Genomic DNA, 69,860 nt, shown 5'->3' with positions numbered 1-69,860 from the left:
TGACCATACCCTCCTTGACCAGCTCCAGCACCAGCACCCTGACCATACCCTCCTTGACCATAACCAGCACCAGCAGCAGCACTGTCACCAGAATCAGAACCAGAACTAGCACCAGCATTCTGACCATACCCTCCTTGACCATAACCACCGCCACCGCCAGCACCAGCAGCAGCAGCAGCACCAGCATTCTGACCATACCACCCTTGACCATAACCACCACCACCAGTAGCACCAGCATAGCTAGAACCATAACCCTGACCATAACCACCACCCGAGCCCGCACCCGAACCAGAACCAGAACCAGCACTGTTTACATTATCAGGAGCAGAACCAGGATCCTGGTAGGATAATGATGACATAAGCCCCAGCAAAATGGTGACGAACCAAAAAGAATTAACGACCAAAAGTTGTTTGAAACTCATTATTTTTTCTTGTGATTAAAACTTAGAATTTTAACTGTTAGAAGTATTCACTTATTCAGATGAAGATTTAATTTAACTATGATTTTACCTTTTATGTGGTTTCTTCCAATATCAATGTGCTCTTTTGGCCTCGATAAAGTTACCTGAATAAACCAAAACATAGGCAGAAACGTTCACATGATCATTTCAAATATAATTTTCTATTTAAATGATTCCACCATTTGATTTTATCAGATCGACTTCCATAAAGTTACCTGAACAAACTCAAACATATAACAGAGTTATTAGTTTATCTTTCTGACTAATTTAAAGATTAAATAATCAAAAAATATAAGGTAAATTAGCACACAGTAATTAACCATTGCATCTACATTTCAACAAAATTACTTTTATCAAAGTGATTCAAACACCAACTAGAAGAGAATATTGGATCAAATATGCTTAAGGAAATATTAATAATAATTTAATAAAAATTGGTTTGATATAGTTGGAAATCTTACGGAGAAAAAAGACCACAATTAAAAATTATCTCTTTATGCTCGATTTTATCATCTCATTTTCGTGAGTGTGGATTGAACATTAGTCCTAAGGACTGAATTTCATATCTCTTTTAATTTTTTCTCTTGTAATCTTAATTTTTAGTGAGGTGATATCAAGACTATTGTGCCCGATAACAAAGGAATTGGAGTAAATTCATCTTTTGAGATCCTATATCAACCGATCTCAATTCAACGATCACTAGGATATTAAATTTAATCATAAAACCATCCTCATTTAATTTATTTGATTCTCAATTTAATCAATTAATAAGAGATTAATATTTTTTTTCTACATTTTTTTGGTTAAATTGTCTTTGAGTTAAGATATAAGACATGGTGATTTTGTTCTGGGCTCTTCTGGTTCTCGTCTTGATCTATTGTTGTTTCGAGGTTGAATTAAACTCATAACTGAAGAGGTTCGAGAAGCTTGTGATCCAATTGAAAAGTCATCGGAAAATGATGGACTTCCCAGTCGTTCTGGTGTCTCGACTTCCGGTAAGTTGTTAACTCTCTTAGGTTTTACTTCTTGTTTCTCCTCAGTAGTATCATAATCTGTTGAAAGAAGAAACAAAAGAAACAAATCAATAAATGCGAGAAAAATTGACAGTTCTAAAGCGATTGGTGATCAAAGAGAATCAAATTTATGAAATTACTCTGCAGATATGAGATAATTATCGGGTGACCGAAAATGAGTGAGCATCTCAAGAATGGTAGGTCCTAGAATAAAATTTCAAACGCAATTGAAAGCGCCATCGATCAAATATAAATCGTGAATTTTTTCAGAATTTTTGAAGTTCAAGTGCAACTGTGGTTCTTATTTAAAGGCCAAAATCGCGATTTTCTCTATGAGAAATTTATAATGGGAAAGTTAGATAGCAATTTTCGTTGATTTCAGCCATGTTGGATCTCAATAACCTTACTTCAGATAATGATGAGCTTAGATATATAAGATAATAGGTCAAAAAGAATAACTTTTGACCGAAAATTTTGAGTCCAAAGTCAACCGTTCGCTTTTCAGGCTACTCGATATCTTGAGAACCGTGCGTCCTAGAAAAAAAGCCAAACATTTTTGGACTCAGCGTCAAATTTACTTTCTTAAAATGTATAGAAACGTGGGTCCAAAACTTAAGGTTCGTGAGATGCTCACTCATTTTCGGTCACCCGATATTTATATTTATTATTTACAGTGTTTCCCGATTGAAAAAAAGGTTTTCTCATTTGAAAGTTTGGTTTCTGCGAATCCTAGCCCGGTGTTTTACCCGATTCCAGAATGAAAGTTTCAATTTGAAACTACAAAAACAGTTGAGCCAAATACAATACATGTATGAACAACTACCATTGAGAAGTTTCATTGGATTGTGGCTTAGAAAACCAAATTTGCGTTAACTGATTACGAGATTGATTTGTTAACCTTCTGTTATTTAATTTGTCAACTTTTTCATTATAAAATATGTAAATTAAATTAAATTAAAAAACAAAACGACTTTGATTCTCTTACAACTCTCAAATATTTCTTGGCTTCGTCATTCTCAGGGGGCTTATTTCAGTGTATCAACTTATTATTATACAGTTCTCGACAAAAGTTTAAAGACAATAATCAATTGGTTATACCTCGAGTTATGTACTGGTGCTGGTTATAGTTAAGGGGTTGGAAACCAATTTATTCATCAAAAATTCATTGTTAATACTGTTACGGGGATAGTGACTAACCTAAATCATTGGACTATCCGACAACCGAGAAACACGTGAAGTTGCACTAGATGACGAAAGTCTTCGAGCTGAGTTAGAAAGAGCATTTTGAGCATCAGAAATAGAACCAGAACCAGCAGCCAAGTCAGCACTTTTTACATTATCAGGAGCAGAATCAGGATCCTGGTAGGATGATGATGACATAAACCCAGAACAATGGTGACGAACCAAAAAGAATTAACGGATTGGAACTCATTTTTTCTCTCGTGAGTAACACTTTAAATTTTAACTGTTAAAAATACTCACTTATTTAGGATGAGGATTTAATTTAACTATGATTTTCCCTTTAGACGATTTCACCTTTTATTTGGTTAGTTTTTCAATACGTGTTCTTTTTGCCTCGATAAAGTTACCTGAATAAACCAAAACTAGTTTATCTTTTTGACTAATTTAGACTAAATTATCAAAGGTCAGCAACTGAAGCTTCTAGGAAATGTTTCTGATTCTTTTCTTGGGTTTAAACTTTTTTATCGAGTTTTTGTGAATAAAAGCTGATCGAATTGTCCGTTTTGATTGAATTGTAGTGAAAATTGATGGAATTTAATCATCAATGATTCATCATAATCAACAAGAGCCAAAGCTCTATTTGTAACAAACTTTTGATTCAGAGATATTTCCAAATAAATTTATATTTAAATAAATTTTAATTGATTTGTTAATTTTCTGTAATTTAATTTTACTATTTTTCCAAATATGAGAATATTGAGATTAATAGATTAACCTTTTTTATTCACTTTTGTCAGGTAAGATTTAAGATATTAATTGATCAACACTGTAGATTTGTGTGTTACTTTATGGATGGACCAGTAAATTTATTAATTTAATTATTAATAAAACTTAATCTATACTTAATCTTGGGCCTAGATTCTAGGCTTACTTTTGCGATGCCGGTAAGATTCGAGAATTGTCCGTCAACTCGATATTTTCACTTTGAGCTGTTTCTGTGGGATTAAAGTTCAAGCTACATATGAAAATGGACTTAATTGTTCAGTTAATTGTGTTTGTTTAAATTAAGTTAGGTTAGGTCTTTGCTAATAAGGGTCATCATGAACAAAGAAAGGCCCGGAGGGCCTGAGACAATCAAACCGAACCTTAAGCCGAAAAATTTCCGATTGCAGAAACCTTGCACCAGGGTGAAAGATAAAAGATGAAATAAGCCTCACGAAAGATGAGAAGAACGGGGAATATTCGAAATTTATTGGTGGATTAGTCCTTGCTTTTTTAACAGTTAGAATTTTGACACACATCAAACATTGTTTAATACTTGATTATTATCTATCCGACATTTTCGCTACTTAATAAGTGAATGACTATTTCCATTAAGACCTGAACCAAGACCTCACATTCGCTCACATCAGGATTAGATGCTTAAATTTGGGAAGAAAGGTTGCTGATGACGTTGGGAAGATTATTTATATCAGGTTGATCATTTTGTACGATTCTTGATACTGCTGATGAAACCCTTGAGGTTGCACTAGATGACGAAAGTCTTGAAACTGCACCAGCGGCAGCACCAGCACCAGCACCAGCACCAGCACCAGCACCAGAACCAGCACCATAACCCTGGCCATAACCACCAGCACCAGCACCAGCACCAGCACCAGCACCAGCACCAGAACCAGCACCATAACCCTGGCCATAACCACCAGCACCACCAGCACCAGCACCAGAACCAGCACCATAGCCCTGGCCATAACCACCAGCACTATTAGCATCATAAGGAGAAGCACCACTAGAAGAAGAGCTCTGACCATTAACAGGAGCCTGGTTCAATAAAGACGACATTAGAACCATGAATATAGTAGTGAGCGAAAAGAAATTAACGGCCATAAATGGATTGAAACTCATTTTTTTGATCGTGATTAACAATTTAAATTTAAATTTTACTGTTTGAAACGTTCACTTATTCAGACGAAGATTTAATTTAACTATGATTTTCCCTTCAAATGATTCAACCTTTTATGTCTTTTTCTTTCAATACGTATTCTTTTTGCCTTGATAAAGTTACCTGAATAAACCAAAACTTAAATTAGTTTATCTTTCTGACAATTGGAATTAAATTACCAAAGGCCAACAACAACGCTTCTGGAAATGTTTTTGATTCTTTTCTTGCTGTTGAAACTTTTCTATTGACTTTGGTGAATAAAAGCTGAACGAATTGTCCATTAACATCCAATCGTAGTGGAAATTAATAGTTGATAATTTATTATAATCGACAGGAACCAAAACTCTACATTAGTAAACTTGATTCAGAGATATTTCCAATGGAAGAGGAATTAATTAAAGTATAAGTATTGAAATTTCGATAGATTAATCAAAGCTTTATTACAATGTTTAACTCAAGGTAAATCTAACAGTTGTTCTGTTTGACCATAAAAACGGCAGAAAAGATCATTCTTGAATTCGATCTCTTAAAATTTAATCAAAAAAGTGATCATGTTGATCACACGTCTTCCTTGTTTAGATAAGTGAGCATCAACTGAATTGGATTATGAATGGTTAGGTGATTAGCTGAATATACTGATGATCTTTGAATTATTAAGTAAACATTAAAGTTTTTTTATTCTAAATGTTTGCAGATTGATCATTAGAAAATTAGACTTTTGTTAATTATAAAATTAAGGCCAACTTTTATTAAATTGTCTCCATATGCATATTTAACATACCTTTTTTCTTATCCAGCTTTTCGTTGCTTTTTATCAGTATTATCAGAGAGTTGCTGTTTTATTTGTTTTAGAAAGTAAATATTCAAAGTGAATTGTTTTCGTTTTCATTTGTTCAGTAAATTCAATTGAAAATTGTGACAAACAAGCAAAAGTAACTTTGATTAATGAGTAACTGTTGATTACTTACTCGATAAATTAACCTTTTTTATTCACTTTTGTGGTGTGAGATTTAAGATATTCATTGATCAACACCGGAGATCTGTGTGCTACTTAATGTGTGGACCAGTGCACTGAATAATTTAACCGATAACTCAATCAGAACTCAATCAGAACTTAATCTAAAACTAGGCTTACTGCAACGGCAGTGACTTCGACACACTTTTAACAAACTTTCTGTCGAAAGTTGTTCTAATAACTTCTAATAAAGAAAAACAGTTGAAACTTGATTTATTAAAGTTTGAATTTTTTCTAGTTTTTAATGAGCACATGGAAATGAAAAGACCAATACAAGAATATCCATTTTTGAAGTATTGTGATCATCAGATTCTGATGTCGGAAACCCTTGAACCAGAGTGAAAGATTAAAGATAAAATAAGCCCTATGAAAGTGAAGATAAAATATCGTTTTCCCTTTGATCAGGTGTATTATTATCAGAAGATCCAAAATTTGCGCTACTTAATATGGAATTTAATTCACTGAATACTTGCAATAAAGCTAGAAGAAAGGCATCAGATTGACTTGCACCAGGAGTAGATGTCGAAAACTCGGAAGAAAGTTTTCTGATGACGTTGCGAAGATTCTTCATATCAAGAGCACCATTTTGTACGAAACTTGTAACCGCTGAAGAAGCCCTTGAACTTGCACTGGATGACGAAATTCTTGAACCTGGACCACCAGCACCAGCACTCGCACCTGTACTAGAACCATAACCCTGAGAATTCCCATAACTCTGAAAACCTGCACCAGTGCCAGAACTAGAACCAGCAGCAGAACCAGGATCCTGGTAGGATAATGATGACATAAGTCCCATGAAAATGGTGACGAACCAAAAAGAATTAACGTCCAAAAGTGGATTGAAACTCATTATTTTCTCGTGATTAAAACTTTAAATTTTAACTGTTAGAAACTTTTGCTTATTCAGATGAAAATTCAATTTCAATATAATTCTCCTTTTATGTGATTTTCTTCCAATATCATCGTGTTGTTTTAACCCTCTATAAAGTTACCTGAATAAACCAAAAGATAAACAGAAACGTTCACATGATCATTTTATGACCATGATATTTCAGATTAACATTTAATTCAAATATAATTTTCTATTTAAATGATTCCACCATTTTTGTGATTTTCTCATATCGACTTGTTATTTTGACTTTCATAAAGTTACCTGAACAAACTCAAACATATACTAGTTTATCTTTCTGACTTATTTAAAGATTAAATAATCAAAAAATATAAGGTAAATTAGAACACAGTAATTAATGATTGCATCTACATTTTAACAAACTTACTATTATCAAAGTGATTCAAACATCAACTAGATGAGAATATTAAATCAAACATGCCTAAGGAGATAATTTGCTAAATTTGTTTGATATAGTTTGAAATGCAAGGGATAAAAGTAATCACAATTAAAAAATGTCTCTTATTGCTCGATTTTATCATCTCATTTTCGTGATGGATTGAACATTAGTCCTAAGGACTGAATTTCATATCTCTTTTAATTTCTTCCCCTGTAATCTTAATTTTTAGTGAGGTGATATCAAGACTATTGTGCCCGATAACAAAGAAATAAATTCATCTTTTGAGATCCTCAAACAGTTGATCTCAATTACTCGATCATCAGTATATTAAATTCAATCATAAATATCAGTTATTATGATGATATAGTTTCGATTACAATTTTAATGAGCACATACACTGTATTTCCATCTTTTACTCGATTTAATCAAAGGTGATTAACCTTTCGATAAACGTTTTCACAAAATTTCTGTCTTCAAAGTTACTTTTGCTTGTTTGTCACAATTTAAATTGAATTCACTGAACAAATGAAAACGAAACAATTGACTTTAAATATTTATTTTAAAAAACAAACACAATCAAAGCGATTCTCTGGTAATAAGTAACGAAAAATTGGACCAGAAATTTTTTTTGTCATATGGAGATAATTTAATAAAAGCTGGATAAAAGTTATTCTTACAGTGTAATTTATCTTAATTATTGATAACAAAAGTCTAATTTGCTGATGATCAATCTGCAAACATTAAGAATCAAAAGAAGAAAAAACTTTAATTTTTACCTAATAATCAAAGATCATCAGTATATTCAGCTAATCACATAATCATCGTCATTCAATTTATTTGATGCTCAATCATCTTGACACGGACAATGTGTGCTCACTCTTTTGAGTAAATTTTACTAGATCAAATTCATTAATGCGATGTACTTTGAAATCAGTAGTATCATAACCTGTTGTAAGAAAAGAAACAAATTAATAAATGTGAGAAAAATTGACAGTTCCAAAGCGATTGGTAATCAAAGAGAATCAAATTTAAGAAATCATCCTGAAAATCTGAGACATTTACGACTATTTATCAACTATATTTTAGATTATTGAATTAAGGTGAATTTGAACAATTTAATAAAAGTCGGCTCTAATTTTATAATTAACAAAAGTCTAATTTTCTAATGATCAATCTGCAAACATTTAGAATGAAAAAAACTTTAAAGATCATCAGTATATTCAGCTAATCACCTAACCATTCATCATCCAATTCAGTTGATGCTCACTTATCTAAACAAGGAAAACGTGTGATAAACATTACATCACTTTTTTGATTAAATTTTAAGAGATCGAATTCAAGAATGATCTTTTCTGCCGTTTTTATGGTCAAACAGAACAACTGTTAGATTTACCTTGAGTTAAACATTGTAATAAAGCTTTGATTAATCTATCGAAATTTCAATACTTATACTTTAATTAATTCCTCTTCCATTGGAAATATCTCTGAATCAAGTTTACTAATGTAGAGTTTTGGTTCCTGTGGATTATGATAAATTATCAATTATTAAACTCCATCAATTTCCACTACGATTGAATGTTAATGGACAATGCCTGTTAAAGGACTGGCCCAGGCTGGGGTAGCGGACCGGGTGCTGGTTCTGGTGCTAATTCTGGTGCTGGCCCAGGCTGGGGTAGCGGACCGGGTACTGGTGCTGGTTTCGGTTATGGTTCTGGCCCAGGCTGGGTTAGCGGATCGGGTGCTGGTTCTGGTGCTGGTGGTGCTGGTGCTGGTGCTGGTCAGGATTATGATTATGATTATCCTTACAATTCTGACTTCGGTTCTGGTGCTGGTCCTGGTGGTGCTGGGTCGGCTGATCTACGTGATTTTTCTAGCTCAGTCACAAACCTTGCGTCATTGAATGTAAGTTCAATGGTTTCTTCAGAAGTATCAAATCTTGTACAAAATGTTACGCCCAATTTAAGTGCTCTTCCCAACGGCATCAGCAACCTTTCTTCCCAGGTTCCGGCTTCTAATACTGGTGCAATGACTTTGATCCACTAATAAATTTCTTTCTTTCCTTCTTCCTCATGGGCTATGGCTTTGATTATGCTTCTGCCGGTGCTGGTTGTGGTTATGTTTCTGATGCTCAAGAACTTAGATCAACCAATAAATTTCGATTATTTCTCGTTCTTGATAACTCTCATGAGGCTTATTTTATCTTTAATATTTAATCTTTCATCTTGGTTCAAGGGTTTCCAACATCAGAATCTGATGATCACAATACTTCAAAATGAATATTCTTGTATTGGTCTTTTCACCTCTATGGGCTCATTAAAAAACTTTCAAGCAATTCAAACTTTAATAAATCATGTTTCAACTATTTTTGCTTTATTAGAAATTACAGTTAAATCAGAATGAATTCATATACTTTTAGGAAAGAATTAATGTTTCAAAAGAAAGAAAAAAACTAATTCATTGGGGAGTGATTAAAATAATCTTCTTTCAAATGTATTTCATTTTCCCCAAAAAACAAAAACCTTTTTTAACAAGTTAGAATTCGTTTTCAATACTGTATTAGAAGAACTTTCGACAGAAAGTTTGTTAAAAATATGAAGATGTCACACGTTGCAGTAAGTCTGGTTTTAGATTAAATCTAGATTAAGTTCTGTTTGAGTTATTGGTTAAATTATTCAGTTTACTTTCTCAATTTCTCGATTTTCTCAGCAACTAGAAAATTAGACCCAACTTTTATTGGTCATAGAGTTTTGCATCGTCATCTCAAAAATATCGTCTGATTTTATTTCTGATCAGCCAGACGGAAGATATTCGAGGCCAAAGTGCCAAATTCGATACCTTATAGTGACCTAGCGTTTGATTATCGCGCTGATTTTGTTCTGGACTTTTCTGGTTCTCGTCTTGATCTATTGTTGCTTCGAGGTTGAATTAAACTCTTAACTAAAGAGGTTCGAGAAGCTTGTGATCCAATTGAAAAGTCATCGGAAAATGATGGACTTCCTAGTCTTCCTAGCTTTTGAGATCCTCAATCAGCAGATCTCAATTCAATGATCAGTATATTAAATTTAATCAAAAAACCATCCTCATTTAATTTATTTGATTCTCAATTTAATCAATTAATAAGAGATTAATATTTTCTTTTCTACATTTTTTTAGTTCAAATCGTCTTTGAGTTAAGATATAAGACATGATGATTTTGTTCTGGGCTCTTCTGGTTCTCGTCTTGGTCTATTGTTGTTTCGAGGTTGAATTAAACTCTTAACTGAAGAGGTTCGAGAAGCTTGTGATCCAATTGAAAAGTCATCGAAAATGATGGACTTCCCAGTCGTTCTGGTGTCTCGACTTCCGGTAAGTTGTTAACTCTCTTTGCTGAATAAGATTTTACTTCTTGTTTCTCCTCAGTAGTATCATAACCTGTTGGAGGAAAAGAAACAAATCAATAAATGTGAGTCAAATTAACAGTTCCAAAGCGATTGGTGATCAAAGAGAATCAAATTTTTGAAATCACCCTGAAAATCTGAGACAATTATTTATATTTAGATTATTGAATTAAGGTGAATGTGAACCATAATCTTACCGCTTTGAGGTGTTGCTGCTTCTGATTCTGTTGTTGAGTTCCTTTCGAAAAGGGTCACTTCATCTTCATCATCTTCAGATTCACGAGGGTCAATTGATTGATATCGTGAAACTGCCGAGTAAGTTGATCGATTTTCGCTATTCTTCTTAGAACCCACAGTAAATGTTCCAGGTAAAGTGGCCGAAACACTACGAGCAATAGCATCTCCTAGTGAAGGTCGTTTGTTGTCCTGTTGGTAAACATCATCACCATCAACATTTTCGTAATAATTATCAGTATCATTATCAGGGGATTGATTGTTTTCCACATCCGATGTTTGATTCCCAACGATTACCATGTCGATTAGGGACCGAGAAATGTGAGAAGAAGAGGCAAAAAGATTGGCTGATACATTTTGTAAGATTGGCTCCGTTTTCGGCGATTGCGATCTGTTATCATAAAGATTTTCAACTTTTCCATTGGCCTCAAGGCCTTTTTCATTAGAAACTGGATCGTAAACATCTCCATCATCTTTTACACCTTCTAACTGTTTTAATGGACTTTTTTCTTCAATTTCTAACTGATTGTTTTCTACAATTATTTTCACCTCGTTTGAATCAATTTGCTTTTTTTCTCTATTCAAGTTATTTTCCTCTGATTCTTCACTAATTTTCTCATCTTCATGAATATTTGCATACGTATTTTCTATCAGAGTTATATCGGTATCATCATTTTTCAATTGATCTAAACTATCAGAAACTATCTCATTATCGAGTAAATTATTTTTCTGAGAAGCCGAGTAGCTCTTTATGATATCATCTTTTTCCGCATACCGAAAGCCGTTAATATCACGATCTACCTGGACAAACCTATCCTGTGTCTCCTTTGAGGTCACTTGAATTCTCTTCGATCGTTGACTGGCCTTTTCTCGAGGAGGTAAACTTCGGCCTCGAGTCATTTTTTCCCGGCCTTTTACGGTCCTTTCTTTTACAGACTTAGATTGTCTCTCAGTCCACATTATTTTGGGCACTGTTCCACCACCACCTCCTCCTCCTCCTCCTGTATCAATATTCCCATTGGGTATGGTCAATAAAAGCTGATCGAATTGTCCACTTTGATTCATTTGAGGTGGAAGTCGATAAAATTGAATTACCGGTGATGGTGTGTACATTTCTTGAGAGTTTACTGGTATGATTGAAATTGGACCTGTTCCTCTTGACGGAATATAACCTGACCCATTGACCAATGTCAACGTATTGTTTAACATTCCGGACGATTGATTATAATCAAGAGGAACTAAAACTCCATTCATAGTTGATTGTTGTTGATTAAGAGACATTTTCGTTTGATCAACTTTACCAGAATCTTTGATTAATTCCTCTTTTGTTGGCGACATTCGAGGTGCAAACAATTTATCAGCATTTCCAACTTTACCTTTACCAGACTGTAATCAAATTGTATAATTATTACAATTAGCTGATTAATTTTCCAATCAACCGATTACATACTATTAATATCAATGGTTTGGATAGATTATATGAGTATTATGTTATCAATGAATTTAATTGTATATTTTTGGGTGAAATTTGTGCAAATGTGAATCATTTTAATTACCAAGCAATTAAAAAGTTATAAATTATTATCAAAATTTTGTCATTCAATTGTGCCAAGGGATCAATACAAATTGTTGATTTTATAAATAAAATAAGGTTCAAGATGCAGTTAATTACAATTAAAAAAATGTAAAAAGTTAAATTTTCAATTGTTAAACAATGTGATAAAATTTACTATTTTGTATATCAATTGACACCAAATCAGGAAGCTTAATTGTGATTCATTAAATCAACATAATCTTTACAAGGTTGATTTAATTGTCGTCACAAGTTGATTATCACATGAAAAACTATTTACTTTTCATGATTAAAAATGTAATCAAAAATAAACTTTCTCGAAGTGTTTGATTGTCTTTATGTCTTGTATCATAATCACAATGATTTAAATTGTTAATTTAAGTATAAAAATAGAAACGCCTTGTGTACGTTTTCAAGTGACAATCAACTGATAATTTGACAAAATAAGAATCAACAATTTACGAAATAGATTGTTAATCACTTCGATAACCTTGGAATCCAAAATGTTAAGTGAGAGTGTTTTTCAGTGCAACAATTTAGCGTGAAAAGTGTAAACAATCAATACAAACAATAGTTAATCATCTTGAGAAATATGATCATGATGATGGTGATAATTGCGGTGATTGTTATTGTGCAGTTAAAAAGGAGGGAAAACAATTTACAAGAACAACTCAAATCAAGTGGTTTTCTTTGTTGGATGTGAGTGAATAAGTGTCAACATCGATGGTTGATGTACAAGGCTAAACGGACTATGGACATGGGAGCGAGTGAAGGTGATTTGACCTTTCTTACCTTACGAGCAACAAGGTAAATAAGACCGCCCATAAAAGCCGCCCAACCACCGATAGCAGCGGAATAGAAACCCGCTGTGGTGACCATTGGAGCGACAATAAGACCTCCCTTGAGTAGATAATACAAAGCACCGTCTAGATCACCTCCTTCTTCAATCCACCCCAGGGGAACAATTGTATCACGAATATTACTAAAACCCCGAAGAAATGGAACCCGTTCAACCCGAAGGTTAAACTGTAATCGACCTTTAGCCGAAAGAGGTACCCCAAGATCAGGCTTAATGAGAAGGTAAAATTCATGTTTCTCTCGGTCTGGCGACAAACCTTCAACTTGTCGCTGGATTTCTGGTTCTGCGTCAAGAAAATGTGGCCTGGTAACGATAAAAGGTGACCCAGAAAACCCACCGGTACAATCGAGGATACCAGTGTGTTCACATCGTGATTTCTTTTTACCAGTGTGGACACAATAACAAGCATTGTCGGGATTAACACTCGGCGGATCAAATACTTCAGGTCCAATAACGTACTTATAAACGGGAATCCCGAAGTAATCAGCATCTTCAGCATAAGTCAAATCAACCGATCTAAAGTTTAATGAAAGTTGATTGAACAATTAAAAGCTATTGATTAATTTAACAAACTCACCTGTAAATATCACCGGCGAAAACAGTTAATTTAGTTGTCCTGTTAATTAAGGGTTGAAATTGAATTCCGTCAGTCCCCTTGGGGGTATTACATTCAGGTCCAGCCCATCGTTTCATTAACCTACAATTAAAGGTAGCAATTGATTATGATTAGTGTCTGCTAATTGGAAGCACACTATTATCAGATTGAAGATTCCTAAAAATTTTCTTCCTGAAAAATTCATAAGAGAATCGGATTAATTTGAATCGCTAATTGAGTATTAATTGTATCAACTTTCGGCTAGAATATAAATAATTAATTTTTGAGAGATTTCTACCTAATTAACGTCAACTGTGCATCTGATATTTTAATTTAATTATGTCAAGAGTTAATTGTGTTTACCTTAAATTGATGATTAACTGAGTTTCTCATCGATTTCCAATCTAATTTGACTTATCATGAAAAAGATTAAACAATAAAAAAAGACAGAACTGAGTTCACTCAATTTAAACTTAACTCCCTGTAGATAATAGTCAATAATATGAATAATAATAATGAATAATAGTTTCTATCATTTCCAATTCGACCTTGAAATTAAACTTAATTCAGTTTCGTACTCAGAAACTCATCATGATCATGATCATCTTAAAACTGAACAACAAGGTTAAGCAAATGAGAGAGAGAGAGAGAGAGAGAGATGATGATAAAGGAGGTTAATGTTATATCATGATGATTATCATCTTCATGATAAATTCATTGGTGTAAATATAAGACACGATTTCATCGATCACTGATTGACATTGAAATAATCAAGAAAAAAAGGGAATCGTAGTTGGATAATGATTATGATCGAGTTGATTATTAACTTTCATCAGATGAAAACTTTCAAGTTAATTTAGTTAATTTACTTGTAAACTGATTAAGGTCATCAAATGATCATAATTGATTAATTTTTCTTCTAGTAAATTAAAAAAAAAGAGGTAAGCTATTAATAAAGAACAATAATTAAGTTAATTAGCTGTTAATTACCTTTCGTTTTTAAATCCAACTGCGGCTGCATACATTTCCTTTGGTACATCGATACCTGTGTAAACCTCCCAAGGTCCCATTCGAGTGAAATTTTTACCGTTAATTAGTCCAAATGTATTATTGGGTAAATCCTCCGTTGGAATTAAATCAGAAGCCTTGACACCCAACAATTCAAGAGGCTTAATTAGAGTCGTCACAGTGTCCAGTAGATTAACTCGCTGGCCAATAATTAGATTTCGAGGTGTAGTCTTGAGGAAAAAGTTCTGACTATGGACAAGTAGAAGAGCGGAAACAGTTGAATAGACGAAAGGACTGACAGCCAACGGAACGGGAATTAACTGTTCCAATTTATCTCCGATAATCGCACCAACCGAAGCGACCAAAGGATTAAGAACTGTGATCTCTTGATCCCAAGACCCGTTTGATTGTTCGTAAAGAATTGTGTAATTACGCCATTCGTAGTACTTGACGGTTTTATCGGTGAATTCAATTACCTCTTTCCATCTTTCTTGTCTAATGATTAACCAAACAATTTAGAAAATTAATTTGATTACTTATCAACACTTGACCGAACCATCAACCAAATGGTCGATTGTTAATCGTGACTCAAAATCACAATGATTATTTGTCTTTGTGAATTTAATTTCTCAAACGATTTGCTAATTGGCTCTTGAAATATTACATTGTATTGACATTGAATAAAGATAATCAAATATTCATAGTAATTGATTAACAATCATTTATTTGATTTTCATTGGAAATGCTTATTGATTGTTATTCAATTATGAATTGATTATGATGATGGAAATGATTTCACTCTTGCAAAATAATAATCAATTGATTATCTTTTGAATTTGTTGGTTAAATTTTTCACAATCAAACTAATTTTAATGTGATGTAATAGCTTTAATTGTTAGTTAAATTCAAGTCTAGTTGATTGTCCAGTTTGTGGATAATATTTCTTAATTGTTGAGGTAATTTTACTAATGGAAAAAGTTAATTATCATTTTTACACTTTCATTCTAAATATTTATTGTTGACAATTTGCTAGTAGTTTAATCAACTCAATTAGCAATATAAATGTGTAGTGTATTTAATTTGCTAGTCAATTGTTAATTATCAACACATTAATTAATTGAGAGTAAATATTGGAAGTGATAATTGATTAGAGATCAATTTCAAATTGTAATAATTGGAAATATAAAGTAATACAATCAACAAAGTTGATAAGTAAAATTGATTGTAAACTAGATAAACAATCAAACAATCGCGAGAAATTAAGTTATCAACAAGATAATCTGAATGTCAATTAACAATTGTGAGGATTATAATAAAAAGTGATGACAATCAAACTATTGAAAGTTAATAGCACGATATTAGTGAACATTGTTAATCCAACAATGTAAATGTTAATCCGATTGTCGTGAATTAAATTACTTACGATAATACGAAAGGTCCAACCTCGCGAACTTTTAATTTACCTCCTTTCAAGAATTGATCAGGATTTTCAATGTTAAATAAATTGAATTTAGTGATGATCGGCAATGGAACCCGTTCCCAGAACATATAACCAGGTAACGAAGGGTCGATTTTAATTTGTGAACTAATGACTTTTTCTATGGTCCAGGGTTGAAGGGCAGCGAATAGAGTTCCGAGAATCCCAGCGATCGCCCCATAACGAATGAACTTGACCCTCAAAGGACGACCCGACTTTTTAGAATCCACCTTATTCTCAATGTCTTTTTCTTCGGTCTCAGAGGCCATTTTATTTTCTATGTATTGTATGTATCGATTGTCCGTTTCATAGGCTAAATAACAATCACTGGTTATAATTGTCACCAAAAAAGAGCAACACAATTAGTAAATCACAAAGAAACACAATTAGTCCTGAATTAGTGAATACGATGATCCCGATGAATTGTTGTTGTCGCAATGAAAAGTTAAAAGTTTATCAGTCATAAAGTTGGTTAATTGTTTGGTTTTATTTTCCAATTGGAACAATTTACCTTGAATATCTGAGATGATTAAAACTGTAAGTTATTAAAGATTTAATTATGGTGTTAATTGTTATCTGAGAAGAGAAAATTAGAGAAGAAATAACAATTTACAGAAGAAAAGGGGAAAAAGATATTAATCATATTTCATCATAATGAAGATTGATGATGATCTTATAACGATTCACAGAATTGACTACGATCCATAATCAATTGATTAACACAAATTCGTAACAATTAAAAGTGAAGAGCAACAATTAACCGAACATTTAAAATAATTAAGTGGCAAGATCAATGTTAACCTCGAAATGAAGAAGCAAAAAATTATCATAGAGAAAAGTTAACGCGATGTGGACTCGAGACTCTTTAAGAAAATCATCATCTCCCTCCTCGTCTCTCTCTCTCTCTTCTTCTCTCTCGTTTTCTCTTCTCTCTTTCTCTTCATCTTCCAAAGATGAAGATTAAAATCATCATCGTTTCTCATTATTATCACAATTATTGACAAAATTTTCTAACTTTTTCAATGTTAACGTTTCTTGCGCAGGTAAATGTTTACTTAGAATGGAAACTTTTCCTTCTCTTTGCTTAATCATTGTTATCATCATTTATCTTCTCTCTCTCTCTCTCTCTCTCTCTCCTTCAGGTATATTTGTCATCATCCCTTTTCTTTGGCCTTACCTTTATGTAAAAGAGAGAGATCGGTAATCTCGAATTTGTTCAGTTGATTGTTGATCATTTATATTATTAATCTTTCTGGTTAAGCCGGAAAACCATAGAGCGATGGGTGAGTATTACTACAAATCATTTTTGCTTTTCTGAGATTATCAATTTTTGCCTTTTGGATAAACTTTTTTTCATCTTCTTGTATTGTCAATTTCTCATCTTTGTCATCCGTTGCTTTTTCCAACCTCTCTGTCTATTTCTCTTTCTTTTTTCCTTCTTGCCGCTTATCTGAATGTCCTTTATGTGTCCCTATTTGGATTCTCTTCCTCTTGATTTGTTTATCCTTTTGCTACAAATAGGATGCACACGTTTCTATGTTGGTCATTCTAATCATGACGATGACCAGAGCTTCACTTTTTATCAGCAGTTTCTTTTGCATCTTCAAGTTGATTGTCAACAATTTTAGAAATTTTCTTCTATGGTATTTTTACCCTTAGGCGACTTCATTTGGTGATAGTGTAATGGTCAAGCAGTATGTGGCTGGACAATTTTCTCTCTTTTCTTCTTTTCTCGCTGTGACAAATTATTAGGTGATGGATGTTAACCTTTAAAAGTGCCCAGTTCTCTGTCCGGTTCCCATAGCGTTTAAAAGCAATAAAAGACCAAAGTATTTATCCGATGTAGATTTAGATCCAAAACGTTTTCACATCAATGGGAAGGCAATTCTAACCATTAATTAGATCACAATTTTCAGCCAATTGCTTTCAAGATGGTTGTCAAATTCTTGATCAGAGGTCTTATTGTAATAATTATGCTATTTATTGTATTAATAACAACAAAAAGAGTTAGGAAACAATGACAATCTTTTTTATGATAATCAACGAACATCGTGCAAATTACTTGAGAATAATTTACAAAATGATTTATCAATATTACCAAACAATTTTGTGAAAAGTTTCTCAATAATGTCGATTTTGGATCAGATTGAATAGACATGAAATTTAATCTCAAACAATTTACTGATTACATAACTTGATCTTAAGTATCACACAAAATCAGTGAGAGAAATCTTGATAAATGGATTGATACCAAACCCCATAGCTATAACCAGCACCAGTACATGAAATAAATTGATACAATGAAATAAGCCCCATGAGAATGACGGAGATTGAAAGTTTTTAGAAAGTTAAAGTCCTTTGTTTTTTAACACTTACAATTTCGACGGATGAAAACAGAAATGAATAAATACTGAAACTCCAGCCAATTATTGTCCATTTTCAGGCACTGGTTGAGCTGATGGATTTACGGTACTTTAACTGACTTACACTTTGTATTATGTGAACCAACGCACTTCGTTACTTCAAGTGCTTTCTAGGCCGAAACAAAGAAAATATTTTTCTCTTGTCCTTAATCCAATCCCTTCTTCTTGTCATTTAACTGTTTTTATTAATCCCGTTTCCAATGGTTGTAAATTTTGCACGTCGCAATTAATTTAAAATACTACAACAGTTATATGAATCGGAAATTTTATTACATTAAACTGTCTCTTGAAATTTTACACAAAAAGATTATTAGAGGGATTAAACAAAGTTCTAACGTCGGAGAACCCAATCAACAGAGATGAATCGGCGCCGATTCAAAATTTTCCGGGGAGCCATTTTGAATCATGAATGAAGCAAAAATTTTGAAGCTTTTGAAGTAAAATGATTCAAAATAATTATTTTTTATTTCAAAAGTGAATTCAAATCAGCTTCATTTCGTTTCATCTATGAATCAAAACTGGAGTTTGAGTTCATGGCATTGAACGATTTTGAAGTGTTTTTGCTCAAAAATGAGATAAAGATAAAAGTCTTATCAAAATTTCGAAAATAACGGATTCTTGATTCAAGTTTTAATCTTGTGTGTCAGATATGTATACAAGTCAATAGAAATATTTATCAAAATAATTTAATCTTATATAAATGGATCAGAGTTTATGGATCAAAACAGTAAATATTCCAAGGATCATCTTCATCTGTTTCGGAATCTTTGTCATTAATAATCTTTTCGTCAGAGTCCTTTCCATGGGAATTATCTTCCTCTCTTTGAGAGTCTTTTCTAGTTTCAATTTCTTCAGAATGGGATTCATCGTCGCTTGAATTGCTTGAAACTTTTTTTGAATTCAAGAAACTTATTTCTTTGGAAATGCGATTCCTGACTTTATATTCCATTTCTTGTGAATAGCGAAAGATTTCAGATTTTCTGAAAATGTGATCTAGAATCAATTCAGAATAAACAGAATTTTATTTTGATTTTTGAATGTTTTACAATATCTTTGATTCTACAATATCTTACTTATGAAAGCTCTGATTCTCTCTAGTCCAAGATCTTGATCAGAATCTCCTACTAGGGGTTTTTGATATGGATCTTTGAATCCCCAAACATACTGTAAAGGTAATTTGACTTTGATTCCTTGTTCTCTCTTCTTAAGAATAAGATCGATATCTTTATTGCTCAAGAATTTCTTACCCAGCGTAACCTCTGAATAATATTGCTTTGGGAAACAAAAATGGACAATTTGATAAGCAAGAGATGCTGGTTGCTCTGGGCGAGAGTTTCGCAAGGCAAACTCGTACGAGCTTAAATCAAGTTGAATGGTTCCTTCTATAAATATTTGATTCTGAGAAAGATTTTAGAAAATTTTCCAATAAGTATAAACAGCATATAAAAAGAAGGAGAGAAAGAGAACTACCTTATCTTGATCTTTATATGTTTTATCCTTTTCAGGTACAATATAAGATGACTTTTCAAATCGTGTATTCTTAAGCTCTAATGAATCAGCAATACATTCAATCGCTTTGATAATTGTGAAGATTAAAGATCCTGTAGTATCTCTTTCTGAAAGCGTGATCTTTTTCCTGTCGATTTCTTCAATGATTGCTTTCAATCTTTCAATCTTTGTTTCAGTTTCTGTAGAATCAACTTGAACTTTAGGCTGTTGACTTTCATTAATAATTTCAACTTTCCAGTGGCTTTTTCATGTTGTTTCTCATAATTGATTCAGGATGGTTGGAACTTTCGTCAGAATGAGAGCTCTGTTGATCTTTATCGCCACAATTAGAATCCTCATTCTCCTTCTCTTTGGAAAGAGAACCCGTTGAGTGTAAATTTCCTTTCTTTTGAATTTGTTCTTTGTTTTTTTCTTGCCTCTCACAATAACCAAAGATTTGTTTAAGGGCTGAGGGACCGAGTACTTTTTGTGATGGAAAATCAGTATCAGACTTGAGGGGTTTGTGGACAATATTCATCACACCATTACCATTACCAATTATTGAATTCAACTTTCTCCAAGTAGGATTCTCTTTCATATTCTTTCGAAGACAAGTTTTAACATCTAGAGGAGTGTCTGAATAGTCATGTATAAATTAATAAAACGATTAGAGCAAAATTATCAAATAACTCACCTCCAATAGCGATAATCTGAGCAGTGAAAATGGTTCCTTGGAATTTGATTTCGAAATAATTTTCTTTCTCTTTCATGTAAGCATTGAATGGTAATGAAAATCCAAATTCTTTGAGTAAATCAATATTGAATCTTATCAGAATTGGCTGTTTGAATGGCTTCAAACTAGAATCCAACACTAACGGAAGTACAACACCATAGACCTTTCCGCTTGCGAGCTTCCGAGTTAAGCACAACTCTTTGAAAATTTGCTTTTCTGAATTCAATTCATCAGCCGCCGATAGTTGAGAAATCTCGGTTTCAAGATTATTTGTTACTTTTTCTTTTGATGTGGAAGGTTGAGAAGCGATGGAAACACTTGCACGGGCACTTTTCTTACGGATTTTTTGTACACTTGAATCAATTTGTGAATTTGATTGTGATGAACACCTTTTCCCAGAAACTGAAACATTTTCTCTTTGACTGGGCATATCAATTATTACAAGTTTCAAACACAATTCAACTCAATTAGACAAACAATTAATAAAAGAAATTGTAACCAACACAGATAGAGATAAAATGTACATTGAAAAGAACAAAATTCACTTAGATTTGAACTGTTTCTAGAACAAAAAAAAGTGACTATTTATTTGATTTTTGAAGGTAACCCAATTCTAGGGGGAAGGAAACTAATTTTGAGATTCACATTTGATTTGAACAAAAAAGAAATTGATTGGTTTGAATTTTTTCTCGGCAATAATAATTGGTTAGTTTGATTGATTGAAAATGTAAAAAAATAAATTTTTGTGACCAGTTAATGATTGGATTAAATTGAAAAATTTCTTACTTGGAAACAAGAAAAAAGAAATGAATTTCTTTCAAGGACAACTTTTGTTGCTTAGTAACAATGAGCTACTTATTTTCAGAGATTTTAGCCATGTAGGATTCAAGAAGGTTATTTTCTTTGAGGTAAATCAGAGCAGCATTTGGATTTTGTGCGAATAATGCTCCAAGATCCACTTGAGTTTCTTTTCCATCGGAATCAGCCATCGCTATATTTTCACTGATAGATTGATCTTGATCCATTTCCTCAGAATCTATGCGATTTTTTTCAAGTAATTGAAATGACGTTTCCAATTGGCTTTCATCAATATCTTTTGGATCATCATCTATTCCTCGTTGACCTTCCTCCATTTCAATTTCTCCAGGATCTTGAATTGATTGTCCAATGCTGAAACTGTTCGAAGTCTCGTCAATTGCATTTAAAGTATTTAATGCTTGTGTCATTGGTAGAGTTCCACTTCTGATCTCAGTGTCAATAGATTGACAATCATCAGTTTCTTGATCTAATGTTGATTCATTTTCCTGGTGAAGAGACAACTCAGTTACATCTGAATCACGTCCAACAATAGAATTTACCTTGGTTGATTCCTGATCATTTATTCGAGATTCAGTAGAGTCAAGAATAATTGGATTCTGAACATTTTTAGTAGAAACAAGAGTTTCACCTGCGCAGACTACATTTGTATTATCAATCGATGCCAATTTCACATAAGGGTTGAAGCTTTGATAAACAGAAGAACTATTATCATCAGATTCTTGGATCGCTTGAGGAATACTGATTGACCTTATAGCATCCATAGTAGATTTGATTTTTTTGTTGCGATAAGTTTCCCAAGAAGACACAGATCTCTTTCCAGAAGATTTATCATTTCCAGTCGCCTTTTCATCATTTTGAGTGTATGAAATTTGTGAGCTCTCAGCTTTATCATTTTCTGCAGCTTCATGACTTCGCGCAGAATCATTTCTTGACACTGTTTCACTTGGATAAGTCTCTTGAAGTGCTTTAGCTGAGCTTTCATCGCTATCATTTTCATCAGGAAATGTATCTAATGGATTGAATGGACTCAATCCATGAAGTCGAGCTCTTTTTCTTGTGACTCTGATACTATCATCAGGATCAGGTTGATCAGATAGGAAAGCTGAGTCATTATCAGTAGCAGTGGAGAGAAAATCGTTTTCCTCATCAAAATCATCTGAGAAACTGGCGCCATAATACTTTGAATCTTTTCGCGAAACTTTCACAGCTAATTGTGTTCGAACATAATGCATTGATTTAGCAATATGATTATGCAGAGCTTTTTCAGCTACAACATCATAAGATAAACGTCCACTCTTTCGGACAGAATGATCTGTAATAAATAAATTAGAATATTCTTAAGAATCTTTTCTTCAAAAAAAATTAGAAAACTCACCTAAAAGAGCACGAAGTCGAGTAACTCCTAGAACATTTTCGAAAGTTCCTTCACATGGATTAGCAATTGGATTGTGGTGATTCCAAATATTCACTAATGCTTTTTTATCTGAGGTTCCTCTCAGAGTAACATCTATTATCCAGTGTGGTGGAAATGTAAATTTCACAATTGTAGTCAGAATCAGAGTCGGTTCCAACTCTTTAAGCTTTGATGGCAAGGATTTCATTGCATTTTTATATTTCTTTGTTGAAACGGGAAGCAATCCTTCAATGTAGGTTAGTCGACCACTTTCATAGGTTCTGTCAAAAGCCGGTATGAAATAGTTGTCCGGTTTTTCAATGACTCTCATATTCGGTGGAACCAAAGATTCAGAACAATTTACAACTTCAAGGTAGCTGACAAGAATATCAAAAGCTCTAGAGACTGTAACCTGAAAATTTCTGATGTTTGTTAATGATGCTTGGTATTTAGAAGCTTCATTTAATTCAGCGGAAATTGATCTTAAATGATGAAGATTCGGTTTGTATTCCCTTTCAACTTTGATTAGTTGAAATCTAGAATCTGAGGGTCCTGGTTTACTAGCTTGATCGGTTGCTTCATCATCATTCTCAGAATCAATGGTTACAATATCACTTTCATCACGAATTGGAGTCGATGTTTGATTCTTTTTTGGCTTTTCTCTTCCAGCTTTTTTGATAAATTGTTCGAAATCGATTCTTGAAATACAAGATAATCCTGGAGTATTAGTCCGCGCGAATTTGATTTTTTCTGATGTCAACCAAATAACTATCTTCTTTTGAGCTTTCAAGCTCTTTGTTTTCTGTAGAAATTGTTTGTACAAATTATCAATTTCCTTCGAATCCTCTGTAAGAAAAAGAAAAGAATGTTTGAAATTGATCTTTGAGAGAGAAATCAAACTTACCTCCTACGGCAATAATCATCGCATCAATTGGTTTCAGATTCTCAAGCATAATGACAACTGTATTTTTCGGTGAAAGTTTACATGGTTTGATATCCACTGGAATCAAATCACGATGACTTTTGAAGCAAAATGGTATCACTTGTTCACCAACAAGTGAATCTTTCACTCTAGCCGCAGCGATTACCACTTTTTCATTTTCTTTTAAAGACAACATTGTAGCAATAAGTGTCGGTTGATTGAAGATTTTCTTTGGGTTTCTGGAGCGTTTTTTTGTAGATTGTAACAAAATTGTTGAATGTTTGATTCTCGACACAATGTCCATAAAAATTCACTGAATTTCAGTAATAAAGGTGTTGTTGTAACTAATACACACATGAAATTAAGATTGATTCATTTAAAACAACAATTTACAAAGAAAATTAAAAAAACTGATTAAAATCTTCTTCCTTTTCCGATTGATAACATTATCTGTCAAAGATAAAGAAGTAACTAAGACAACAGAAGAGAATAGAATAAACGTGTTTGTCATGTGACTTTGATATTCTATTGTTGCTATGGAAACAAAAAAGAATAGAATTTAAAATAAATTCTATTCTCTTTAGTAAGCAACAGGTGTTCATTCTCGCTTCTGTTTAAACAGAAAATTGTCATTAATTAATTTAGTTTTCTAAATGAAAATTTGTTTATTAATATTTATAATTGTGATTGATAATTAATTGTTATTGATTATAAAAATGATTAAGTCCAAAAGAACAAGAAATCGTCAATTGCGGCTCAACTTTAATCAATACCAACAAAACTACATACAAAATTTGCCAAATCTCAGCAGTGTTGAGACAGATTGTGTTCAACCTAATGTTCAAGATGAACCTTCATGTGATTCTGAAAATGATTCTGGTGCTCAGAATCGACATGATCAGATTCCCACTACGAGAATTTACCAATCACCCTCGCTGAGAAACTATATTGAAGTGTTTTTTTCGTCCATGCTGTCTCATGTTGGCTTAAATTTAACCACAGCCGAGCAAATGGTGAACCTCATCAACAATTTCAATCGAAGATATTCAGAAGATCCAGTTCTTTTACCGAACTTGCGTTATTTTTGGGAAAAGCGAACAAAAACTTGTGATGTTTCTGTCTACATTTTGTGTGAAAAAAACCACGCACATGGACCTTTCAATGGAGAACCAAAAGGCTATCAGCCATTCAACTGTGATGGAAAAGAAATAATTCCTCAATTGAAAGAAAACAAATATTTTCTTCACTTGCCTTTACGTCCTCAGTTAGAAACACATCTTCCAACAATGAAACAATCATTCTGGCAAGAAACACGAGAAGAAGATGTTTGTAATGATGTATCCAATGAACTTCAAGCTAAAAAGATAAAAACTGGACATTGTGGTAATTCTGTGAAAAGATTCACACTTACACTCCATTCAGATGAAGTGGTAGCAGGAAATTCTTCAAGTATCAAAATATTTCCTATTTTCGCTTCTATTAACGATTTGAAACCTTTATATCGGAAGAAACACTTTTATCTAATTGGATTGTTTGTTGGAAAAACCAAACCAAGTGTCGAAATTTATCTGAATCCTATTTGCAAAGAGCTGAATAGCCTTTCAAATAACTGTGTGACTTGGTTTTCAAAATCTGATAATCTACATTTGAAAGCGACTTTTCATGTTGTTTGTGTTATCGCAGATGCTCCTATGAGAGCATATCTACGAAGTGTTAGGCAATTTAACCACTTGAATGGTTGCGATTGGTGCCTGATTACAGCTTCATCGGCTAATAATGCGAGAGTTTTCCCAAATCTTCAACGTGATGAGATTCAAGATCTTAGACGGAAGAAAGAAGATTTCATTTCTTATCGAGATTTTCTATCACAAGGTGACCAAGAAGAAAGTTTACCTCGATTTAGAGGATTGATTGGCAACTCCATTAATGATCCTGAACGATTTCGATATAGTCAATGGAATATCGGTCGAACCAATGCATTGCATTATATTGGGTATTTTTCGAGGATTATTGCTAAGATGTTGGCTTGGAGATGGAGGATCAGATATTTATGAGCAGAATTTCAACAAAACGACTTTCAAAATAGAACTTTCTCAGAGACTAGTCCAAATTTCAGTTCCTTCAGAGGTTAATCGAATTCCAAGAGATCTGGATCAGATAAAATTTTGGAAATCCGCTGAATATGAAAACTTTCTTGTGTATTATTCATACTCTACATTGAGAGGATTACTCAAACCTAGAGTCTTACAAAATCTTTCTTGTCTCATCAGAATTTATAATCAAGCTCATGGTGGAACAATTTCTCATGAAAAGCTCGAAGAATTGAAAAATCTCATTGAAGAATTTCAGCAAGGACTGGTGGAGTTTTATGGACCAAAAGTGTTAACATATAATTTACATATTCTGTCTCACCTTCCAGACTCATTAGAAAATCTTGGTCCATGCGGAAATGTTTCTTCATATCCTTTAGAAAGTTACATGGGAATATTAAAAGAGAAAGTCAGACGTTCATCAAATATAGCACCAAGTTTGGTTCGAACATTCATCAGTGACTTCAAGTATTCGGAGTTATTGGAAAGTCAAGCTGAAAATTGGAACTTGTCAACAAAAGAAAGAAAAGACTTTGGAATGGCTGATATGGATAACAAGGATCACATTCACATCACATTCAAGAGACAAAATATTGATTCCCAAAGAGCTGAAAATATCCTTCAGATGATGAATGAATCTACTGGATTTCATTTTGAATCAGATGCTCAATTTTGTCAAACAATGTCTATCAATGGAATCAGGTATTCTTCAAGAGGATATTGTCGAGATAAACAAAGAGACGATTCTACAGTGAAAAGTTCCAGTGGGGATTATGTATCTGTAGAATATATCGTTAAGCACAACGCCAATGAATTTTTGTTGTGTGGTCAGAAAATTCAAGTTTCTCCGATAAAACAATCATTCAAAGGAGTATCTGGCTCGTTTTCGTTCATTCTCGACCATATTAAAGAGATTAAGAATAGTTTTCTGAACGATTCAATCAACTCTATCATTCCAACATCGGAGATTATCTCTAAATCTATTTTCATTGAAAGTACAAATTTCCATTATAAATATCATCGAAATTTTCTTGTTGATCAATTTCTCATGAACAAGTAAAGAAAATCACTTTGGAAGCTATTGTAAGTATGAATAAGCCAAAAATTCTAAATCGAATATTAATTGTTCTCTTTTCTTTTCTATTCAGATCAAGCTCCAGAAAGTGATCTTTTTTCTACTTTTTCGTGAAAATTTCTCCGATTTTTATCAACAATTTTTTTTATTTCTGATTTTTAAACAAGTGAACAACTACAATAATCAAGTTTTACCCCAATTTATGATCAAAAAATCAAATTAATATTGAATTTCAATTCGTTCAAGTGCAAACCCGTGAAATTGTCAAAAAGCTATTAATCGGCTCCATTCAAATCTATTCTCCTATCAATTTACTTTCTTTTTAATCCTCATATATCGAATCTAATCATCGAAATGGAACTAAATTTCAATTCAACAAACCAAGAAAATGGATATAAATCAACAAGTAAGTAGAAAATCAAAATTCGTATGTGATTCATTTCATTTTGACTAATGTCCATTTCTCATCATCTCTTTCAGTACTTTTTAATGTTACATTTGAATCAGAACCCGGCCCATTCAAACTTAAATTCAAGCAATTTGTTACTGACACTAAAAGTCCTGAGAATTTGGTCAACATTGAAAATCATGAATCTGATCAAGAATCAACAAACGAAAATCCTGATGACGAGAATTCTAGTAATGATGGTGATAAAAGTGAAAGAGATCAAGAATCTGATTTAGAAAGCGTTGAAAAGCTCACTGAAAGAAAAAAGCCATTTGAAGATGATGATTCTAGATCAACTATCACAAATTCACAGGATTCTGAATCTCAAATAATTCTCTCTCAAGAAAGCATCATGGATTTCAGCCAAGAAACACCACAAATGGATTGGAATTAGATTCCTAAATCCTAATTCATCTTTATAACGCACTTTTTATTTAGTCAAAATTATCCAGATCTTAAAATTTTCTACCCACACAACACAATTGCAAATCTTTTTTGAAAATTTACTTTTTTATCCAAAATATTAGACATTTCCAATATTTCAAACAAAACCGAAATCTTATTCTTTCAGATCTCAAAGAGAAATCAAATTCACAATATCAAATAAATTTTTGTTGACAATTTAAGAATAAGATCAAATTTTCTCAAAGAAAAATAATCAACATATGTTTGAATTTTTCCATTTTCAAGTTGCGCGTTTTTTGAAAATCGGAAAATATCCGCGATATTTGAACTTTATCAAAATCGTGAGTTTAATTGCAATCAAAATTGAATCTAATGAAACCATTTTGATTCAAAAAAAATTTTGAACCAAAATGATTCAAGAAAAAAAATTTCCTGATTCAAAAATGAATCATTACAACTTCATTTTGCTTCATGAAAAAAATTTCTGTTGATTGGGAAACATCAGTTCATTATTGTACTGTGCTATCCATTGCTTGTGTAATTATATTCCTAGACTGGCTCGCTATTGGATCTACATATCCTGCTATGGATTTAGATCTGAGATGAATCTACATATCCGATTTGTGAGCTACCCAATACGTGAACCAACGCACTCAATTCTCTAAGTCTCAAATTATGATTAGATGCTGCATCTGAAGAAACGGAACTGATAGCATTGGTGGAACTTTTTGAATTAATTCCATTATCAATTGATTGGAGGCTATTCACTGCTGAAGAAACACTTGATAAAGAACCATTAGTTGCTCTAGGATTTCGATATCCAGGTTTATTGTCACCAAAACCAGCACCAGAAACAGGAGCCTGGTTCAATAAAGATGACATGAGAATCATGAAGATAGTGGTGAGCGAAAAGATTAAAGGCCATAAATTGATTGAAACTCATCGTTTTAATCGTAATTAACACTTTAAATTTAAATTTAACTGTTAGAAACGTTCACTTATTCAGACGAAGATTTAATTTAACTATGATTTTCCCTTCAAATGATTCAACCTTTTATGTGATTTTCTTTCAATGTCAACGTGTTGTTTTACCCTCGATAAAGTTACCTGAATAAACTAAAACATAATTAGATTATCTCTATGATAATTGGGATCATCAAAAAATCACCAAAAGATATCAAGCTGATAATATACTCAGTGATAAACAGTTTCGTCTACTTTTTATCAAGTTTAGGTTGTTTGTAAATTGAATTTACAACCAAATGAAAACGGAAACTGTTCTCTGAATGTTTAATTTTAAAAGGAAATACAACCAAAATAATTGTCTGGTAACTTCAATTCCAAGTAAGTGACAAGTAGTACAAGAGATCAAAATTAGAAGAAAACAAAACAATAACAAAATATTAATGAGGAGATAATTTAACGAAAATTGGATTGATTAAAGTGGAAAGTAAAAGAGAAAAGTTATCACAATTAAAAAGTGTTTCTCTATGCGCGATATTTCATTTTTCGTGGCTGTAGATTGGAGGTTAGTCCAAATTTAGACTAATTCTTTCCTATCGGGGTCTATTTAATATTCGTAACGATGAAAATTTCTTAAAAGTCCAATCCCATTGAATTTTTATCATCATCTATCTTAATCACTGAATCATTTTAACCTCAATCCTTTGATGAATTTCTCAGAACTTTTTCATGCGCAAACGAGCCTAGGAAAGGCTTCCAGATCTCTTCTTTGTGTTTCAACTTTTGGTGGTGAATAAAAGTTGATCGAATTGTCCATTTTGATTCAATCGTAGCGGAAATTGGTGGAATTTGATGATCGACGATTTACCATAATCAACGGGAACCACGGTAGCTCTATTTCTAAAAAACTGTTGATTCAGAGATATTTCCAATGGATGAACTTTAATTGACTCCTTTTCCATTGATGACAATTTATCGACATTTCCAATTTTACTAACACTTGCACTTGACTGTAAATTAAAATGAATAAATAGTAATGTTACTAACGAGATAAATGAATTAGCAAATCACTTATAGTGAAAATGGAAAATTAATGAGTTTACCTTCCTGAGCTTACGAACGAGAAGGTATATAAGTCCACCGATAAAAGCTGCCCAACCACCGATAGCGACGAGATAGAAAACCGATAAGATGACCTTTGGAGCTAAAATGAGACCAACCTTGAGTAGATAAAATAAAAATCCATCCAATGTACTTGATATTTCGATCCACCCCAAAGGAACAATTGTGTCACGGATATTGTTAAAACCACGAAGAAATGGAACCCGTTCAACTCTAAGGTTGAACTGTAATCGACCTGCACCCGATATTGGTATTCCAATATCAGGCTGAACTAATAAGTAGAATTCATGTTTCTCTGGATCTGGCGATAAACCGTCAACCTGTCCCTGAATTTCTGAATCTGTGTCGAGAAAATGTGGCCTAGTTATTATGATCGGAGGCCCAGAAAATCCACCGGTACAATCAAGGAGACCATAGTGTTCACATCGTGATTTCTTTTTCCTTGTATGGACACAATAACATCCATTGGCTGGATTAACACTCGGAGGGTCAAATACTTCGGGTCCAAGAACATATTTAAATCCGGGAATCCCGAAATAATCAGAATCCCCAACATGAGTTAAATCCAATGATCTAAAAGTTTTTGAATATTAATAGTTTAAATTAGCTGATCAATTCGTGGACAGTCTAACTTACCTGTAAATGTCAGAGATGAACACAGTTAATTTAGTTTTCCTTGCAATTAAGGGTTGAAATTGGATTCCATCAGTCCCCTTGGGGGTATTACATTCAGAGCCAGTCCATCGATCCATTGATCTGATGAAAGATTTAACAATTATGATTATTTAATTTTTTCTCATGAAAGTTGAAACAATTGCATTTTAATTTCCAAGTGAGAACTTCAAGATCATTAACTATTAATTCGAGCCCATGATTCAAGTTCTTATCTTAATTTGATATGAAAATTCAATATTCGTTTCAAATTAATGATCAACTTTTTTTCTTATTCAAAAACAATCGATTTCCAATCTAAATTTAATTCTAGTTTATACCTTTGAATGCAAGTGAATTATGAAACAATTGCTAGAATTGTTAATCGATCAGAATTTTAAAGAGTTAAATTACTAATTATCGAAGTAATCAAAAATCAATCGAATTTTAATTGTGACTCATTTAGATTACCTTTCGTTTCTAAATGCAATTGTACTTGTATACATTTCCTTTGGCACTTCGATACCTGTGTAAATTTCTAGAGGTCCTAATCGGGTGAAATTTCGGCTATTAAGAATTCCAATTGAATTATTGGGTAATTCTGATGTTGGAAATACATCGGAAGCCATAATGCCCAACAGTTCGAGAGGTTTGAGAAGAGTGGTCACTGTATCCAGAAGATTAACTCGAAGTCCAGTAATAAGACTTCGAGGTGTAGTTTTAAGGAAAAAGTTCTGACTGTGGACAAATAGAACCACAGAAACAACTGAATAGACGAAAGGACTGACAGCCAATGGGATGGGAGTTAATTGTTCCAATTTATCTCCAACAATTGCCCCAGTTGAAGCTACAAATGGATTAAGAACAGTGATTTCTTGATCCCATGATCCGTTTGATTGTTCGTACAGAATTTGATAATTACGGCACTCGTAATATTTGATTGTCCTTTCACCGAATCCAATTACCTCTTTCCACCTTTGCTCTCTAATAACAATAAAATAACAATTAACTTACTTTAATTACTTACAGATGAATGAAATCACTGAGAACTTACGATAATACGAAAGGTCCAACCTCGCGAACTTTTAATTTATCTCCTTTCAAGAATTGATCGGGATTTTCAATGTTAAATAAATTGAACTTATTTATAATTTTTATTGGTATTCTTTCCCAGAACTTGTAAGCTAGACACCAAGGATCGATTTTCATTTGTGAACTGATTATCTTTTCTATAGCCCAGGGTTGGAGGGTAGCGAATAGAGTTCCAAAAATCCCAGCGATCGCTCCATAACGAATGAACTTGGCCCTAAAAGGGCGGCCTGACTTTTTAAAGTCTACCATATTCTCAATCTATTTTTTACAACTTTTAGCATTTAAAACTATTCGATTTTCTTTAAATTCATCACAATTAAGATTCAGTTCCAAAACCAATAAACAACTAATAATAAACAGCACAGAGAAAGAATTATTAATAAAAACTTTCAAAATGTCCCAAATTCATAAATCATTAATTGTGAACACGAATAAATATCAATAATCATTAATATCTCTTATGCTCGAGAGACAATAATTCAAATTGAATCAGATTAATTCAATTCATTCACACTTTCCATTACCTCCATCTATCAGAAAGATTATCAATCTAAAATTGCTTAATTAGTTTCCATTACAAGTGTGATTAACTATAACTCAAACAATTAATTCATCTTTATGGTGCAATGTGAAACAAATTCAATAATCGAAAGACATCAAGTGAATAAACCACTCTGTAATAAACGGTAACAATAATTCAGATCTATTACGATTATATTTCCACTTCTATTCATTGAAACTTTTCATGCATTTTTACCTCCATCTATGAGATAGATTATCAAAATTTGATAATTAAATTAAATTTGACAGAATTTGATAATTACGCCACTATGAGATAGATGATCAATCTGAAATTTCATCATTAGTTTCGATTAAAATGGATACAAATAAAAATGGTAAGAGATGTGTTCAGAGATACAGTGTGTTCACGAAAAACATGCAAGGCCTCGATATTTTTTTATTCGTTAAGAAACTTGATGATATTTTCATCAAGTAATTGTCTCCAGATAAGCTATCAAATAAAATTGAGAATTCAATTGAATTTAGCCTACTTTCATTTTTATTACAATTTTTGAAATCTGAAGATTCATGACTCATCGGAATGAATAATCAGAATTTCTCTGAATTCGGTACTGACAACTAGTACTTTTTGGTCTTATTTTTTTGTTTATGAACTGATGAACAAAGAAGATCAGGTTTCACAGCGCGGTGGTAAAGGATTTTATGTTGTGAACGTGCTCAATCAGCTAATTCAATATTGCTGAATCTAATTTGAAAAGCAATTTTGAATCCGACATCAAATAAAAATGTTATCAACAATCAAACCCTAGCACACAATTGATGAACAAACTGTATGATACTGGCCTTGGTTATGGTACGTGGGCTGGATCAAACGCTATTTGGTGATCTAGTTCTAGTTCGATAGATAATTTAATGTTCGAATACTAGTTATGGTTCAGGATGGAATACTGGATTGTGACCTCATTGTCCGAAATTTATCCAGACTATCTCACACAGTGACACATAATAAATGAGAATTTTTTTACTATTGACATTAATAGATCGAAATTTTTAAGTTCACTTTTCTTTATTGATAATATTTCATAATGTATGTAAGGTCATGAAAAGAAATTTTATCATCAAGAAGCAGATTTAGATTTTTATTATTTATAATATTAATTAATTAGACACATAAATAGTTAGTAATTTAACTAAATCGAATGATTGAATGATGACGGCTATTTTCTTCCTTTAAAAACCCAAGCTTTTCCTTTCTAACGACACTCACATTTTATTAAGAGTCAAGTAAAGTTTCTTAAACTTTTTACATTTTCTATTCTTTTTATTTTATATACTAAGATAAATTGTCTTATTTCATTTGTTTCATCGACAAAACTAAACTTGTGTTGTATCCGAATCAGTTTTATTCTATTTTCTAATAAAATTTATACTAAATAACTTCGGTGTACAACAAAACTCAATTTTCGAACAAAATGAATTGATTTACTATCTCAATTGAGATCCAAATTGCTGAAAGTTTTCAATAGCTAAGGATGTTTGGTTGGTGGAGGTTGTTGAAACTCCCCTTTGAGACTGACCTCTAGCAGCAGCAGCAGCAGCAGCAGCACCCTGACCATAACCATAACCACCAGCACCAGAACCAGCACCAGCACCAGCACCAGCACCAGAACCCTGACTACAACCACCAGAACCCTGACCATAACCAGAACCAGCACCAGAACCAGCACCAGAACCAGCACCAGAACCAGCACCAGAACCAGCACCAGAACCAGCACCAGAACCAGCACCAAAAGCTGAACCAGCACCAGCACCAGAACCCTGACCAGAACCACCAGGACCAGCCCCAGGACCAAAACCTGAATCAGCACCAGTACCAGAACCAGAACCAGCACCAGAACCCTGACCATAACCACCAGAACCAGCACCAGAACCAAAACCTGAACCAGCAACAGGACCAAAAGCTGAACCAGCACCAAGACCAGAACCAGTATATTGGTGGGATAAAGATGGCATAAGAACCATGAATATAGTGGTGAGCGAAAAGAAATTAACGACCATAAATGGTTTGAAACTCATTGTTTTAATCGTGATTAATACTTTAAATTTTAACTGCTCGAAACGTTCACTTACTCAGATTAAAATTTGGTAAGATGAGCGTTAATGGTTGGAGGTGGAGCTAATAGCTATCCAACACACTTATCCCTGTGTTTGTTTAAATTAGGTTAGGTTAGGTCTTCATTAAAAGGGTCAAAATCGACAGAGGAAGGCCCGGAGGCCTGGGACAATCAAAGCACAATTAACCCAAAATTCAGCTTAATTTCAACACTTTGAACTAATGGACACCATCGATAAGTGTGTTGAATAACCACTGGCTCCACCTCCAACCATTAACGCTCATCTTACCTAAAATTTTATTTAACTATGATTTTTCTTTTCAAACGATTTCGCCTTTTATTTGATTTTCTAACATATCAACGTGTTATTTTGGCCTCGCTAAAGTTACCTGAACAAACTCAAACATAAATTAGATTATATCTATGACAATCGTAATGTAATAATCAAAAGATATCAAGCTGATAAAATACTCAGTGATAAACATCTACATTTTATCAAAGTCACTTTTGTTTGTCACCGTTTTGTAAATTGAATTTACAATCAAATGAAAACGGGAACAGTTCTCACCAATGTTAAATTGTAAAAAAAATTACAACCGAATGATATTTTCTGGTAACTGAATTGAAATTTCAATTCCAAGTAAATTCCAAGCAACCTTAATAAGTTGATAAGTTCCATAATTTTTCTGCACACGTTAGTAAATGTTTATCTATGCTCGATTTTTTATTTGATGGCTGTGAAAGTTGGAAGTTAGTCCACATTTAGACTTATATAGAATAAATAGTAATTATTAATACTATAACATTAATGTTATTAACGAGATAAATGAATTAGTCAATCACTTATAGTGAAAATGGAAAATTAATGAGTTTACCTTCCTGAGCTTACGAACGAGAAGGTATATAAGTCCACCGATAAAAGCTGCCCAACCACCAATAGCGACGAGATAGAAAACCGATAAGATGACCTTTGGAGCTATGGAGATAATAATAGTAGAATTCATGTTTCTCTGGATCTGGCGATAGACCGTCAACTTGTCCCTGAACTTCTGAGTCTGTGTCGAGAAAATGCGGCCTAGTTATTATGTATAATCGGAGGCCCAGAAAATCCACCGGTACAATCGAGGAGACCATAGTGTTCACATCGTGATTTCTTTTCCCTTGTATGGACACAATAACATCCATTGGCTGGATTAACACTCGGAGGGTCGAATACTTCAGGTCCAAGAACATATTTAAATCCAGGAATCCCGAAATAATCAGAATCCCCGACATAAGTCAAATCCAACGATCTAAACGTTTTTGAATATTAATAGTTTCTAACTTTCTAGTTATTAGCTAATCAATTCGTGGACAATCCAATTAAATTGTCCACTGAATAGATCATTGAATTGATCGTTGAATAGTTACAAGCTAGTTAACTTACCTGTAAATGTCAGAAATGAACACAGTTAATCTAGTTTTTCTTGCAATTAAGGGTTGAAATTGGATTCCATCAGTCCCTCGAGGGGTATTACATTCAGATCCAGTCCATTGATCCATCGATCTGATCAAAAATCTAACAATTATCATTATTTAATTTTTTCTCATGAAACAATTGCATCTTAATTTCCAAGCTGGAAGTTCACGATCATTAACTATTAATTCGAGCCTATGATTCAAGTTCTTATCTTAATTTGATATGAAAATTCAATATTCGTTTCAAATTAATGATCAATTCGGCTATTTAGAAATCCAATTGAATTATTGGGTAATTCTGACGTTAGAAATACATCGGAAGCCATAATGCCCAACAGTTCGAGAGGTTTGAGAAGAGTGGTCACTGTGTCCAGAAGATTAACTCGAAGTCCAGTTATAAGACTTCGAGGTGTAGTTTTAAGGAAAAAGTTCTGACTGTGGACAAATAGAACCACAGAAACAACTGAATAGACGAAAGGACTGACAGCCAATGGGATGGGAATTAATTGTTCCAATTTATCTCCGACAATTGCCACAGTTGAAGCTACAAATGGATTAAGAACAGTAATCTCTTGATCCCAAGATCCGTTTGATTGTTCGTACAGAATTTGATAATTACGCCACTCGTAATATTTGATTGTCCTTTCACCGAATTCAATTACCTCTTTCCATCTTTGCTCTCTAATAACAATAAAATAACAATTTAATTGATGACCTTTTCTATGGCCCAGGGTTGGAGGGCAGCGAATAGAGTTCCAAGAATCCCAGAAATCACTCCATAACGAATGAACTTGACCGATAAAGGGCGACCCGACTTTTTAGAGTCTACCATATTCTCAATCTCTTTTTTTTATAACTTTTAGCATTATTTTTTTCTTCGTAATCATAACTATTTGATTTTCTTTAAATTCATCACAATTAAGATTCAGTTCCAAACTCAACAACCAAATTAAACCACCAATAATAAACAGCACAGAGAAAGAATTATTATAATAAAAAAATTCGAAATGTTCCAAATTTACATATCATTAATTGTGAGCACGAATAAATATCAATAATTATTAATATCTCTTATGCTCGAGAGACAATAATTCAAATTGAATCAGATTAATTCAATTCATTCACACTTTCCATTACCTCCATCTATCAGATAAATTATCAATCTAAAATTGCTTAATTAGTTTCCATTACAATTAGGATTAACTATAAACAATTAGTTCATCTTCATGGTATTCGAAACAAATTAGATAATCAATAGATACCAAGTGAGTGAACTACTCCGTAATTAACGATTTGACTCCATAGCCACGAAAATTATTATCGGGTGGGCAGAAAAGGATGTAAACTCACAACTTGTCAGTATAAAACTCAGGGCGAATAACATGAAAGTAATTTTTTTAGAAAGTAGAAGGTTGAAAATGATGTTGACCAAACTCTTACGATTTAAAAAGTTCTGACCTCTGGGATATTATAATCCAAAATTAAGGTTAATTTTCCGTCGAAAATTGGCCTTTTTCCCCTATAAATCGGCTTCTGGTCACTTTACAGGGATGAAAAAAATGCCAATCCAAAGCTTAAGTAAAAATCGTTAGGATAAACTTGGTTCTGTTAAATTAAAAGACCTAAAAGTTATGGCATTTTTTTCAAAATTCGCCATAGTAGTTTTGGATGCTAAAAAAGGTGAACCAAAAAATCCCTATGTTAAAAATCCCATAGACAAATTAACAATTAACTAAATTGCGACGACAATTTAAGCAATTAAAACATAAAAATTGGGATTCTACCATTTTCAACCTTTCTCTTTCTAAAAAAGTTACTTTCGTGTTAATAGCCCTATGTTTTATACTGAGTTTACATCCTTTTCTGCCCACCCGATAATAATTGTGAAAGATTTTATCAAATATGAATAAGGAGATCATTAACAACTACCATGTTAACCACTCGATATTCTGAATCATTTTGATCTTTATGCTTTTGTGAATTTCATATTTTTAATTATATTAATTATTAATTTCAATAATAATGTATATTGAAATGAAACGGCATGAAAAGTTGTCGGTGCAATAAAAATTCATGATCTGAAAACTTATCGTTACGGATAAAAAGTGACCTGAAGTTTCAACATAGATTTTCTCGAAAACTGCTGATCAGATCCGAAAGAAATAAATATATTTGGACTTCATATTTGTAGCCCTACAAATACACAAAGTTTCAACTTTTAACTCAAAACTAAAATTTGGTTTACATTCTCCTTAGGAAATGATTTTGAATATGAAAAAATATCCAAGTATCAAGTTAATCATCTGTAATGATTAATACATTAACATGCATTTATCATGCATTGGACAATAACTCAGATTGATTGGGATTAATATCCATTTCTATTCAATTCATCGAGACCTACAATAGATTTTTACCTTCATCTAAGACATAAATATCTTCATTATACAGTGATTCCCGATTGAAGAAACTAAACCACCAAATGAAGAAACCAAGTTTTCATTTGAAGAAACCCCAATGGTTTTACTCGTATACCAATTGAGATCAATGATACGAGACTTCGGACCTTCATTTTTTGATTATTAATTTTAGAGCGAAAATCGATTTAGAAATGAAGTTTCATATTCAAAATCATCATACATGTGATTTAAATTTAATTTCGACTTAGAATTAATTAATCACAATTAAAAGTCGTTTTGGTTTGTTCAAATGAAAACTTGGTTTCTTCATTTTATGGTTTGGTTTCTTCAAATGAAAACTAGAAGCGAATTTTTATTTTTGGTTTCTTCAAATGAAAAAAAGGTTTTCACATTTGAAAGTTTGGTTTCTTCAATCGGGAAACACTGTAATAATAGTATGGATTTAGCTTTAGCATAAGCCGAGTCGATAGTTGCTCGTACTTTTTCAATCTTACTCGTGATTACGGACTCTCCGGAGAACTTGAATTTAATTTGTCGAGCGTTAAGACACTTTTTGTCTATGGAAAAAAATTAACAAGATAATTAGTTGGATTATTTTGATTCTGGAAAGTTAATACAGAGGTGATTTCACTTAGAGAAACTTCACTTAGAGAAATTATCAGCGCCCCCTACATAACTGAAAAGGTTAATTTCTTAAAAAAAAGGTGAACTAACACCTTACCTTTTCCAAGCCTAAAGGTACTAATCCACCAGGAGGAGACTGTGAAGACCAACTTTCCCTAAGTGAAATCACCTCTGTAGTGTTGTTTTTCATTGTTTTTCTCTCTTAGTCTCACCTGAGCAAATAGTGTTTGATGACATTCCCTGATCAGGAGGTGTGAAGGTGAAGTAAAAACTTTCATCCTTATCATCCTAATCATCATCATCTACAACCTGAATGTTTCTTTAACCAAGAAAATGGTGATCCAATAATCAGCAACTAATATTATCTTCCTCCTTCTCTTTCACCATCATCATCATTTCACCAATTCAATTTAGCTCCAATTGTAAACATGAAAAACTTGATCAATCATAAGCATTACAATAAGTAAAATTATTTCTCAATAAAGTTAATCAATGGCTCTAAAACCTGCAACAATTAAATTAGCAAAACTTTTCCTTTTAACTGTAACAATCAAACCCACAACAATTAACTGTAGTTAAAAAAAATTCCTCAACTGTTGTAGTACAGTGTAGAAAAAAATGAACTTCAAACGCCATCTAGCAGTTAGAATATCAACTAATTTATCTAAAGAAAATTTCTCAATTTTTTCCATCATTTAATCACTTTTAACTTTTTTCAATGTAATTCTCTGGAAATTCAAGATGAAATTGATTAATCACACCTTTAAAAAGTCACAATTAATAATTTAAATCCCAGAACTTGCCACTAAATGGGCAATACAAATAAAGAGGAGAGGAAAAGATGATTAAAGAAAAGTTGGTTAACAACTTGATTGCTACAGTTGCAAGTTAAGTTGATAGCTTAATTAATTAAAAGTAATTAACGCAATCGAATAGTTGCAGGCGAGAATTGACCACAGTATTGAGATTATCAAGTGATGAGACATTTTTCTCTTAAAAATAATCAAGTAAATGAAGAGCAACTTTTAACCAATTTTTGACAATTTTTCGAGTAAATTTGAATACAACTAAATAAGTTGCTTTTTCTAACACATACAAAACCAGTTGTAACTAGTTTTTAATCAATAACAAATAATTTATTCAAACGTAACTGAATTTTTCTGAGTCATTGAAATCATAAAGGGAAACCATTTTATAGTTGATTAAATCAAAAGTAGAAGTTAAAAGTTTATATAAATAATATTTGATATCCTTGAATTGTATTATTGACCTGCAAAAATATTCTAAGATGATCTTTTTAAAGATCGTTCAGTGAATTGGTATATTGTTCCATATTAGATGGGAATCCAAGTATTATGACAGGTGAATAAGTTTCACTTGTTGCTTAGCAATTATTTTAAACCATTTGCATAAATAGTTTTCTATGGTTTTAATATAAAAAGGTTGAGTTTTTGTTGAAGTGATATTATTATCATCGTAAACCAATTGATCGAAATATCAACAAGTTTAAATTTTTGTTAGTCTTGTGTTAAATATACAGATTCCATTTATCTCATCATGAACTTAAATGTTTTCCAAATTATCGTGATCGCTGTTGCCTTAATCGCCGTTGCTTCATCATTTGGCCTTTATACAACTCCTGGTACTTCCTCGAGACAAGTTCGTCTTGCTCATCCTGGTCGTAAATCTCCAACTGGCGATGATGACTCGCCTGATGGTAAAAGTCCTAAGGGACGTAGGCCTGGTGGTAAATTTCCTACTGGCGATGATGACTCGCCTGATGGTAAAATATGTAAACCAAAGACTAACGATCAAAGTGACGACCAACCATTACTCTAGCATCATTATTCTATGTACCTCGATAAGAAAAGTAATACCATAGTAAATTGGTAAGATTACTTATATCAATCTCCTCATAGTGTCGATAATCTAACGAATAATTAAAATTATTTATGCCATTCGGTAGATATTAAAATTTTCTTATTATTTCATATATATATTTTGCTTGACCTCAGGTCAATCAGGTCGATTTCCAGGCCAATTTATAATAAAAGGTCCGACTTTTGTCGAAAATGGGCAACAATTAAGTTAATTAATTGAACAATTAAAAAAATTTTGACTGTCGCGCTAATTGTTGATAATCATTGTTGATAGTCTACTTAATCATTTAGTCAAAAAAAATTAAATTAAAATCTTTTAGAATCATTGAGATAATTAAAATCAAAGATTCGATAATCAAAAAACGGACATTAATTACTACTCAGCCTAATAAAAAACTTTAATTCTTATATCTGATTGAATATCTTGTTAGATACCAATTGAATTACAAAAGGAAATTGGTTACGACAGCTTCTCGAAAATGGTTTGAACAATTGAAACGATTTTTGTCTTATTAGTAACAGTCTGGCCTATGATAATAATACATTGATTGATTTAATTGATAAAACCGTTTTCGAGAAAAATTAAATCAAAATCAAGCCAGAGTCCAACCTTTTTTCCGATTAGGTTATTCAATTTATTGACACCTTCAATGGATTTTTACCTCCATCTATTAGATAGATTATCAGTCTAAAACTGTATCACTAGTTTCGATTACAGCTACACACCTAACCAGATTAATCAGATTTCGATGGTTAATTTAAATGACAATCAATTACCAATGAAAGTAAACAATCAGCCTAAGACAATTAAACTTTCTAAGCAATATTACTTAGATAATATCAACTCATATAAGTCGATATTATCTCACATTTGAAAATATATTTTCATCACTGATTCTGTGTTGATATGGACTTTTACCCGATTCAATAAAAGGTAAGCAAAGTTGTATCGAATTAATTTTAATGGTGACAGTTAATTTTAAATTTCATTTCTCGACTCAATTTCCTTGGTTAAGTAGCCATGACTACAGAAAACAACAAAATGTTGGCAAAAAATCAGCTGCAAGTCTTTTGTTGTTGTTGTCAACCTTTAAGCCTAAACCAGAGTTTGGTTAGCAGATTGTCATCCTTCATGTTAACCAAATCCAAAGTATTATAAATTAGTTCATAATTTAATCGTGATTTAAATCTAATTGTCAATTTATCTCCATTAAATTGATCATGTCATCTTTTCAACATGAACCAGGAACAGCAATCGAATGTCTTTCGGTGAGTTTTTTTCTTCCTCATCTCATTCAAACCTTTTCCTTTGGTTGTTGTCTCTTTTTTGTCATTTAAAAGATCCTTTTAAAATTTAATAATCTCAATTGATTTAAAGTTGTAAACGTTAACTTTTTTACTTTAATTCTCATATTTGATTGATTATTTTAGATTCCAATTAAATTACAAAAGGAAATTGGTTACGATGAATATGGCAGAGAAATAATGAAATGTGGCTTCTCAATTGGAGGAGGAATTGATCAAGATTATCATCAATCGCCTCAGGGGTTCACTGACAATGGAATCTATGTGACAAGTGTAAACACTGAAGGTCCAGCATGGAGATCGGGATTAAGAATTGGGGACAAAATATTACAGTGTAATGGCTACGATTTCACAATGGTGACTCATAAAAAGGCCATTGAATATATAAAGAAATTCCCAACATTGAATATGCTTGTTGCTCGACGTGGAGTAACTCAGGCTTGTTACAATTAGATTTAAATTGTAATCTAATTTCCATTAATATACAATATCAACAATTGTGATCCGAGAAACTGAAATATCCAACAATCAACAATTCTGTGCTTCCAATATCAACAATATTATGATCTCATGATAAATATAATCAGCGAAAATCTCATAATCAATTAACTGGATCTTGTCTCCAATTCTCATCATTCTGAACAATCAAACGAATCTTTTTTTTCAAACAATCAGTTAATCCTTAAAATAATCTATTCTCTCCAATTATACCGACACACTTTTACATTGACAGCAATTAATATATTCTTACAATCAACTAAAATGATTTAACAAAGAAGATGATATTCTCCTCTTATCCTTAATCCAGTCCTTTCATCTTGTCATTTAACTGTTTTTTTTTAATTAATTCCATTTCTATACCAATGGTGGTAAATTTTTTGTGTCGCAATTAACTCAAAAGACTGCGACAATTATAAAAAAACGAAAATTGGTTTTAATTATATTTTATTAAACTTTCTGTTGAAATTATTTTCATTCTTAATCTTTCCTTTGGGCTGTATTAATTTCCTCTGGTTTCATTGTTAATTGTTCAAATTACCAGTTTAAAAAGTAATCAGAAAATGAAAAGAAAGACAAATGAAAAAACTTCAAAGTAATATATTTGATTTGATTAGTTTAATGATACATTTGATTAGTTAATTTCCAAAAGACCATTAACAGTGATAGATTTTTATCAAAAAAATTGTCAATGATAATAAATAAAAAGAAATATTTCTAGAAAAAATTATCAATGATAATTAAACTGACCCAAATATGAAGAATCTCAATTGAGAAATTCACTGATCAAGTGAATGGAAACTTAGAAATTAAAGTTACGTTAACGGTAAGAGAATCGGAAGTTTCTTAAAATTGTTTATCAATATTAATTTTCTGTAATTTAAGCTCGCAATATTTTCAAATGAGAAAATATAAATGAATATATCAATACATTAATATTCATTCTCGGAATATTGTAATGTTAGATATTAATTCATCAAATCTGGAGATTTGTGATCTACTTATTATGAGGACTAGCATACTGATTACTTCAATCAAATCCTCAACCAGGATTTAATATTAAATTAGTCGCTGAGAACGAAGAAGAAATTAAACTTATAATCTTGGAAAAAAGTTATTATAGGGATTAAACAAAGTTCTGATGTCGGAAACCTCGAACCAGAGTGAAAGATAAAATAAACCCCATGAAAATGACGAAGAAGAGAAATATCGGAAAGTTTTAGGTGGTTGGAGTAAGTTGTTTTTTCCAACACTTAGAATTTTAACTGATTAAAATAGAGATTAATAAATTGGGAAAAACCAGTACATTATTTGGTCAATGCGTTAACTACGCCTTCAGCAACTGTATTTGTAGGTGCGCTAGCACATTCTGGATCTACATATGACATGTCTGTGTAACTTGATATGTGAAACAACACAGCGACTAATTCCGATAAGGTTTGAACCAAGACTTCACATTGACTTAAACCAGGGTTAGATGAAGAAATGGAAGCAGCACTTTTACTGATAAAGTTGGAAAGACTTCCTACATTAACTCCACCATTTGATGTAAAGCTTTGTGAAGCTGAAGAGACCCTTGAAGTAGCATCGGGTGACGAAAGTCTTGAAACAATGTTCGAGACAGTAGTTGAAGCACTAGTACCATAACCAACCTCAGAACCTTGGCCATAACCATAACCAGAACCAGAACCAACACCAGCACCAGCGCCAGGACCATATCCAGCACCAGAACTAGTTAAATTATCAGAAGAAGAACCAGCTTCATAACCAGAAACAGGCTTCTGTTACGATAAAGATGACATAAGCCCCAGGAAAATGGTGATTAACCAAAAAAAAAATTAACGACCAAAAAAGGATTGAAACTCATTTTTTTCTCGTTACCAACACTTCAAATTTTAATTGATGAAAAAGTTCACTGGTTCGAATGAAAATTAAATATAAATATAATTTTCTATCTGAATAATTTCACCTTTATATATTTTTCTCACATGTAAACGTGTTGCTTTAGCCTCAATAAAGTTACCTGAACAAATTCAAACATAAATTGAATTAGAATTAGATTACCTTAATTATAATAATAGTATGGATTTAGCTTTAGCATAAGCCGAGTCGATAGTTGATCGTATTACTTTTTCAATCTTACTCGTGATTACTGACTCTCTTATGATATAATTCTTACTCAATTCCAAAGCTTTGAGATAATTAGTTGCAGCGTCACGGAAACTTCTATCATCGATACTTATCGTTGCTCGATCACAATAACCAGTACCAGAAACATGACCTCCGATATTATCATATGTCCACTATTGGAGAACTCGAATAATTCAAGTTGAATTAAATTTTTCGAACGTTGAGACGCTTTTTGTCCGTGGAAAAAAGTTAACTAATATTAATAATTGGATTATTTTGATTCTGGAAAGTTAATTGTATTGTTTTTTACTGCTTTTCTCTCTTAGTCTCACCTGGGCAGGGAGGAGGAGCTGACCCTGCATTAACATTTCCGATGTTTGCGCTACTTAATATCTGAACCAATCTTCAATCTTTATCTTCACTTGAACTTAATTTACGAGGAACTTTTTTCGTAATAATAAAGGTCCTCCTTTCTTCTGAATTAATTGTTAATCTATCAAAGTATAAAATTGAAAAGTAATTAGAAATGAAGAGAGAGAGAGAGAGAGAGAGAGAGAGAGAGAGAATTCAAAGTATTTCATTTGATTTGGTTAATTTAATGATACATTTGATTAGTTAATTTCCAGTTTACTGTTAATTGTGATTGTAAAAAAAGAGGATAAATCAATTAGCTGTGAGGAACATTGGATTATATGTAAGAATTGAATTTTTTGTTGATGAAAGGCTTCAAATTGTTCCAATAAAAAGATTAACCATAAATTATGATCATCGTAATTTACTTGGCAGTTTAAGAATAGAATTAGAATACGGAGAACAACAATTAGAATTGTCTCTTAATTGGATTTAAAAACGATGCTAATAGAGAACAAATAATCGCCAAGAAAAGTGAAGAGACCAATGTGACAGCCGATGAACAGGCTATTCCACTGTGAGAGAATTTGAATTTAATTTGTCGAGCGTTGAGACACTTTTTGTCTGTGGAAAGAAATTAACAAGATAATTAGTTGGATTATTTTGATTTTCGAAAGTTAATTGTATTGTTTTTCTCTCTTAGTCTCACCTGAGCAAATAGTGTTTGATGACATTCCCTGATCAGGAGGTGTGATGGTGAAGTAAAAAGGTTCACAGGTCAGAACATCTCGATCTTTACATGGATCACTGACATCGATTCGAATCTCTTCGTTCTTTTTGGCCTCCCAACATCGACCTGTTTCTTCTGGCTTAGGATATCGACCGAAGCAAACCTTAAGATCACCTTCACTGCTGAAAAATTTCATCACAATGTCGTAGCTTTTAAGGAAATACTCAGGGTACATGGCCCAATACTGTAATCGCCCTGGTGTTATAAAAGCCTCGAAACCACTGGTCGCTTCTGAACTGACACGTCGACAATCAGGGTATTGGAAAGTTGCTGGAACTTGACAAATTTTTTGTGACAATTCTTGAGTCATAACATCAAGTCCATCTTGGTCACGAATTATGTCCTGTGGAGAACTGATGTATTCAGTTAAATCGTTTTCGTTTGCATTTGTGATCAGGAAAACGGGTACATCTCTATGGTTACTCTTCAAGGTGTATCGTGCCATACGAATGTTTTGGTCAATATTTCGAGAGGTATATGAACCACCCATTATGATGAAAGGTTTGGCTGGAGCTCCCAATTGGAACCATTTATTGGCCTCGAAATCACGCAAAGTATCATTCATTCTGAGGTAAAGGTCAGTGGACGGAGCATTGATAACAGAACCCAAGGTATCTAGAATACATAAAAAAACATCAGTCGATTTTACGAGTCAATAATTGTGTTAATTGTTGATTAGTTTAATTAATTTACCTTCTCGAATATAAGACATGGCACATCCAGTGCAACCTCTATTGTAACTTGCCCAAGCCAAGTGCTTCAAATTATTACGGAAAGTTTGACCTTCCGCTCCAAGATTATCTTCTCGATTCATTGAGAGTATCGATGCTGAAGAACCGTAAATACCAAGATTAAGTTTATTGATTAGTCGACCAGTTAAATTCTTATATTTATCAGCATCGGCAGATTGAAGATCAATGACTACAAATAGATCAGTTGGAGTTTCACAATCAGCTTTGTATCCACTCATTCCACCCGATGAACACCATTCGCTATCTTCAGCTGGTATGGATTTAGCTTTAGCATAAGCCGAGTCAATGGCTGGTCGTACTTTCTCAATCTTACTCGTGATTATGGACTCTCCTATGATATAGTTCTTACTCAATTCCAAAGCTTTGAGATAATTAGTTGCAGCGTCACGGAAACCTCTATCATCGATACTTATCGTTGCTCGATCACAATATCCAGTACCAGAAACACGACCTCCGATATTATCATAATAGTAACGAAGAATTTGACTTAATCTCAATCTTGATCCAGTTGCAGTTTTGGTTAAACTTTTGGTAAGTTCGCCAATATAATATCCATCAATACCTCCTCTGATGTTGGCTAAAGTGGCATCAGAAGGTTTCTCCATACTCAAAGTGTATTCAGTTGTACATAAAGTATTTGTACTTTCCCATGAACCAGAAACAGCGATTGTGTTTGCTTCACCGCCTTCAAAAGCAGCCATTGAATGAATATTAGCCAAAGTAACAGCCATGAGAGGATTAAGTATTTCATCAACGTTAGCTTTGAGTTCTCCCTGAGGAATATTCGGATTTATCTTTGTAATTATATCACGAACGGAAACTCCAGGACTATTCAATTGACCAGCAATTACTCCTAATAATAGTCGGTTCAATGCGATCGCTTGGTCATTATTAGATCGATAACTTCCAACCCCGTACTCCCGTGGTTTGACTGTCAAAGCTACAGGGGCATAAGAAGGGCCACCATATCTGTCCATTAATTAATAGAAAGAAGATTAAAAACAATGATGAACTTGGATTTGATCAAATAACAAACCTTGGAGTTCCTGTAGCAGATCTCGAATTGGATGAAACGGGAGCTCGATAAGCACCAGTAGAGTAACGATTAGTTCGTGCATCCGCTTTTTCCGTTTGATTGATGTGATATGATAACATAAAATAGAGGGAACATCTCTCATTTTCGGTCAGAATTGTCTGGTCATCCAAAGAAACTTCCGCTGGCGATTCCAATAAAATATCTTCGATTTTATCGACAAACTCGTAGGTCTCCCCTTGGTCCAAATAACTATAAGCTCTGACCACATTACCATCCGATCGGAATCTAGAAAATAATTAAATTGATCAGTCTAAATTTAAACACAATCAATTGTTTCCCGTATATTCCCAATATATCATTTTGACTTAATTGTTGATTAATTATCAGTAATAATATTAAGATATAATTAGGAAAATATGATAAGATTAAAATAGATTGAAAACTAATATGGATCAATAAAAATCGTCTAAATAATGTTGGTTAATTGTTGGTTACAAGTACCTCTTCATCTTAATCATCACACAGATATTTATGTTATCCTATGGTTGAAATATTAATATTAATAATTAATCCTGTAGATGACTAATTGTTGACAGAATTAAAGACAAAATCATGATGATAATAAATCATTAGACAAAAAGATAAATCCGATTGACCATTCAGACAATTGGATATAACTTAAGATTTAAAATATTGACCTTCAAAGGAAATCTTAATTCATTAACACTCAGCTTGGAGGCTTAACGGTGTATCTTAATTGTTAATCAAGATTAAGAAACATTGATCAAATTAACCAATCAACTTTTCGTCTAATGTAAATCCATAGTTGATATGATATCTGTTTTCATTGCCTTTGGAGATTTAATTTGAACTTTTTTACATTGTAATTGATTGGAAATTATTAAATTGTCTATGTGATAGTTGATTGTTTGAGTCGCAGAGTAATTAAGTGAATATGATTTCCATCTCGTTTTCTCCCTCTAATCAGATTACAATGGTTAAAGTAATAGACGAACATCTAGTGTTTATTGCAGAAATTAAGGAGAAATTGTTTTTCTCATTGATGATTTTGCTTAATAACGACTACAAATTTGATCTTCGATAACGGAGTTATGGTTACAATAAACACTCAAGTAAATTCAGAGGAAATAGAGGAAAGATAATCATCTTTTGTTTACTTAATTATTTCTATTATAACGGTTTCCAATGAAGATTGATTGTTGCCTATGTAACCTGGATTTAGAAAAATGGAGACTAATTGTTGATTACTTTCTCTGCAATCAACAACAATTACTTTGATTTATTGAACATAATTACGATTCAGAAAAAAATAAACAGCTAATCAATATGATAGTAAATATCTCCGACAACATCGATCGGCGGTCAAAAAATAATAAGATTTTGACCTTCCCAATTTTAGGAAAGTTAGAAATTTACAAATATGATTAGTTAATTACTCACTTTCTTAACAAAGTTGCTGCTAAATCCTTTGCTTGGATCGATCGGGTTGTCGTTGAATTTTCAATCTTTTCAATGAGAGCGATCAAATTTTCAACACTCGAAGCCAACGGTGGACTATTTTGTCCATTAATTATCGGCGATATCTGACCTGGTGTCCGTTGGCGATTATAGCAAAGATTGAAAATTTGACTTTTCCTTTCGATACTCATACTAATTGAGTAAACACTTGGAATGATTAACAAAACACTGGCCACCAAAAAGGGAAACCATTTTACCTGATAATCCATCTTACTGGTCAGATTATCAGCACTAAATGAATTGAATTAAAGTTGATTTAATTTACTATTAAGAAAACAATTTAATCCACAAAAGAGAATCCGAAATAAAAACAACAATCAACTAATTGTAAAACAAAAATACTCAATTCTATTGACCACAAATTATCAAAATCGACAGTTATAACTGACACACTGTTGAAAGAAATTAACCTTACGATGAATTTGATAGTCGATAGATGGAAATTAATTAAATAATGATGATGATACCATGGAAGTGTCAATATCGGATATCGGGTGTGGTTGGTGAGTTTCTCTCTCCCTTTTCTTCAGATTTGATTGTTAATTTTTACCTTAATTTGATCACTTTTACAATAGTCTGAGAGTTACAATGTTCTCGACGATGTGAAAATCACCTAAGTGAACCTCTGGTTTCTCTTTATGTTGTTTACTCGTCGAGATTATTAATGTCATGATAAGATAACACACCAAGTAGAATCTGAATCATGTATCCTAATAACAATCATGATAATCTAATTTCCCCTCTCATCTCATTTCTTTAATTTCTCTCTTTCTTTTTGTTCTCACATTTCAATTCATTGATCAGATAAGAACAATTAACAAACTTAATCGCGGTAATAATAAAATAATTGCTTCTATTTGTTAGCCAATTGATAAATACGAATATCATTTTATTATCTGTCGCTTTCGGCTCGAGTTCATTTGTTGCTGCGAATTGTTTTCTCGTTTAAATTGATTGTTCATTCAAGATTCTCAATTCTGATCATCATGGATTCAGATTATCGATTGATTTTCATGAACACCTAGTAAACACTTACGATATTCATTGGTGTTGTATTGGAAATAGGAAATGTTTATAATAATCTGAGTTCTCGTGATAAGTTTGAAATTATTTATTGAAATGAATAATTTGTTGATTGATTGGAAAATTAGATCAATCAGTTTACTGAACAATTTTATTGTATTAATTAAGAAATGGATGTAACATAATTGTAACAAATTCAACGCAGATCGATATAATTTATATGTTATAATCGTAATTAAGTCAACAGGTTTTGCGAAACAATTGAACAAATTAATTAACAGGATTAACTGTAAGAGAACTGATTAAATTTGATTGTGCAAAGTGATTTTTAGATTATGATTAGCGATTGATTTTCGTGTTGTTTATGGTTAATTATTCTGGTAAAATGTCAACGATTTCATCGTTTGTAAAATCATCATCTTCATTTCGTTTCCTCCACGAAGTTGTTGGTCTTTGTAAAGGTCCAGTTTCGTCATCAAGAATATTTTCATCATCGACTTCTTTATTTTCGATCAGATCAAATATTGATTTCTTTTTGTTTCCATTTTTAGAGTTAATCGAAACTGAGGTGACGTATCCTGAGCTGTTGCTAGAAGCTGAATCTCCTCTTGAACTTTCAGCTGAGGTTCGATTATTGTTAGAGGAAGCTCGTGAACCACTTCGCTGAGATCGACCGCTTTGTGACTTTCTTTCTCTCGATTCTCTCACCTTTTCCAATTTCTTCAGCTTATCGTAGAATTCATTATACTCAGGTAAGGCCAAATCTTGACAAATTCGCACCAAGAACTTGACACATTCAAGATTATCTGGAAACTTACGATGGATCATTTTGTAACATTGTAGAGCTTGTTGGTAATTTCCACTCCGACGATAACAAGCAGCGATCATTAAATACCATTTAACTTGATTTGGCCTTCGAATAGAAAAGAAAACAAGTTACTCATCAAATTAAATTGTCAACAACCAGAATCGAATCAATTGACTCACTGAACTGCCGCAGCCTTTTCCAAATAACGAGTCGCCTTTTCATAGACTTGAGTTTCTATGTAATAAGCAGCAAGTCTTTCAATTGTTGGAATATGTGATGGATAATAACGATAACTCTGAGAAAGAAAACAAATTAATTATAAACAATCAATGAAATTTCTTCCAAATATTAATAAATGGTTAGTTAATTATTCTCACATCATTTATGTACGAGAAAGATGATTGTTTGTCCGATTCGTTAGCGGCAATATCGCTCATACGATTAAGTATATTAGGATCCGAGGGAACAAAAGTGATTAACAATTGAAACCAATCCATTGACGAATCCATATCATTCATTAATTCATAACTATCATTAACAATTAAAGAGATAATAAATATTAAATCATTCGGATGTAATGGATAATTGAACAACTTACATATTAGCAATTTGATAGAGGACGTTTGGATGATTAGGGAGAATACTGTTAATCTTGAGAAGACAATTTAAGGCTAAATCGAATCGATTTAACTTTTTATTGGCCAAAGCGAGATTGTAAAGAGCCTCGATGCAGGACGAATCATTGGTCAGCGCCTCTTTGTAAAACGAACTGGCCCTTTCATGGTCATTCAATTTAACACAACAATTACCCTTATTGACCAATCCAGCGGAATTAAATCGATCCGTGTCAATCGCTATATTAGCATAACGATCGGCCGTTTCAAGATCGTTTTGTAATAGATATAAAAATGATAAATTGGTCGCAGCGGTTGAGGCCGCTTTTCCCTCCTTTTTTTCAAACGTCTTAAGGGTTCCAATGGCCTCGGCAAATTCCCGTCTCTTCAAGTGTTTAACAGCCTTGTTTATCTCGATATCATCGCTGATCTCAATGTAACCAGCGGATCGAATGGTATCAACACACCATTCGTATCCTTGGGTAAAAGTGTCACCAATCACTGGGGCAATTAATTGTGATGCCAGGAGAATACACCAATCTCGTTCTTGTTTACGTTCCCTTTCCCATTTACGAAGTGAATCAACTTTAATTGCTTCCAAAATTAACGTTGAAAGGTTATCATCATCTTCGGTAATCATCTCATATCGATCTGATGAACAGTTGACATCAGATATTTCCAACAATTTAATAAACGATTTTTTCATATTCTCTTTATCCCCAATTGCATAATGACAAACAATTAGATTCAGAGCATCACGAAAATCACCTTTCTCCGACATGATGTATTCGAATGATGTAATTGAATCGGAATATTGATTCAGTTTGACGAAAGATAAACCAATATTTCTCATTATTCTCATTCTGTTAAAATAGAAAATTAAAATATCAATATTATCATATTATTCTTATTCTAATTACAATCAACTTGTTCTTAGTTCTCTTGGTTACCTTGTATTGCGTTGGGAGGTCGGTATTTGATCTAAAGCCATTCGAAAAAATTTAATTGCTTTAGGATAATTTCCTTGTCGATAGTAAATTGCTCCGATGTTTAGTTTAAGTCTTCCTGCAATTAGAAAATGTCAATTGTTGATTAGTTTGAATGATTGATAAACATTGTAATCAATACGATTTTATATCATCTCTCTGTTGTCCTTGATATTTGTTATTTGAGATTCGTTAACAAGGACATTTCAAAATCGATAAAATTATTCGATAATGATTAGAATATAATTGATAATAAGAATGACAATTAAGATTGTAAATTTTTTTTAGAAATTCGATTTACCTGAATTAACAAATGAACGATTCTTGATGAGTGTTTGAAACGTACTTATAGCGTCTGAATACATTTCATTTCGAGTATATTGAATTGCGAGATTGAAAAGAACAGCGAATGTTAATTCAATGGAAACTGAAATTGCCGCTGAGGCCAATTGCTCTTTCTGTCGGGAAAGTGACCTTTCTTTGGTCATCGCTTGTTTCGCTTTATCTAAAGATAATTTAAATTCATTTCGATAAGAGGCTTCGATCGATTCTTCCAGCAGATCATTAACTTTCTTTTCCAATAGTTTAATCTTTGCCTGAGGGGTATTTTCGTCTTTGGCGACAAAGGGAGAGGACGAACTTGATTTGTTTTGAGATAAAGGGTCGAATATCCCGGAACCGGATGGACTTTTATGGGTCGATGAAGTGTAACCAGCACCACGAACTGCGGTCATTGGTCGGGCCGTCGAAGGGGCTTGTTGTTGATTAAGACTTGAGGTTGATGATTTACGTCTCGAAGTGGACACAAGTCCTCGATTATAACCCGCTGTTCCCATTCTCGAGGTGCCGCTCGTCCGATAACCAGTGTTACCTCGTCTTCCATAGCTACTTTTAAGTACAGTCTGTTGGAAATCTTCATCGTATTGTAATGCCTTCAATTGAGAGAAAAACAAAGAAAATCAACAATTCGAATGGATTAAATATAAATTAGCTTAATGAGATCAATTAAATTGTCTAAATCAAAGGAAACTCACCTTAGAATCAAGAACCGGATTAAAATCGTTGAAACCAGAATAAAGATCCTCTAAACTTGGAACTAGAACAATTTTTTCCGACATTATTTTCCACTGGAAATCAATAGATTAATTAATTGTCTCATATGTTACATAAGATTAAACGTATTTTCATTCATTTGTTTACAATTAATTTCCACGTTACCAAAGCAACCAAATCATTGGAAATAAAAATAAACAAAGAAAAAAATTCAATTTCTTTTCTCAAATTAATATTTCCATAGTTAATTAAAGCTTCACAATTTTCATCAATTAAGCACGCGATTAAAGATGAAAAAAGATGAAGGTAAGATTAAAATCAATCCAATTCAATGTTTTCCAAATTATTTTGGTTAATCAATTGTTTATTTGGTCAGTTTGATGATCCATAACAAAGGAAATGTTTTGTTTTCTCAATCAACTTGTCATCTTTAATTGTGATGATCAATGGAACAATCTAAGGTGAGTTAATTTCTATTGTTTAATTTTCCACCACAGTTTAATTGTGATTAAACTCATAACAAATATTTGTCTCTCTCCATTCAGATTACCTGTTACTTTTTCATTCTGGTAAAAGAAACTGGTTATTGGGTCCAAGGTGTAAACAGTGAATGGTTATAGATTTTGTAAACATCACCTTCTTGGTTAATTGTAAACAATTAGCTAATTTTCGTTCATGTTTATTGAAGATGATTACGGTTTATACAAGTTAATGTTTCGACTTTCAAATGGTTCTGTTTTCTGTTTTAAATGTGATCCTGGAAATTGGAGATTGAGAGATTAACCAATTTTTGAATGAAATCAACAAAGAACTTGAAACCTTTGGTTTACTATAAAGATAATAAATGTTTTCTTTTCAGTTTTACTCATCTAGCGGTTATTACAACCGCTCTTCCGTTGGGCAGTTTCATCTTCTGTGTTCTTTGGTCACTTTATTTCAATTTCAAAGAATCAACTTCAACCCATTGTCGAGTGTCTAATTACCTTCCATCAATTAGCGCTTCCGTTGGATCGTATTCACCTCAGAAATATGTTTGGCGAATCTGTATTGCCATTCATTCAGGGCCGAGATATTTGGTCACTTACATGTATTACCTTCTTGTCCATGGGTCATTTCAAACTCTGTTACTCAACCTAATTGAGATTACAAGTCTAATTGGATTAACATACATTGGATCAACTGAGAATCATGGTGAGAGTTTCATTGGAACAATTTACCTCTTTTCTTTCAGTTATTTATTTACAATGTATTCTTAATCTAATATTTGTTTGTTTCTTTTTCTCTGTAAATTGTTCAGTTTATCATGCCTTTTGTTTTACTATTTTCATCATTTCTGGTTCACTTGGAATGACCCTGGTCACTAATTCAACCTACAAATCAAGGAGGATTAAATCATTTCTTAAATATACCAATTTGATCTCAATTGGATTAGCCATCGTTTTATATTATCGGCACAATTGGTTCTGTGAGCCCGGTGTTTACACTTTGTTTGCTCTCGCTGAATATGTGGTCGTATTAACAAACATCGCCTTCCATTTTCAAGCTTATTATGATTTCCAACATCATGATCTACTTTTAGTTAATAGATTGACTTCCAATGGAGACCTAACAATCAACTAATTATGAATTTCGATCTGGTCCGAATTTGTCTCTTGGTTAAACCAACAATCTCATCTCAATCTTCAAACATTTACCAAGCTTACATCTTTCAAGATCTATTATATTATTTATCTCGTGTTTAATTCAACAATTTATAATATTTAGTCAACTAATCAACTAATTTATATAATTTAGAAAGGCAAAAATCAGTATTTATTTAGATTCGAAAGCCACTTTTACATTTATAACAAAAATTGTATTCGTTTTGTACAAACGGTAACCAAAGAGCAAATTAAAGACAATCAATTAATTGTTCAATCGTTGAATCAGAAAAACAGAAATGATTTAGATTAACAGTTGACTAGGTAATTTGCGAAAAACTAATTGTTCAATTTTGTTTTTCTTTCCTCGTTTACTGATAATCTGACAATTTATTTCTTGAGACATTTTCATGTTATTGATAAATCACAATCAAAAAGTACTCAAGTTAATTAACTTCCAGCTGAGATGGTAAATTTTTCTCAAATCAAACAATTTACCAAGAGAAGTTTTCTGTTTTGATTGATGATAAATATAAGCAACAATTTAGGTTGACTAACCATTGCAACAAAGTGATTAACTAATCATTAAATCAATGACTAAGTTTTACTCATAAAAAAATATTAACTGATCATCTCAAGTAACAAATCAGTTGATTGTTATGAAATTGTCTCTTTGTCAAAATAATTTATTGACAATTAAGACAATTAAAAGACACTAGTAAAAGTAAACAAAAAGAGGACAATTAATAAGCTTAAATCTAAATTGTTGAGTATTAGTTTTTTTCTCACACGAAAAAAGCGAATCCCGATTCTGATTAGATCAGCTAATTACACCGATTGAGGTGAGATTCGCTGCCCTAAGGGTATTTTGATTTTTTGTATTTGAAAACTGTCAACTTATCAATACAAAAAATCAGTCTCCCAATTTTTTCCCTAATTATACAGATTCAGTCTCAATGGACTAATTAATAAAATTGATTAGTAACGTTTATCATGTTTGTTTGATTGTTGATACTTTTGAGCCTTATTTGGCTTTTGATGTTTGAATTTTTCACAGTTAATTTAGTACAATTGAGAACAAAAAAAAGTTTATCGCGAACAATTAACACACAAAATTTTGTGACTCCTCAAAAGCCCAAGTAATTGGGCCCCTCATGAATTGAGTGTTTAAATTTTGTGCATGACAGAAACAAACTGATTCACTAGTTAGTTAGTTTGTTGCTTTCTCAACAACTGTTGAATTGTAATTAACTTGGATGCATCTAAATCAGATTGAGCTCATGTTAATTAGATAAATAATTGTTGATAGATTGTAATGTTTTGTTGCTGTGAATGGAGTAAGATTTAAATAAAGTTAATTATTTTTCTTATACCGGGTAGTAAAAACAATCTTCTATGTTTTTCACTTTTTTTACAGTTTACAATCAATCGTAATCCAATAAATCACGATAACCTGCGGTATGATTAGTCGAGTTGCTATTACTACTTGATGATGATCTTTGATTAACGGGTTGTTGTTGTTGTGATGTTTGTTGGTTACTGTTTGATAATGAGCTTCGACTCTCGCAATTCCGCTGACTTGGTTGATTCTCGTTCAAAAGTTTACGGCAAATAGGACATGTCCCATGCTAAGATAATAAAGAAAATAAAAAACAAACAGAAAATTAATCAAAAGGATAAATGGTTTGATACTAATATGAGAAACACAATGTAGCATTTTAAATCTTGAGATACTTAAAGCAATCAAGATTGAAACTAACAAACAATTAGATTTAAGTTAAATATTCAAAACAAGATACAATTAACCGAAAAAAGCTCAATGTTTTCAATGTTAATTAGCTGTTTTTTTTGACACACTTATTCATACATATACTCATTTATATGTATGTGATTGGCTTAAGTTGCTACCAATTTATCAGCTGAAACAATTAATTGAATTAATCTTTCTGCAAATTTACTTGTAAGTATTTTCATCTAAAACGTAGTACATAATGTGTATATTGTCATGATAAGAACGAGTAGAAATCATATTCTTTTGCTATTGTTTACAAAATAAACTTGTTATTAATAAGTTAAATTGCAAATCAAGTACATGAATTTACGGTTATATAAATAGAAAATGAAATTACTCACCATTTCTAACCATGGAACAATACAATCATTGTGATAGACATGATTACATGGTAACATTCTAACCGGTTCATCTAATTTGTAATCGTCCATGCAGACTGTACACTGAAGATTTTTATCAACATCATCTTGACAAATCTTAATGGTCGGCAGTTTCTTGATTTCATCTTCAGGCATTGGTGGAGGGCCATTATTTTCTATTGTATTCAAGAGCTGGTGGAAAAGAACAAGAAAAATAAAAATGATAAGTAATGAATTGAAGATGATCAATAATAGATTATATGTGTATTAGATAATGAAAACAGTTACTAAACTAACCTGTGTAATGATAGTATCGAGACCTGATGTACCCCAAGCATAATCACCGGGATTTCCATGAAGAATTTGAAGATAAGGTATGGCCATTTCAAACATTCCACGTCCACGACTTCCTCTTGGACTGGGCTGGCCTTCAGTGAATAATTGAAGAACCCTAAAAATAGACAACAACAAATTAGATATACAGGTGATCCAAATTGTACGAGAAACACAATTAAAAGGTAGACAAGAATTGAATAGATTGAAATATTCTACTTACCGTAAGATTTCACCAGTTCGAACATCATCGTATCTATCATTATTATCATAGTGCTCTGAACTGTAGAAAGATAAATTAAGATGAAGAATAAGTAACAAGACACATGAGTTGATGATGGAAACACCAAAGAAAGATGAGAATCGCTAACTGATAGACTTACTCATCACTGCTCGTGTCTAAATTTGCATCATTGGTTAATTCTTCGATAAATCCTTCTCTGCATCCTGGGCATTTGAATTCCTGTTGTAATTATATGAAAAAAGAACAACAAAAACAGAAATCACAAGGTTAGTAACAGGCAGATAAACAAATAAAAAGACAGAGGTAAGAGAAACAGGCAGACACAGGGAGAGAAAGAGAAAGAGAGTAAAAGAAAGAGCTGGAAAGAGAAAAATAGAGAGAGAGAGAGAGAGCGAATTACATCAATAAAGGAATTGGAAGTATAAATTAATGAATTTTAATTACTTGGGAGATGACAAAACAAGGAAAGCAATAACTAAAATGAGAGAAAAGGAAAGAAAATGTAATGTAAAGAGTATGGAGAGAAAAGAAAAGGGCAGAAGAGGAAAGGAGATGAAAAAATAACAGAAATTTCTACTCACTGGTAAAGGATTGATCTCTTGGTTACACTTATGGCAAAAGTAACGAGTAGGCAGATTATCAACTAGACTCTCCGCCATTTGAAGGGAATAATATATATTAATAGGTGATAGGATTGACAATAGACGATCAGTTGGTTGCTTGTTTATCTGGTATATCACAAATATCGACAGTATTCAACAAAAAACTTGATTTGACCTAAGATTGAGAGAGAAAGAGAAGAGAGAAAAACAAATCAAGAGGAAGAAGATTTAGAAATGAATTTAAGTTAAGCGTTAAACGGTAGGTGGTGCTAGATGAATGTTGGAGTTTTAATTTGAAAATTAAACTGAAAGTAATTAACAATTTGAATCAAATTATTTCATTGTTAATTTTTCTCAATATTTAGTGGATCAGCTTTTGGTTAGAACTGTGAAGGAGAAGAAGAATAGAAAAAATATTGACCTCAAAGAGTACGAACAGATTTTCTTTGTTATTGTTGTTGATTTTTTGTGTCTAATTTAAATTATGATTAGGTTATGATTGGAATTGAGTTTTGTGGAAAGAATTGGAATTAGTTGTTGCAAATGATTGACCAATAAGGTAATCACTTTTTGCTCATCATCTCTTTTCATGCCTGTAAAGATGATGGTGAGATTTTTGTTGTTTATGCTGGTGTTTTGTTGTTGTTACTAAAAGAAGTGAAGATTAAGAAGTTAAGAGCTTGTAAAGTGAGAGAAAAAAAAATGATTATGATGATAATAAAGGGAGAAGAAGATAGAAGTAAAAAAGAATATACATCAAAAAGAACTCAGAAAAAGTCACTTCCTGGTTTGGGTTGTATGGAAAACCAGATTCTCTAACTAAAAGCTAAACTTTCAGTCTAATAAGAGTCTGGTTTAAACAGATGATTTTCTCTTACAAATGTATTATGATAATACATTTCTAGGATTATAAGTCTTTCTGGTTAAAAAATTTAACGTCTTTATAGTCGCTTTGGTCAGTTTTATAACCAAAAAACCTTCGAAAGTGGAAGAAGATATTAAATCTGAAGAGAGAACATATGAGAAAAGTGATCAATAGAAACAAAGTAAAGGTAAACAGAAGGTGCGAGAGATCAAATTATCAACAATAACAAATGATTCTAGAGAAACCTTATATAATATTTATACTTAGTGATTAAGCTGATTGTGTGAGTTTCTTACCAATGGTTTAAATGATTATCAGCTCTCTTAATAGTAAATCAAAAAAGAATTGAGTGTAACTGGTAAATTAGATGAGTTAATGTTATCCAATGAATATTAGATTCAACAAAGAGCAATAATATAAACGGTTAACAGTAAACACAATTAAACAGAAAAAGATTAACCCACTTTAACCTTTAGAATATAGATCAATGAAAAGATTGGTAATAAGAGATCACTTTTTAATGATGATTAAAATTGTTCACATTTTTAATTGTGAAAAAGAAACGCGATTACTTTAATTGTTGATAATTCATTTAACCGAAAAAGCGAAAAGAAAAAAATGTTCTTTCTCTCATAATCCGTTAGATGGCAGCAGAAAAGAATTTGCTCGATAAATAGACTATTCTATTCAATTGTTATTCTTACGAATTGTTTATTTTTTTCAAGCGGGAAATTAGTTAACAACATAAGGTCAAATTCTCGTAAATTTTGACCTTCATTCCGATTGTAAAATTTTTAAATATCTTTTCAAATCCGTTCCATAGTGAGAAGGGCCAACATTAAATCCACACTGTAGTCAATTATGATGAATGTCCCGACCTGAATGACCTTTTAACCAGAGACTTGTAACTTTGGAATCCCAAAGAGCTGATTTGTCATTTTTACGATTTTTAATTGTTCAGGTGATTGAGGTTTTCTTTTTCTTTGAAATTGATTTTTTTATAAGAATCTTCTTGAAATTTAAAAGCAAAAAGTTCATTGGATAGTTAATCAAAATGGATTCGTTGTATTCGTGATGAAGATAAACAATCTCTGTAAAGAGGAAATGTGACTTTTATTGTTGACATTTTGTTGAATGGATTGAGTTTATTTTGGTAATTTGTTGTTACCAAAGTGAGTTAAATGGTCAAATTGTTCAATTTATTGGAAATTTAGATGAAATTATGAGTTTCATGGTTACAAAATGGGAGAGGGAAAACCCCAAAATTATGTGTCAACACAAAGGAGATATTAAAAGAACTCTCTAGAGTAAATTGTGAGTATATTTAAGATCTTATTCTAATTAATAGATCAGATTGAAAATGATTATTGTGGTTGATTTGAATATGTTGTATACCCTTTGAACATAAATGCTGAATTCACGACAGGTATTGAAGTTTTGGCCATTTGCTTTTCCAATCTTCGTAAAGATCTTGAAGCGTGATGACGATGATGCCTTCGGTGTCTTCCATGATAATGTTGTTGGCCTGAAGGATCAGTTTCCATGTTAACATCAGGTTGATATGACGATTGTTCTGGAATCGGACCCTGAGCAGCATTTGCAGTGTAACTTGTCCCCATGTTGGGCGATGTATGATGTCTACGAGAATGTCTACCCGATCGATGTTTTCGACCATCCAATCGCGATTCAAGCGTTTGTTTCTCTCCCCTTAGAAGATCAATAATCGACTTTAAAGTGGTCACCTCACGGAGGACACTCTGTAGAAAACCAGGACTGTTGGAAGTTTGAGCAGAATTATCTGGTTGAGCTGTTGAATTCTCTTCGACATTTGATCTATTAGGTTGATCACCACCAATCGAGGATGGAGCCGATGTGAGAGGTGACTTACCACCAAAAGGCATTAATTGTTGCTGTGATTGGTGCGCAAAGTTCATCGACTGTTGACTGGAAGATCGAGATAAATCAGATCGGGTTCTCTCCAGTTGAGAATTAAGATTGTTAACCTCTCCCATTAGTTGATTGATCCTCATGTCACGAGAAGCGATTTGTGAACTCATTTCCTGCATGTTCATTTCTTTTGCCACATCAAATTGATGATAGGCCACTGGTTCGTTGTTCCGTTCTCGAAGCTCATTCTCCAAGTCTCTTACTTGAGAACGTAATTTCTCATTATCAGCTCTAAGTTGATCGATTGCAGTGTCGGCAGAAGATTTGAGAGAATCGTATTCATTGTAAGATGATTTTAATTCACCTTTCAATTCTTGAGCATAGTTGAGATTTTTCTTCATCGCTTCGTTCGTAGCTTCCAAAACGGAGAGAAGTCGAATGTTATCTTCACGTAAAGTGATCAATTGTTGCTCTAAATCAACTAAACCAGGATTAAGAGAAGGTCCAACTGATGTGGAAGTATCAATTTTCGAGAGAGAGGTTAACATGTTATCAATTTTATCGGTGATTTCTTTACCATCAATACTTGGAACATCAGCTGTTAGTTCAATCCAAGAAGCATCACAATCACAATTATCGTCCTCGCACTCGCAATCAGAGCCCGTGTCACTTGCAGAGTCACTGCCACTTTTATTTTCTTCTGGTATCAAAGGTTGAGGTCCAGAAAAAACGATTGAATTACCTGAATTAAGAGCTGAAGATGAAGACGAAGAACCGGAAGATGGACCACGAAGAGAAGATGGAGCCGAATTTGATCCCATTGGCTGATCAAAGGTCAGATTACCAAAGGTATTCGCAGTTGTCGCTGGTCCACTTGAAGATCCAATAGGTGATTGATTTAAAGAAAGTGAATTAACCATTATGATGATGATGATCAAGATACGATATATTAATATAAATGATCAAAATATCAATAAGATGGAAAAGTTATTAATGTTAACAGTTGGGAAAGTAAACGATAAATGATCAGTTAACAATCAAAACAATGTCACTTTTATCAGTTTCTCACAAAACTGAGATACCTGCGTAAAGTATGAGTCACAACAGCCTCAGGTAGACAAACAGGTTATCAACAAGTATACATGGTGAAAGAAATGATTAACATTAAATCACAACAATTTGACGTCTTTCAAATGATTAAGAGAGAGAGAGAGAGAGAGAGGAGGAGAGAGCTTAGGACAACACCAGTAGAAGATAAAAACAATCTTTAGATCCAATGACCTGGTTCGAAGGAGAGAGAGAAACGAAAACGCAATACGAACAAACGATTTCAACTGAAGAAAAAAGTGGCTAATCAAATATCCGAAAAGATTACGTGTCTTTTGAACAAAAAGTGAATTAACTTTCCTGGTTTCCAACAATCAACAATTAAATATACGCAGGGAAATGAAATAGGAGTGAAAACGAGTCTTGGTAATGACGATTAACTAACGTCCGAAATGCAGTAGCAACAATTAAATGTAACATCAGGTCAGTAGCCTTGGTAACTGATGATAAATCATTTTGACCAATTAAGTTAATCATCGACAGATAATCTGATAAATTGAGTGGAATCTTTTTTTCTCAATTGTTCCAATATAATTTAAAACAATTAAAATTCTCATATTGTCATTTACTGATCAATTTTTTAATCTATCAAGTGTTTATTTAGTTTATTTTAAAAACTTTCTCTAACCTTGATTAGCTAATTAGCTTAAGCCAATTTAGCTTCTTTAATCAGCTGAGCAAATTAAGATGATTCAATTTGTAAAATGAGTTGCATTTTACTTAATTCGGTTCACAAGTTTACAATTAAATGTACATTGTATAAATTAAAATGTATGGTCAAGGTTTTACAATAATATTTACAATAATATTAATAAATGGATTGGAATTGGGTAAAAGTTAATTTCGGACAATTTAAATGTTAATTACGATCACAGTTTAATTGTTTCAACCAAGCGCTGGAAAATCAATGTCATTCAATTCATCCAAATAGTTGGACAAGTCATTTAAATTAATTTTTTTCGGTGATTTTTTCGTAATGTCCGAGATGATCGTTTTGAGAGAAGAGGTGAAAAAAGTGATTCTCTCGTGATCAATTTGCTTAAGTGTCGATAAACAATCAATTTGAAAAGCGTTGATTGAATAAATATCACAATTAATTATCTCAGTTAATAAGTAAATATACTTATCCCAACTAACGTTAATATTGGGACAATGATTTAACAGATTAACATTTCGAGGAGAAACAAAATTGGTCAAATTAATGGTGAAAGTTTTCCAATAATTTAGCAAATGATTAACCGTCTCTCTGGTAAGATGATTGGGAGAGTTAACAATTACACTGATTGTTAAATCGTGAATTGCAGTATCCAATATTTTCTTGTGTCTTTCTGGTAGATTAGATTTTCGTACATTGGTTAGCTCAGTGATTAAGGAACTAATTTTAGATACAAGATCGGGAAAAGATTTGCCGCTTTGGATTAATAACTTTCGAATCAAATCACGAACTGAATTAAATGGACCAGAAATGTCCAATTTTCTCTCCAACTTTTCATCGGAAATTGTCGAGTTCTTGAAGAAACTGGTCAACCATTGGGGGTTAATATTGCTGATGATCCATTGGCAGCATTTCTCGCATGTTTTGTGGACAGTTAATCTCGCGGCAAAGGTCATTGTGTCTTTCGTGTAATCGTGAACCGAAAGAAGAAGAGGAATAATTTTTGGCACTTCGAGTGAGCAAAATTCGTGGGCAAATTCTGAACAAAAAGCTCGTATCGAGTTGACAGTTAGAACTCGATGAAAACAAGGTTTTCCATTTTCGCATAATTTAGGATCAGTGATTGTCTCTTTAGCTTGATAGATTATTGAATGTTTCAATTCCTTAATACACCTCGAATAGATTCGTTCAGAAACCAGTTCGATCACTTTAACCAGAGACATTGGATGAAGACTTAGAAAATCATTTTCTAATTCTCGAACTATTTCTTTACCATTTTCAGCGATTAATTCTTGAAATTGTAACTGTCGAGGTGAATTAATTCCAACGGTTGAATTTAGTTTATTGTTTGTCAGAGTAACTGGACGAATCTTTCTTGGAGTTAATCGATTTTTTTCTTTCTGAGGCGATGAAGATGATGGTGCTGTGACAATCAAAGGTTTCGAAGGGCTTGTTATGATTGTCGATAGATTAACAGTTGGATTACAAGTATAATCCTCGTCAATTAATCCATGATATTCATCAAAGTTGATTGTTGAAACGTCACGAGAAAACTCAATCCCTGAACCAGTTTCCAAATATTTGTAATTCTGGTAATCTTCATTGAAAGAATTGATTATGTTGATAAGATAAGCCTTCGTATTGGTATCACATTTGAATCTATTTGATGATAGATTTTCTTTCACTTTACAAATTGCCTTAATTGTATCCTGATAACACTTTAGTCGAGGCGAAACTGTATCCATTTGTCGGAGAAATTGAAGAATCCAGGGTATGGTTAGGGATATTTTCCTCAACTCGACCGATTTTCTGATTAGATCGATAAAATTGATACAGGAAACATCATCTTTCCGAAGTGAAACTTGAGTCTCAATGAATTGAAGGGAACACGAATTGGAAACTTGATAAGGTAGGAAAACAACGAGACCCAAAAATTTGGCCAAAACTTGAAGGGTCAGCGAAAGTGTCGTAAATTGATGTTTGATATTATTCTTCTCGTCGGCAATCAGATCTTCATCGGTCTCTCCGGAAACGGGTGAACATCTATCGGTTTCTTCAATTTTCTGAACCAACATCAACTTAAGATAAGAGTAAAATGATTGATTCTTTATGGTGACAATAAACTGATAGAAAAAAGATTCTTCATCATTAAAGGTAGATGGAGGTTCTACTTCAGCATGATCTAAACGTTTCCTTAGTTTTTTCAGTTTATCGTTTTGAATCGATGAAAGAAATTGATCTGATTGATCATTTGTAAGAAAATTCCTGGTTCCTCCCATGATACAGGTTCGGATAAGTTGAGAGACAAATAATTTAGCCAAATGATACATGTTGGAGGCATCATGAGAAAGAGATACAAGCCGACCAACCGAAGTTTCCAATTGATTTTTCATATCACTTGAGGTATGAGTAGATGAGAATGAAGTTTGCGATTGAAAGTTTTTCCAATTGTCATAAAGTTGATAAAAAAGATCACGTTGATGTCGGAAGGCATGAAAAGCTCTGTCAACAGAAAAGGCTGATTTACAATCGGTTTCTGGTTCATAAGCGACACAATCCAGACTACCAAGAACCTCATTAAACGATAATCTTTTCGAAGACATAATTAAAAAGTGTTTAAAACAATCGAAATAATTAAAAAACCAAAATCAAAACAGAAAAAAGAGTAAAGATTAAGATCTCCAAAAGATTGAGAGAGACAAGAAAAACTTTCAACCAGAAAAAGAAAACATTTGGAAGCACATTAAAAAAAACAATTGGGACAAGAATAGTTGACAATTTAGCAGATCAGTTAATTGCAATGGCCGTTGTTTGATAACAATTAACTAATTAAAAATGAAATTGTACCAAAAAGTAAAACAAAAGTAAAAAATGTAAACAGAAAAGAAAAATTTTCCTCACTTTCTTTTCCCGCCATAAACGAACCAAAACACGACACGTTCTGCCATCTGGTGTATGAATTTTATTATAAGTTATGCTTCTAAATTTAATTGTGAACTTTTCCAAACAATGTGATAATTTAATTTTCTGAGAATGCAACTTGTTGATGGAACTTTTAAAACGGAACTCCAATCTGAACAAACTAATCTTGTTGAACAATTTTGTAGAATTTGTTGATTCATTTATTATAATTACCAAAGTTAATACTTGGTAATAATGATATAAAAACGAATTGAAATAAATTGAATTGATTTACAAACAGTAAACAAAAATGAGTACAATCTAATTATGATTCACTCGCTTGCTAATATCAAATGAGTGTAGTTTGATTGACTACAATTAATAAGATAGAAATGCAAAAAAAAAGCAGATACAAGTACATGTTATGAGTACAAAGAGATGTTAATTGTTACAATTAAAAAGACAACGAGAACTTAACAAAAAAGGATCAGATTGAATAGGAAATGTTTTCTTTAAAAAAGTCAATGGTTCTCATCAATTTGATAGATTAGTTATTTTTAAATCCATATTCAGATGAGGTTGATGATGATGAAAATTGATCCATTTGATTGTAAATCTGCAAATGGTTAATTGTTGATGAATGATTGTAATTGTAATCCTTTCGCAATGATCTTCCAATGTTAATCCTTTGGTTTGGATCAGTGAATAGAGAGTAAAGGTTACCCCGTTGCTTTGGTTGTTCTGTGACTCGACTCCAACTTCTTCGAGTCGATTGACCGTTTGGTTTATTGATTGTCGAAGATGAGATTTGATTGTTGTTGGTTGTTGTTGATATTCTTGATAACGGCGATGAGGATGAAGATCTGAAGCATTTTAATTCGGTCTCATATCGTCCAGCAGTTCTAGACAAATGATTATCGTTATTGTTTCCATCGGAAGATTTAGTGAACAAATCTTTTAATGATGATCGATAGATGGATGAAGATCCTCTCGGATTACCAGAGAATCGTAAATTAGTCAACATACTCGTCGATCCACTTGGATTAGGGGGTAAGATCCTTCGACCTGGTGGCCTTTCTTTACGTTGATTAGTGACGATACTGGATGAAGGTGATGCTGATCGAATCGGGTGTTCGCCTCTCATCATATAATCGTAAGCAACCTCTTCGTAAATATGATATTCAGGAAGAGAGTTATAAGATGATTCACTTTCATTTTCCATGTTATTACGATTCATTACAACAGAATTAAACTCTAATGATCCTCTAAACTCAGCAGAACTTGGTCTAGGTCTATCTTTCGAATAATTGACCTTTTCCCGAAGTCTAACTGATCCAGTTTCCAATTTAGGTAAACGATTTTCAATTGAATTTTTCATCTCAATCTCATCGAGAATACCTAACATACATTTGGCCATTTCACTGATTTTACTTTTCGACATTGAATCTAACCGGGAATCCACCAAATCCTTTGATGAACAATTTCGCAATTGATGCTCTTTTTGGTAATGAGAATGATTATCATGGTGATAAATGGAAACGTGTTGACTTTCAAAATGATTAGCACCCTGATGATTAACAAGATAACTCGAAGGTGATTTCCTTTGGTAATTCATAGTTACATTAACATCATCAACGGTTCTGGTTGGATCAATGATATCATTACTTTTACCATTAATCTTATCACTGAAATGACTTGTAAAGGTATCATCGTGATCTAGAATAAAGGAAGAAACAAAAACACAATCAATTTAGTTGAGAATCACAATTTAATAAAAGAAAACGAAAATGTTGATTGTAAATCTTTTCCTAAAAGATTTGCCTTAAACATTATCCATTCAAATCCCGTTAACTGAACTAAATTGTTTCATGGATAATAATGGTTTTATATTGTATATTTTTGCGAAAGCAAAAAACAAAACAACAACTTAATCAAATAACCGGATTTAAGTAGCAGTTTGGATCACAATCAAGATTAAATATCTTTCCGTAATCTATTGCAACAATAACTACATTCCAAGTCTCCATTTAATTGACCATAACTTACTAATTCTTGAAAATTTTATGATCATTTCGTGATAATAATGTAACATTCAATTTCTTCAGAACTTTTTCTCCATCAAGTTTATATTTTGTTTATCAATTCGATTATATCATCAATTACAATCTAACAATTCTCTCTCTCTCTCTCTCTCTGCTTTAATCTACGTAACAATTTACTGTTTTTCTCGCTAAATTAGTTACCAAATTTACGCCAAGTTAATATACTTTAAATGTGAATCATTTCCATCATAAACATTACCTGTTTTCTTTTTTCATGGAATCATGAAAGTTCCAACTACTCATATTCTTATTTCCTTTCTTATTTTTTCTTCTTCTTTTCATCCGATTAATAGAAATTCAATAAAATATTATTATCATGATCATCACTTGAATTATTATTACATCTTAAAGAATTGTTAATTGTGTGTGTGAGAGAGACAATTTAACACAGTTTCATTTTAGAATAGACAATAAGATTATATCGGATAACCGAATTAAAGTTAATTCCTATGCGATTATCAATTCATTTTAAACTATCAAATTGTTCAAATTATTCTGAGAATATTTTTTTTCACCCTCAGGGTAACAATGAGATAATTATCAAGTTAATCATTATTATTTACCAATCGGAATGTTGACCTTAATCTTGTTCAGCAGGTTATATTGTTTACTTAATTACAGATTAATTTGATAGTTAAATTAGTCCGTATGATTTGGACAATAAACATTAACATGATTAATTGTTTCTATCATCACTTAACTACTTGATTAGGGATTAAATTGTTAGAAACAACATTTTCTCTCAAAAATTAATAATGATAAATACAAAATGGAATCAAAATTTACCCTTTAATTTGGTTCTAATATTTGTAGTTCGATATTTTTCCTCGATCATTTTAACATAGGGAATATCTAATGGATCATCAATCGTTGATTGTGATTTATGATATAAATCAGTTGGAATCTCTTTGGATGCTGGTAAATATTGTGATTCAATTGTAATATTTTCCCGATGATTAGTTAATTGTGACATTGAATCGTTAAAATGTTTACCATAGAGAAGTGAATCAATCTCATTCTCTATTGATTGAGCAGCATTAAATTGTCCTGATTCAATTGCGGTTCTTAGATTGGCACAAATTGGATCTTTTAATATTGATTTAGTTGAAAAAGTTCCTGTTGATGATTTAACTGATGATGATGATGATGAAGATGATGAAATATTATAATTAATACCGTTATTAGCATCAATATTATTGCCATTACCATTAACATTATTATTGGTAAAATCGGTGTTACTATTACTATTGATTGTTGAATTACAATTACTATTTAAACTGTTACTATTAGTACTATTATTGCTTCCAGTATCATTGATACAATCAACGATTCCCGTCTCAAGGCCTGAGGTCACAATTGATGAGACGGAAGAGTTGGATCTCATTGATGAGGTTGATCTCTCTTTCGATTGTTGTAATGGATTTAATTCATCGGGATAATCATTTGAATCAATTGTGCTACAATCAAGGGACATTATCAAACTATTTAAAGGTGAATAATTTGTTAATGGTGTTAACTTCACCTCTTCAAATCGGACTGATTTACCATTAGTATTATTATTAAATGTTGCCGATGTTGATGAGGAATAATTTTGTTGATCTTTATATTCATTTAGGATATCTGATGATTGCGTTGGTGTAATAAGATCACAATCAATTGATAATGATGATGAACTTGTCATTGGTTTGGGTGATTGATGATCGGAGATGCTTATTTGGGGATTATTAATGGTTCGAGTAAATCGAGATGGGTTAACGGTCGCACTGTATTGAGATTGTGAATAGTAATTGTATTGATGATGTTGGTGATGTGATGGTGAAGGTG

General features: G+C 32.5%; 12 protein-coding genes across 14 annotated transcripts in view; 2 read left to right on the top strand and 10 right to left on the bottom strand.

Annotated features, from left to right (window-relative positions):
- Positions 1-6,460, bottom strand: part of LOC128398055 (homeotic protein female sterile-like) — a 7,587-nt gene extending 1,127 nt beyond the window's left edge. The window contains 5 exon segments of the mRNA XM_053358866.1: positions 1-436; positions 1,295-1,513; positions 2,707-2,833; positions 3,995-4,603; positions 5,978-6,460. The exon segment at positions 1-436 is cut by the window's left edge and continues 1,127 nt beyond it. Of these exon segments, the coding sequence (XP_053214841.1) occupies positions 1-436; positions 1,295-1,513; positions 2,707-2,833; positions 3,995-4,603; positions 5,978-6,460 (1,874 nt within the window).
- A 3,500-nt stretch (positions 6,461-9,960) lies between these two features.
- On the bottom strand, positions 9,961-17,054 carry LOC128398051 (lysosome membrane protein 2-like). 2 transcript variants are annotated; one of them, XM_053358861.1, is made up of 7 exons: positions 15,969-17,054; positions 14,528-15,040; positions 13,520-13,639; positions 12,876-13,458; positions 11,312-11,896; positions 10,474-10,702; positions 9,961-10,310 (listed from the first exon to the last, which is right to left on the bottom strand). In XM_053358861.1, the coding sequence occupies exons 1-7, from the start codon at positions 16,289-16,291 to the stop codon at positions 10,147-10,149; spliced, it is 2,517 nt and encodes an 838-aa protein (XP_053214836.1). In that variant the 5' UTR covers positions 16,292-17,054; the 3' UTR covers positions 9,961-10,146. The 2 variants fall into 2 exon arrangements, with proteins under 2 accessions (XP_053214836.1, XP_053214835.1); XM_053358860.1 differs by having other exon boundaries at positions 10,474-11,896.
- A 12,058-nt stretch (positions 17,055-29,112) lies between these two features.
- On the bottom strand, positions 29,113-31,895 carry LOC128398054 (lysosome membrane protein 2-like). Its single transcript, XM_053358864.1, has 5 exons — positions 31,609-31,895; positions 31,026-31,538; positions 30,540-30,659; positions 29,885-30,476; positions 29,113-29,791 (listed from the first exon to the last, which is right to left on the bottom strand). The coding sequence occupies exons 1-5, from the start codon at positions 31,893-31,895 to the stop codon at positions 29,558-29,560; spliced, it is 1,746 nt and encodes a 581-aa protein (XP_053214839.1). The 3' UTR covers positions 29,113-29,557.
- A 1,343-nt stretch (positions 31,896-33,238) lies between these two features.
- On the bottom strand, positions 33,239-34,437 carry LOC128398046 (uncharacterized). The gene has a single exon (XM_053358853.1). The coding sequence runs from the start codon at positions 34,242-34,244 to the stop codon at positions 33,654-33,656; it is 591 nt and encodes a 196-aa protein (XP_053214828.1). The 5' UTR covers positions 34,245-34,437; the 3' UTR covers positions 33,239-33,653.
- Positions 34,438-35,357: 920 nt separating this feature from the next.
- Positions 35,358-35,824, bottom strand: LOC128398053 (sensory neuron membrane protein 2-like). The gene is made up of 2 exons (XM_053358863.1): positions 35,709-35,824; positions 35,358-35,574 (listed from the first exon to the last, which is right to left on the bottom strand). The coding sequence occupies exons 1-2, from the start codon at positions 35,822-35,824 to the stop codon at positions 35,358-35,360; spliced, it is 333 nt and encodes a 110-aa protein (XP_053214838.1).
- A 5,914-nt stretch (positions 35,825-41,738) lies between these two features.
- On the top strand, positions 41,739-42,951 carry LOC128398045 (tax1-binding protein 3 homolog). The gene is made up of 2 exons (XM_053358852.1): positions 41,739-41,933; positions 42,096-42,951. Exons 1-2 carry the CDS (start codon positions 41,886-41,888, stop codon positions 42,420-42,422), a joined length of 375 nt encoding a protein of 124 aa, XP_053214827.1. The 5' UTR covers positions 41,739-41,885; the 3' UTR covers positions 42,423-42,951.
- Positions 42,952-45,285: 2,334 nt separating this feature from the next.
- On the bottom strand, positions 45,286-49,758 carry LOC128398050 (uncharacterized). The gene is made up of 5 exons (XM_053358859.1): positions 48,988-49,758; positions 47,527-47,811; positions 46,432-47,459; positions 45,658-46,353; positions 45,286-45,572 (listed from the first exon to the last, which is right to left on the bottom strand). The coding sequence occupies exons 1-5, from the start codon at positions 49,272-49,274 to the stop codon at positions 45,418-45,420; spliced, it is 2,451 nt and encodes an 816-aa protein (XP_053214834.1). The 5' UTR covers positions 49,275-49,758; the 3' UTR covers positions 45,286-45,417.
- A 463-nt stretch (positions 49,759-50,221) lies between these two features.
- Positions 50,222-53,753, bottom strand: LOC128398057 (intraflagellar transport protein 88 homolog). Its single transcript, XM_053358867.1, has 7 exons — positions 53,531-53,753; positions 52,798-53,428; positions 52,461-52,575; positions 51,495-52,373; positions 51,274-51,424; positions 51,076-51,191; positions 50,222-51,001 (listed from the first exon to the last, which is right to left on the bottom strand). The coding sequence occupies exons 1-7, from the start codon at positions 53,612-53,614 to the stop codon at positions 50,461-50,463; spliced, it is 2,517 nt and encodes an 838-aa protein (XP_053214842.1). The 5' UTR covers positions 53,615-53,753; the 3' UTR covers positions 50,222-50,460.
- Positions 53,754-53,866: 113 nt separating this feature from the next.
- On the top strand, positions 53,867-55,466 carry LOC128398059 (post-GPI attachment to proteins factor 2-like). Its single transcript, XM_053358870.1, has 3 exons — positions 53,867-54,010; positions 54,095-54,740; positions 54,847-55,466. The coding sequence occupies exons 2-3, from the start codon at positions 54,344-54,346 to the stop codon at positions 55,167-55,169; spliced, it is 720 nt and encodes a 239-aa protein (XP_053214845.1). The 5' UTR covers positions 53,867-54,010; positions 54,095-54,343; the 3' UTR covers positions 55,170-55,466.
- A 933-nt stretch (positions 55,467-56,399) lies between these two features.
- Positions 56,400-59,971, bottom strand: LOC128398058 (E3 ubiquitin-protein ligase RNF126-like). 2 transcript variants are annotated; one of them, XM_053358868.1, is made up of 7 exons: positions 59,681-59,971; positions 58,499-58,694; positions 58,057-58,136; positions 57,897-57,956; positions 57,638-57,791; positions 57,323-57,532; positions 56,400-56,817 (listed from the first exon to the last, which is right to left on the bottom strand). In XM_053358868.1, the coding sequence occupies exons 2-7, from the start codon at positions 58,574-58,576 to the stop codon at positions 56,614-56,616; spliced, it is 786 nt and encodes a 261-aa protein (XP_053214843.1). In that variant the 5' UTR covers positions 58,577-58,694; positions 59,681-59,971; the 3' UTR covers positions 56,400-56,613. The 2 variants fall into 2 exon arrangements, with proteins under 2 accessions (XP_053214843.1, XP_053214844.1); XM_053358869.1 differs by lacking the exon at positions 59,681-59,971 and adding an exon at positions 58,941-59,155.
- A 3,530-nt stretch (positions 59,972-63,501) lies between these two features.
- On the bottom strand, positions 63,502-65,636 carry LOC128398052 (codanin-1-like). The gene is made up of 2 exons (XM_053358862.1): positions 63,657-65,636; positions 63,502-63,510 (listed from the first exon to the last, which is right to left on the bottom strand). Exons 1-2 carry the CDS (start codon positions 65,634-65,636, stop codon positions 63,502-63,504), a joined length of 1,989 nt encoding a protein of 662 aa, XP_053214837.1.
- Positions 65,637-65,961: 325 nt separating this feature from the next.
- Positions 65,962-69,860, bottom strand: part of LOC128398049 (putative uncharacterized protein DDB_G0277255) — a gene marked incomplete at its 5' end in the record, with an annotated part of 5,645 nt that continues 1,746 nt past the window's right edge. The window contains 2 exon segments of the mRNA XM_053358857.1: positions 65,962-67,650; positions 68,823-69,860. The exon segment at positions 68,823-69,860 is cut by the window's right edge and continues 1,063 nt beyond it. Coding sequence (XP_053214832.1) covers positions 66,482-67,650; positions 68,823-69,860 — 2,207 coding nt within the window.

The sequence above is a fragment of the Panonychus citri genome, unplaced genomic scaffold (assembly GCF_014898815.1).
Source record: "Panonychus citri isolate SS breed McGregor unplaced genomic scaffold, ASM1489881v1 Contig00044, whole genome shotgun sequence".
Classification (NCBI taxonomy): Eukaryota; Metazoa; Arthropoda; class Arachnida; order Trombidiformes; family Tetranychidae; genus Panonychus; species Panonychus citri.
Note: the sequence above shows the minus strand (reverse complement) of the source record. Positions and strands in the feature narration are given on the sequence as shown.

Coding starts and splice junctions, on each gene's coding strand:
- LOC128398046 (XM_053358853.1), bottom strand. CDS start 34,244: ATGAGTTTCAAACCATTTATGGTCGTTAATTTCTTTTCGCTCACCACT.
- LOC128398058 (XM_053358868.1), bottom strand. CDS start 58,576: ATGGCGGAGAGTCTAGTTGATAATCTGCCTACTCGTTACTTTTGCCAT. Junction 57,792..57,896: donor CGAACTGGTGAAATCTTACG/GTAAGTAGAATA, acceptor GTCTATTTTTAG/GGTTCTTCAATTATTCACTG. Junction 57,533..57,637: donor TCGATACTATCATTACACAG/GTTAGTTTAGTA, acceptor CTTTTCCACCAG/CTCTTGAATACAATAGAAAA.
- LOC128398059 (XM_053358870.1), top strand. CDS start 54,344: ATGAAATCAACAAAGAACTTGAAACCTTTGGTTTACTATAAAGATAAT. Junction 54,741..54,846: donor TGGATCAACTGAGAATCATG/GTGAGAGTTTCA, acceptor TAAATTGTTCAG/TTTATCATGCCTTTTGTTTT.
- LOC128398057 (XM_053358867.1), bottom strand. CDS start 53,614: ATGTCGGAAAAAATTGTTCTAGTTCCAAGTTTAGAGGATCTTTATTCT. Junction 52,576..52,797: donor TCGTTCATTTGTTAATTCAG/GTAAATCGAATT, acceptor TTCTAATTGCAG/GAAGACTTAAACTAAACATC. Junction 51,002..51,075: donor GAAAAGGCTGCGGCAGTTCA/GTGAGTCAATTG, acceptor TTCTATTCGAAG/GCCAAATCAAGTTAAATGGT.
- LOC128398045 (XM_053358852.1), top strand. CDS start 41,886: ATGTCATCTTTTCAACATGAACCAGGAACAGCAATCGAATGTCTTTCG. Junction 41,934..42,095: donor CAGCAATCGAATGTCTTTCG/GTGAGTTTTTTT, acceptor TGATTATTTTAG/ATTCCAATTAAATTACAAAA.
- LOC128398053 (XM_053358863.1), bottom strand. CDS start 35,824: ATGGATCAATGGACTGGATCTGAATGTAATACCCCTCGAGGGACTGAT. Junction 35,575..35,708: donor TTCATTTCTGACATTTACAG/GTAAGTTAACTA, acceptor AAAAACGTTTAG/ATCGTTGGATTTGACTTATG.
- LOC128398054 (XM_053358864.1), bottom strand. CDS start 31,895: ATGGTAGACTTTAAAAAGTCAGGCCGCCCTTTTAGGGCCAAGTTCATT. Junction 30,660..31,025: donor ATTGCATTTAGAAACGAAAG/GTAATCTAAATG, acceptor ATCTTTCATCAG/ATCAATGGATCGATGGACTG. Junction 30,477..30,539: donor TTCATCTCTGACATTTACAG/GTAAGTTAGACT, acceptor AAAAACTTTTAG/ATCATTGGATTTAACTCATG.
- LOC128398051 (XM_053358860.1), bottom strand. CDS start 16,291: ATGGCCTCTGAGACCGAAGAAAAAGACATTGAGAATAAGGTGGATTCT. Junction 13,640..14,527: donor GTTGGATTTAAAAACGAAAG/GTAATTAACAGC, acceptor CTTTAATTGTAG/GTTAATGAAACGATGGGCTG. Junction 10,311..10,473: donor AGCAGCAACACCTCAAAGCG/GTAAGATTATGG, acceptor TTCCTCCAACAG/GTTATGATACTACTGAGGAG.
- LOC128398050 (XM_053358859.1), bottom strand. CDS start 49,274: ATGGATTATCAGGTAAAATGGTTTCCCTTTTTGGTGGCCAGTGTTTTG. Junction 47,812..48,987: donor GCAGCAACTTTGTTAAGAAA/GTGAGTAATTAA, acceptor ATTATTTTCTAG/ATTCCGATCGGATGGTAATG. Junction 46,354..46,431: donor CATGTCTTATATTCGAGAAG/GTAAATTAATTA, acceptor TATGTATTCTAG/ATACCTTGGGTTCTGTTATC.
- LOC128398052 (XM_053358862.1), bottom strand. CDS start 65,636: ATGTCTTCGAAAAGATTATCGTTTAATGAGGTTCTTGGTAGTCTGGAT.